Raw genomic sequence first — 72,089 nt, 5'->3', positions numbered from 1 at the left:
AATAAGGACTAGAGCAAATAATGCTCAAAGTAACTTACTTTGCCACCATGATGAAGTCGCTTTATTTTGCTGTTTTGCATTCAGACATGTACAAGTTCATCCAATTTTGCATCCAATGAAAGTGTTTGTTGAGGATATCCATACCAATCAAGAACTTTTAATTTGCAAGGTAAGTCTTTCAGACCAAAAGGAAGGGAAACATTACATGATATGATGAGTATTCGAAGGCGACTCATGTTTGAAAAGGCATTAGGGTTAGGTTTCCATTCAGTTATGCCATTGTCATAACTACAAGGGAAAACTATACCTTCTATTGCATCGGTCCCCTGATGAGAAAACATTAACCCCAAGAGATATATCAAAAGAACATATATATAAGTTGAATATATAAGGCATATAAAAACTCACTGAGAACATTATATTATTATCATGCAATGTTTGGTAAGTAGAAAAGTGTTTTCTGGAAAGAAATAGGAAACAGGTACATTTCTTATTTCCTTTATAGCCTATTTATTCCTTTCTGGAAAACAAATTTCGTGTGCCAAACATATAATTATTGTTTCTAGAAAATTAATTACTCACTAAATCTCGTTCTAGTACTTGAACAATGTCCTTGGCATACCACAATCTGCTGCGCCTTTCAACTTGTCCAGGAGATTCTTCCCGAACAATACTCCTAACCATATCTTGAATCAAATTGTGCATCTTTATATACTTGTAATCGCCTACCTCAACTTCATCGAGCAAAGATTTTTTGATAAGACTCGGGATACCAATTGTTGCATAAAGACCACAACTTTCCAAAATTTGCATTACTTCATATTTTCCCCAAATATTAAAAAAACAAGCAATGTCAAGAAACATTGCCTTTTCTGCAGGGTTTAATGTAGCATAACTTATTTTCAGTATATTAAAAACATGATTATTTGGATCTTCCTTCAACATATCCAGAGCCTTTTCCCATTCACCTACATGTCTTCCACAAAAAAAGGAACCCAAAATACGGAGAGCCAAAGGAAGGCCTTCTGCATAATTAATGACTAATTTAGACTTCTCCAAAAGGCCCTGTTCATCTGCAGCCTGATCTCTTGTAAATGCTTTTAGGCGAAAAAGTTGAAGAGATTCATTCTCATCCATTGGCTTAACCTCATATATTGAATCCACATGATGTAACCTAAGTAAGTGGACATCTCTTGTTGTTATAATTATCCTACTCCCGGCACCAAACCACTCGATGCTTCCAGCAAGGCTCTCCGATTGGTTTATAGAACTAACATCATCAAGGATTTTTATTGCGAAAGTGATTTTTTATTGTTTTTCTTATTATGAAGGTGTCTTCAATTTCTTTGTTTTCTTTTCTAAGATGTGAAAGTAGTTTTCTTTGTAAAGAAGATAGTCCACGTCTTTCAGAATCCTCCCTAACATTGGCGAGAAAACAATGAAAATCAAATTCATGACTCAACTTCTCATAAATGGCTCCTGCAAGAGTTGTCTTGCCAACTCCGCCCTTACCCCATATTCCTACAAACTTGACTTCATCAAGCTTCTTTAATAGATAGAATTCTATTTCACGAATTCTCCAGTCAATACCAATTAGCTTATCATCCATAACTGTTCAACAACACTTTCAATAAGTTGTGATTCATACCTGCAATTACAAATATGATAAGAGGAAATGACCGTCAACTCACAGTAATGATGGAGGATTGCGTTCTAAACATTTAATCTGGGAAAGGAAGCTTTTACTTTGTCTTTCTAATAATTTTAAAATTTTGTCACTCAAAATAAAAAAATTGTAATGAATAGTTTAAAGTCACATTCCCTTAGTAATGAAGGACAGATTATTAGATTTATGTTGTTTGGAAAAAAAAATTCCCTAGTTTACCCTTATTAAAGGATTCAAGTGTAAAAATACTTATAAACTTTATCATCAAGAACTATGAACTTTCTTTAGTTAGGGCATTCTTCCCCATCCCATTAAATTTGATTGATGTCCGTTACGATGGAGTGGTGTTGACTATTAAAACAAAATAAAGAAAAAATAAGGTGTAGTAATACCCATAAATAATTTTTTTCTCTAGGAACTTCTATTATCCTTAAATCAACAATGGTATAATCATGGCCTTGCATTCCAAAAAAAAAATAATGTTACATGGATACTTATTAACTTTATAAAAAAAAGGTCAACCTTTGCTAGAACTGGTAATTCAAGTGAGTCAGGCTTACTCAAACCAGGTTTAAAATAACCAAATATATATTTATGAAAGCTCTTATATTTTGAACACCTAAATTGTTAAATACTAATTTTTTTATTTTTTTATTAATAATAAAAAAGAATTTGGGTATTTGAGCTAAGCTAATTTAGGTTCGGATTTAGTTTGGATTTCTTTGAGCTCCTGAAGTAAAAAACATTTTCTAAACTCCTAAGACCAGCCCTAAATTAACACACTTTTTAGAGATTCAATAAATATATTTTCTTATAGGGTACTTATTTGTAATTGTTGGGGCTTTTTTTAAAAAAAATTGAGATCATTTTCTATAACTTTTTAGATCAACTAACAATCAAAATTGACCTTTTTAATGATATAGTATCTAGTGCACTATTTTCACTTCAAATATTGAAGTGAAAAATTGCGCGATATATAAGTTTAGGATATTAGATGCTTTTGAGCGAATAGTTGATAAATAAAAATGCCCTTTAACCCTTTTTTTGAACAAAAAATGTTTAGTTGTGATGAATCATTTCTTGAATAACAGTAAACATGAATTAATGGGAAGAAAAAATAGACAAACAGTAAAAAAAATTCAATTACGAATTTATGAATGTGAAGTGTAATACTTCTTCACAATTAAATTTTCTACCTCACAATAAATAAAAAAATTATCTTGTCACAATTGAATGCCCACCTGTGGTGTAACTGCATGAGTTGATACAAATATAAACAGTTACTGTAGTTAATTTCAACATTAAAAAACAAAAAAACTTACCATTGTTCGGAATCCCAGCCAGATAAATTAGCAAGTTGGGTAAGAAAACCTCTCCATTCTCTGACCTTCTTGGGATCATCTTGGAACTTTTTTTGAATCTTATCAAAAGCTTCACCCAAGCTTCCTCTTTGATGTCTTACATCCGCTGGACTTACTTGATAAAAGATGGGAAAAACTCGTTGACTTGGTTTATTTCTTGTGGCAAGAATATGTTGAAGCTCGTCTAAACACCACCAAGAGGAAGCATAATTTCTGGACACGACAATTATTGCAAACTGAGATCGTTCAATTGTTTCTTTGAGTTTCTATGAGATAGTTTCTCCCCTTTTGAGTCCTTCCTCGTCTCTAAAAACTCCAAATCCACTCTTACGCAGTGCAGAATACAAGTGGTCAGTGAAACCTTTTCGAGTATCTTTGCCCCTGAAACTGAGAAACACATCATACTCCCAGTTTTGGGCTGAATTGGAGTCAGAAGACTTTGAGGAATATGCTTCTCGGACACTTGCCATTCAAGAACTGAGAATCAAAACTTATAACCTTTCCGATAATATGTTTCGATGAACTTAATTGACGCTTAATTTATACTAGTCCAAGGGTTGGCTTGCAATTTGGTAACCAGGGACAACCTTAATTTCCAAGATGTGATCGGATCTTTTCCTTATTAAATTTATTTTTTCCCTAACAATCGCCACCATTAATTTGAGAATACGTATTTTGATATATACATATATACATATATATCAAGGGAAAATTAAGTATAGGTCCCGTAGCGCAAATTTATTTACCTATAAGTCCACAAAATTTAAAAACTATAGTCAGATCTTTTAAACCTAAGTGCATTTTGAAAGTAGGGTACAAAGATAATACTACCCTTATTTGTAATGCATGATCAATTTAACTATTAATATTGCAAATGCAAGTAAAATTACAGTTGAAAAAAGTTGAAGTAATAATTGTAAAGCATTGATGAAGTAATTGTAAACAATTAGTGTTAAACTTTGTTAGTAACATATGATCAATTTAACTATTAGATATGCAAATTACTAATGAGGTAATTGTATACAATTAGTATTAAACTTATAATACTTAATCAGTTTAATTATTGAATATGTAAAATTATAGTTATAAAAAGTTGAAATGATATATGTAAATTACTGATAAAGTAGCTATAAATTACTTATAATATGATGTAGTTTACTAGGGTATTATTGTTTTTGTACTCCAATTTTAAATTACAGCCAAATCTCAAGGGGCCCAGCTGTGGTTTTTAAATTTTATTAGACTTATTTGTAAATAAATCTGCTTCACAGGATTTAGACATAATTTTTTCTTTTTTGAAATACTTGAAACTTGACTAATCTATCAATACAAGTACACAACTAATCTTTGACTACGGAGAAATTCATATTAACGCATTGGTCTAAAATAAAGAATTTTGAGTAACGCACGAAACAATGCTTTTCAAGGAAATGACTCATTCTACGACCGATCAATTATGTAACATGCAAAGAGCAAGTTAGCAATATTTTATCTGCCGTGAGAGCCATGAAGTGTATACTTTATCTGCCCAAGATCCGTGTTGGATTTCTTATGTCTAGTGATACCCGTTTCTTTTATAATTATATATTTTATTGTTTATTTTAAATAAAATAAATAAAACTACCTCACTTCCATATGTCTCTCCGTGTTTCCAACTTCCCCTTAATTTATATATAACTTCAAATTTATAATTAAAACATTAATAATCAAATAAAAAATACTAATCAATTAAATTAAAATTTAAAACGCAATTTCCTAATAAATAATTTAATTTATAATACTGACACGTGTACATTTACATAATAATGCAATTTAAAAAAGCCATGTCAGATTGTATTTATTTTATGTAAAATAATCTAATTTATATATTTTCAATTTCATGATATTTCTCTTGATTTTTAAATTCCACATTCCATCTACTTTAATCATACTTCGTAAGTGTTATTTAAATTTAACACTATATATATATATATATATATATAACTCTCCACGGTCAAAAAACTCTACTACAAATTATAAAAATTTCCTGCACAAAAACTTCCATGCTTCTGAAAATCTCTCCACCATCATAACTTTCCAACTTCTTATTTTAAAATTAAATTTTAAAAATGAAGATAAAGTTTAAAATTCATAACTTCTTATCTTCAATAATCTCTCCACTGTGTCAATATCAACAACACCACTGCACATAGAGGGCCACATGGCATTTTTATTTTTTAGAGTTTTCGTTTTATTTTATATATTTATTTTGTGCTGAGTGTGGGGTTCGAGTATAATTTGTGACTTCATAACTAGTTTTTCCCCAAAGAGCTGAGTAGAGTGAATAGCTATCATTTATATCCCTCCGTAATAGCTTCTTCTACGCATAAACCCACGAATAGAGTGAAGGTGATGGGCATAATTGCACACATTTGTCTTCTTTTCATGGCTGTACATATTGATAAGGAAGTCCATGTATATTAAGAATTTGAAAGGGGAAAAGCAATGAATGAACCATAGAAGAACATGTAACATGCCAAGAGATAACTTTCGATTAGTAGGCACTTCCAAAAATAACTTGCTATGCGGAACCTAATTTATGACTCAAAATTCCTTTGTTCTTATGTATTATTTTATGTTGGTCTTGATTGCAATTAGGAACTTTTACATATGTTTATACCTCGATCTCAAAGATTATGGACTCAGTTTCTTCTCTCTTTTTGTGCTTCTCTAAAATAAAGCAAGCCCATAAGCATTCTATATTATGAATGTTATATGCTAGGTCGATCCAAGGCAACACCTATTGAGTTTTATTTGAACATTCAGGTTATTGAGTTTCCTATCTTCTTGTGTTCTCGTTGTTAATTTTTTTTAGTAGAAAATATAGTGAATGAGGTATATAAATTTATAACTACCGTCTTCAAATCAATCTGCTTCTCTCTTGTTTGCAATTTGAAGGCTGCGCGTTCCTTTCTGCCACCATGGATGGAGACCATATCAGCCATCTTCAACGTGCAGGAAGGCTAAATTTTCTATTCCATCAGTTCTTTGAAGAGTTGGTTACTTTGATTTCCTTTGTAAGTAAAGTTCGCTCTAAGATCTACCAACTAGGGAAGCCTTAATTGAAGAGGCCAAAATCGTAATCAACTCTGTCGAGTTTACTGTGAAATTTTTTCCATCATTTCCCCTTAAAATCTATACGAAAATTTTCTGATTATATCTATTATTGATGCAGCGAAGCTAGACATGAAGATGATCGATGGAGGTGTAAGCTCTGCTATGTCACATGAGCGTGAATCTTGCTTATTTAGGATTCACATCAAGTTGGACTTCTCATCCTGTTTTAAAATGTGTAGCACTTGGGAGTTTTTTTCTGATTGAATTTTAAGGTGCAAATTATTCTGGCTTATTATCAAATGACAAGAATGGCCTGGATCTGACATCTCATATATATTAGGGAAATGAGCATGCACTTGTCACTACTGATATTTCCATCAATGCTGAAAAGACAATTCACATAGGGCCAGTGGATTAGTAGTGACTTTCTATATTTTAATGTTTTGGTGTGTTAATATTTCTTTGTTTCTAGGAATTTTAGAATTGAAGTTTAGGATTATTATTATTATTATTATTATTATTATTGTTATTATGCCAACGTAGTCTAGGATTCAGTCTTGTCTTTTCTTTGCTTACCGTTCTAGCGTGTAGACATATTTTCCATTATAATATATTTACATTGATGTCCTTCGCCTTTTGTGCCAAACTTTTCCATACCAAGTCATAGCCATGGAAAATCTGATTTACCCACGTCTCTTTAATTGTAATCTATTTCATTGGAACATGGTGAGACACGCAGCATCTTCCATTTCAAAAATATAATCAATTAAAATTATAACTTTTTTTGTAACAATTATGTATATTATTGATGCGTTTCAATTGATTTATTAGTTTTTAAAACAAATAGTAAGAGTAAAGTAACAATAAAAAATAAAAAAAACACAATAATAGTAGCATGCTTGAATAATATATGTTTACTTTAAAAATTATTTTAAACATAGTAAGTTCGATTTAGAAGTTATTTTAATTTCACCAAATAACATTTATATTTTCAATTTTAAATTAATTAATTATTTTTATTTAATTTATTTTTTTTATTCTTTTCACCTCCCGCGCATCACATGTGCCACCTGCTAGTTTAATCATATAAGTTGGCGTTTTGAATGTGATTGTACATATATACAATGCTAGTCTAAATATATAAGTTGGTGTTTTGAATGTGATTGTACTAGATACAATAGTAGTTTAAATAAACGCACGAAACAATGCTTTACAAGGAAATGACTCATACTACAACCGATCCATTATGTAACATGCAAAGAGCAAGTTGACAATATTTTAGAACTTTCTTTCTCTGTCTTCGGACATCTGTGTTAATTAACAGAGTTTAATTTTCACAAGAAAACAAGCCAACTCGTTGCAAACTCGTCAGACTTAATCAAAACTCGATCAAAATCGGACATGGCTCAGGCTCCATCGGTCAAATTCAATGACTGTGCTGATGATGTATAAGAGATTAAGAGGAGCGAGTTTATCCTGTGAAGACATTGGGAACTAAAATAATAAATTAAATTCTCAAACTCACTTTCCCACGTCTCATGATTCAGGAGAGAGCCACCACATGCCCAAACCTAACACATTTGTGATTATATACAGACAAATTATATATATTAAACAATGGAAAAATGATTACAAACAAAAGCACAAGAATTAAAAATAGTTGGACTATTCTCTCATGCCTAGGAAACTAACAACAACATAAAAGGCCAGAAATTGTACATAAAAAATAACAATTTACCCAAAATGAATGGACAAAAAAAAATGATGATAACAACATTGACAACAACATAAGATTCATCCGGCAAGCTGATCCAAGAAAAATCATTTGCTTGAGAAAGAAACATATCAAAGATTTGAGGAAAGTCTTGGTATAAAGCCCAGTGGGTGTAAAAATGCCTCAAAACCTCCATGCATTCAAGTTCTCGAGGGAATTAAAGGAGTATATGAAGGAGTATGAAGCATTATGAAAGTTCATGTAGGAGTTTATATACAAACCAATGTTTCAAATGAAAACAATTGAATTTCGAAAGCATCTGCTTCTTGAAACCTCCAGGTAGAACATTACGTTCAAAAATTTTATCTCAGAAAACAAAGCTTTTTCATATAAAATTTATTAAAATATTATATATCTTTCGAATTATAATTATATAATTTATATATATATATATACACATTAAAATTTATATAAGTATGTTATGTCTTCTAAATAGTTTTTATGACTAAAAGGTAAATTGGCTCTAGAAGTTTTTCATCTAGTGCAACTGGTATCCTTGACTCTTGATTGATGAACCCAAAGTTTAAGAAATCATGCAATTCTTCCGTAAAGTAATATTTGTCCAATGTTGACTGTTAGTTGAAAATTCTAATTGAGATTAAAGAACGGTTTTTCCTTGGAATTTTTTTAAAGGAGGAATTAATACTCTAAATTTTTCATCAGAACAATGTTTTTGGTTATCAATATTCAAATTAGAAAAAAAATCTAACAATCCATTAACATTGTTAAAAATGGTTCATATTTCTAGATATTGACAAAAGATCTTACTCGAGATTGCTTTAACCTAAAATCAATTCTATCCCAAGCACTTCACATACTTTATCTTGAAGTTCAAACTTACCTTTTTTTTTTTTTTTTTACTCATGAGTAGTACCTGGCTTGCACAAGCTAGACTTGTTCACACTTGCTTATGGGCAATATAGACTAGCCTAGATTTTGACTTATTAGAGGCATCCAGTAATATAATTCAACATAAAATCTTCTTCTAATTTTGGGTTATAACAAGTGTTGGATCCTTCTTTTGATAGTTGATAGCTAAAAAATATTACATTAATCATAAGTTTAGAATACCAATTATCCCTTGAAACATATTTATAAGGCCCTTCAACTCTCAAAATAATGGTTAATATTAGTTAAATGTAACTTCAGAGCAACATTGCTCTATTTTTTAAACTTTCAAGGTAACATTTTACCAATCAAAAGTTGAGGTTCATTTTTGGTGCTCATCAGGATGATGAGATCTGAACTATCTAGATTTTAATATAGACAGTCTAGATTAAAAGTATTAATTTTATATTTATAAAAAATAAAAATGATAAAAAATTTTAATAATTTTTTATCATCAATCTGGTCTAGATTTAATTTGAAGGGTCAAATTTAATATTCAAATTTTTGTAATTTTTATATTTTGATTATCCAAAAGTATTTTACATAGTCCAAATGTAAAAATTTTAACTTGTAATTTGTTAATAAAATATTTTTTAAAAAATTACCATTTAGGATGTTATGTATTTTAATTTTTAATATTGTATTTATCAAAATAAAAATTTATAAAAATTATAAAATTGAATCTGAACAGTTCAAAATACATAACTAGATAGTTAAATATAAAAATCATAATAATTTTAATATTAAATTGGAACCTCCAAATTAAATCTTGACTAGAATGGTAATGAAAAGGTTTATTAATTTTTTGTAATTTTTATTTTAATAAATATAAAATAAAAATATAAAATTAATACTTTAAATTTGAATTTAAATCTGAATACTTCAGATCTCATTTCCCTGACAATGATGAGCACAAAAGAGACGAACCCATTTTGGATACGGCCATGGGCTGAAATGGTCGAATTGGCGTGTGTTTGGAGTCGGCCTAGATAGAAGCATTTTAGCCTGAACTCGCTGTGCAGATCCGTAATCCCTTCATGAGTGTTTCCTCATTTTTCTCCTTTATTTATTTGCATGTAATCTCGAATGAAAAGTCAATGGCTCAGGTTCGTTGGATTGAAGCTTCTAATTTTTCTCTTTTACGATGCTTACCTATTGGTGTGTCCTTTTTCCACGTGATGGAAGGTTGACTTCTTTGATAAGACAAAGTATTTAGCCATCAAATCTTCTATAATCACAGGTAAAACCATGTAATATGAAACGCCTTAAAGTTAATGAATTGAACTTTAAGATATTTTACTTTTTAACTTTGAAACACAGGCCATTAACCATTAATGCAGAGACGAGGATCAAGGGATAAGCCAAAGTGTGTGGTTTCTTTTATTTCTCCTAGCATCGAGTTCATTTTTATTTCATATATTTGGACTGTCCCAACAACTTTAGATAGTGCTATTCAATATATATAAAATGGATTTTTTTATTCGTTTCTCTTATTACATTTCTAAGTTGTTTAGATAAAATTTTAACTATCCAAATTTATTTATGCATGTTTTAGAGAATTCAATATCTTAATCACAAAATATTAAATTTAAATTGTCCAAATTTAATTGACAAGTTATATGCGAAGTTGCAGTGAAATGAAGGGTGGGAGAAAAGAAGAGAAATCATGCTGAAGTCATACTTGGACTTGCATATAAATTCATGTTTCCATGAGTTTAGCATTTGGAGAACGCAAATTTACAAAGTCTAAATACAAGAATTTAGTACTTAGAGAACGCAAATTTACTAGTATAATGGCAAGTAAAGACAATCCTGTCATCAAATTTTTTTCCTTTTGTAGAGAAGAGCTTTAATTTGATGTTTTAAATAATTTTATAAACTTTTGGACCCTCCACTACTACAAAATGTAAATATAAGATGCCATAAAAAATGATAGTTAAATAAAAACACGTCATATATATGAGAGGCGGGTGATGGTTAGAAAATAAATAAAGAGTGTTTAAAAACCTGTCATTTATTGTCATACTTTAAATAACGGGTGTTTAAAACATTCATCATTTACTTTAGCCCAATGTTTCATTTTCTAGAAGGAAAAAAAAATTGAACTTTAAATGATGGGTATTTTAAATATCCATCATTTAAAGTCTGAACAATATATGACGGGTATTTTAAACACCCGTCATATATTGTTGCTAAACGTTTCAATTTCTTAAAATAAAAAAAATAAAAAATTTTAAACTTTAAATGATGGGTGTTTGAAACACTCATCATTTAAAGTCTGAATAATATATGATAGGTATTTTAAACACCCGTCATATATTGTTGCCCAACGTTTCAATTTCTTAAAATAAAAAAATAAAAAAAATTTAAACTTTAAATGACGAGTGTTTGTGTTCCAGATATATGACAGGTGTTTAAAACACATATCATATATACATGAATAAATGATGGGTATTAAAATACTTGTCATTTATTCTCTTTTTTAATCACGTTTCAGTCTCATTTTTCATTCTCACCCATTCGTCTTCTCACGTATTCTCTCTTCTCCACTTGCACACGAAATCAATAAAAATCTCTCAATCTTCCTCTATTGTTGTCGTTGACCACCTTTGTCCTCTCCGACGTGAAAGTGCCACCACCTACACTATCCGTTGCCCCTCTCATTTGCTTCCTCTTTGTGTTTCATCCTTTTTTCTCTAAGGTATATGGGTGTGTGATTTCTATGATTTTTCTTTATTTTCTCCTAATATCCTTAGATTTTTAGATTATGGGATTGATTTATTTAATGTTATGGATTGTTTTATTAGTTGATTTTTGTTGTTTAAATTTCTCCTCATTTGATGCCCATTTTAATATTGTGAGGTGTCGAAAATTGTTAATGTTTGATATTTTATTGACTTGAGAATGGTAGAAGATAATATACTTAGCCTTAGGATGATTATTAAGATGAAAATTAGTGATCAAAATGGGACACTTATGATGATTGTATTTTTCTATGAATTTTGACTGATTTATTTTAATAATTTTTAATTTAAATTTTGTGCCTTGTTTGATTGGAGTAGTTTTATCATTCAAAACTACATATTAAAATGTACTAGTGTGCCAATTTTTATTACAATTGGAGTTCATTTTAGTGACCGAAACTGACGCGTGGTTTCTCTAAAAATCATTGCTATTTTATTGATATTTTTATATTTGGTAAAGAATGATTTGTTCTTGACTTGGGATTGCTAATATAGGATATGTGTAACCTTAGAATGATCAATGAGACAGAAAACATTGATTCAAAATGATGTTTATAGTGTTTTTTCCCTATGATTTTTGAACGAATTTTAGATATAATTTTATAATAATTAGAGTTAATTTGAAAATGCTATTTTGTGAGAATTTTGTTGGTGTTATGATTGTATATGGTTGAAATTAGTTTGTTGAGTGAGATGTCAGGACTGAAAAAAAGGGTTTTAGCCCAGGAAATATTTTTTTATACTGCTATGCTACCAAATTTTTTTTTGGTGGTTGAAGGAATATGTGAATGCTCATGCATTATGACTCATGATTCATTAATTACTCTATATTATATGTAGAGTAGTCAATTTTTTTATTGATAATCTTTTTATCATTCCTTTCCTCTCCATATTCATGAGTCACTGATCACATTTCCTTGACTGAATTGTCTTTTATATTAAAAAGTTATGGATAAAAAATGGATGTCTGCCAATCAATTAAGTAAAGAGTATTTCAATGGTGTGAAAGAGTTTATGAGGTTTTCTCTTGAGCATGTAAAAGACCTTAGAAGAATAGTGCACCCTTGTGTAAGATGTGGTCTTTTGAAGCAAATTAGTGCATCTGAGTTGGAAGACCATTTAGTGTGCTATGGAATTAATGAAAATTACAAGTGTTGGCATAAGCATAGAGAGACTAGAGAAGATGAGTGTACTAGTAATTGGGAGTATAAAGGAAGCTTTGAATCAGATGATTATGATACAGATACTTATAAGGGTGATTGTCCTGAAGAGATGGCCAATGCAATTGAAAGGGAACTTGAGAATTGTCCTGAAGTGTTAGAGATATTGAAAAGTGACACAGAAAAGCCCTTATATGTTGGTTGCAATGAATTCATAAAGTTGTCAGCAGTGTTGAAACTGTACAACTTGAAATTGAGCAATGGATGGAGTGATAAGAACTTTACAAAAAATCTTACACTTATAAAAACAACTTATACATACAAACAACGAGCTTCCAAGGATTATGTATGAGGTAAAATAAATGCTACACTCAATTAGCATGAGTTATGAGAAAATACACACCTGTCCTAATGATTGCATATTATTTAGAGATGAATATGTATCATTAATGGAGTATCCAGAATGTAATGCCTTGCGCTACAAAGAGAACAAGAAGAGTCCAGAGAAGGCATTATGTACCTAGATTTAGATGGCTGTACAGTAGTGCAGAGGATGTAAAAATTTGACAGGCATGCGGATGAATGGATCAAAGATGGAAAGCTTTAACATCCAGCTGACTCTTCTCAATGGAAAAAAATTGATCTCGATTACTCTAACTTTAGAGCAGAAGATAGAAACCTTTACCTCATATTATCTACTGATGAAATGAATCCAAGCAGGCTTTAAAGTAGCAGTCATGATACATGGCCAGTTATTTTGGTAATTTACAACTTACCTCCATGGTTATGTATGAAGCGAAAATATATGATGTTGTCTATTCTAATGTTAGGTCAAAAATAGTCGGGAAATGACATAGACATATATTTGGTTCCTTTAATTGAAGATTTAAAATTGTTGTGAGAGTACAATGTTGAGATATATGATGCATATAGAGAGGAAAGGTTCAATTTAAGAGCATTATTGTTTGGCATAATCAATGATTTTTCAGCATATAGTAATTTGTTAGGATATAGTATCAAAGGAAATCTCGGATGTCTTATTTAAGAAGAGGGCGCACATTCAGTGAGATTAGAACATGGGCTGAAGAATGTCTATCTCAGACATCATAGATAGTTGCATCCTGATCATTATTATTGATGCCTAAAAAAAGCTTTCAATGGGAATTCAGAAGAAAGTAAGGCACCTTCGCTAATGATAGGTGAACAACATTTTGATAAGGTAAAGAATTTGCATATCAAGTTTGGCAAACCTTTTGCAAAGCATCTTGGGACATGTGGGTGGAAGAAAAGGTCTATTTTTTTGACCTACTATATTGGCAATCCTTATATGTGAGACATTTTCTTGATGTCATGCACATTAAGAAAAATGTGTGTAACAGTTTGATTGGTACATTACTTTATATTCCAAAAAGAGACTAAAGACGGCATCAAGGCAAGACTTGATATGATTTCTATGGGGATAAGGGTAGAGTTGGCTCTGCAAGAGAAGGGAAGTTGCACATTTCTTTGCACAGCAGCTCATGCACTGTCTAGAAAAGAAAATAAGACTTTTTGTGAGTCACTTGTTACTGTTAAAGTTCTAGAGGGGTACTCTTCAAATATTAAGGGCCTTGTGTCATTGACAGATTTGAAGTTAAAGGATTTAAAATGGCTTGATTACCATATGTTGATAGAAAAATTTATTCTAGTGGCTATATGTTCTATTTTACTCGATATGGTTCAAGCCACGATCATGAAATTGTGTTTCTTCTTTAAGTCTATATGTAGTAATGTGATTGACCTAACAAAATTGCCAAGATTGTAAAGCCTAATTGTGTTAATCTTGTGAGAACTTGAAATGTATTTTTCATCTACATTCTTCAATATAATGGTGCACCTCATTATTCATCTAGTTAGAGAAATACAAATGTTTGGCCTAGTTTTTTTGAGATGGATGTATCCATTTGAGCGTTACATGGAGATACTAAAATGGTATGTGAAAAATCAGAGTTGACTTGAAGGTTGTATAGTTGAATGATATATTTGTGAGGAGGCAGTTGAATTTTATACTAAGTACTTATCAAATGTCAACCACATTGGTCTTTTGACTTCTCAACATGATGGTAGAACTGATGGATAAGGAATTATGGGCAATAAAATAGTTACAATCTCCAACTTATAATGGGAACAAGCACATTTATATGTACTACACAACTCTGTAGATGTTGAAGATTATGTAGAGATGCACATGGCCAAGCTTAAGTGGGATAACCCTAATAGATCAGAGATTTGGTATGCAAACAAGCATAATAAGAGTTTTACAATTTGGTTGAAATAGCACATTCTTGAGAAGTTGATTGCCATTCGTGATTCAGTTTCTAAAAATTGAAATGGTTGGTAAGAGGTCCAAATAAATAAGTTTTTTCCTTCACTGGCTATCTCATTAATGGGTACACATTTTATACCAAGGAGTAAGATGATCGAAACATAATGCAAAATAGTGGTATAACTCTTATAGACCAAGCAATGCACATATCTATTATTAAAGACAAAAATTCCTTGTATACAAAGATGTCATACTTTGGGATAATTTAGCACATTTGGGAGTTAGATTACATCAAATTTCAAGTTTTAATTTTTGGTTGTAAGTGGGTTGATTGTAAAAATGGTCTTAAAATTGATGACTTGGGGTTCTTAATGGTGAATCTTAATAGAGAAGGTTATAAAGATGAATCTTTTATTTTGGCTTTATAGGCTCAATAATTGTTCTTTGTTCCTAATTTAGCTAAAGTAAATTAGTTTATCATTTTATGGAGCAATAAAATAAACAAAGATATGAATGATTCTACAGTTGAAGATGATCCATTTATGGGGATATCATTTGAAAGTTACTTCATTGAGGAAACCCTTTTATATGAGAAATGATCATAATGAAGGTATTTGGATTTCAAATAAAAGAGATAGAAGTATTAGAGCAAAGAAGGAAAGCAAAGATAAGGAATGTACAAGAAAAAGAAACAAACAATTTAAACCTGTACGTTACTTGTTTTATGTGATTTAAATTATTATTATTATTTATTATGTGCTATATTTGTTTTCTAATGTGTGATTTATATTAAACCTGTAAATTACTTATTATGTACTTTATTTTTTTATATTTTTATTTATTATTTATTTTGTTTTTCTACTTTTGTAGGTAAATGGCTTCTCAAAGGAGTCTGGTCTCAGTGGACCTAGCAGTGCTGATTCTAGCATTAAGATGAATGACTAGCAAATTCAATAAGAAGCAAATCAAATAACAAGAGAATTGACATTGATGACTAAGGTGAATAGAAGAAGGGCTGCTAGACAGAAGTATGAAATTGAATAGAATTTTAAAGGTCAACCTATCAAGACCAATAGAAATAAATTCATTAGCTACATAAGAGTTGTGGCAAAAGCAAATATGCTAATTACAATTAAACATTGGAACGATGTTAGTCCAGCTATAAAAAATTATATTTGGGAGCAAGTAGAGGTAAAATATTTTAGTCACATCATTGTAGTTAATTGAAATTACTTAACCGAAAATCTAATTAATTGTCTTGGTTTATAGTCAGTGTTTGCAATTGATACTAGTTGGATGAAATTTGTCATCCAACCAGCTGGAAAGGCAATGCGGACATTTTAGTATTTTGTGGGAGCGAAATACATTAAGAAATCAAGAGGAAACATTAGTACTGAGCTCCTTGATTTGATAAGACAATTAGTTTTACTAGAATAATGGGATGAATTTGTTACTCAACATCTTGAGGGACAATTTCAAGTAAGAATAATGAGATGAATTAATTTTTTATTGTTGTCAGTATATTTAGTTTTATTGATATGATTCTATGTGTTTTGCATAGGAGTTGAGCCATGAAAACAAATAGTTGTATGAGAAAGATCTATACTCTTACAAGAAGGGGCACATAGGATATGCAAGAATTGAGTAACAAATGGTAAGTTAATATTTATACTATATAATTTTAGCTTATTTCATGAATATATGTACTATACTCACATTCAAATTTATTTAAATTCATAAATTAAGCAAGAGGGTTCAGGGGCAAGCTTAGTTTCATATCACAGACTCTTCATAAAAGGCCGAACCAATAAAGAAGGAAACATTGATGATGAACGTGTTCAGGAGCTTGCCAACAAGTGTGTAAGTACATTAACTTAACATTTTTTATACTCAATCAACTAATTTAACTTTCTTACTATATATTGCACAGGCTAAGATCAAAAAAAGTGGCACGTTTGATGATGATGTCTAGGGCAAGGCATTGGATAATCCCAAACGCCCTAGTCGGGTTATGGGATATGGTTTTGGTGTTTTGAAAAAATAAATATTCGGGTCATAGAAGAAGGCAAGGTCAACAGAGGATGTGGGTGTAAGGGCTGAGATTGCCACCCTGAAAGAGGAGCTCTCTAGACAACAAGACATGATTGAAGCTTTGCTAAAGAACAAGGAGAGTCGAGAGGCAGAGTTTCATATTAGTCCTAGTGGGAAAGGTAGTTACAGTGTCATGCAGCCTGTTAAAAATCTCCTTGAGGTAAAATATTATTAATTTATTTCACTTATGTTTCACTATCACTACTACAAAAAAGGGAATAAATGATAGTTATTGTAGTCCATAAATGACGGTTAATAAGCGTCATTTATTCGACTGACATTTAAAGACCACTAATAAATGACGGTTATAAAACCGTCATTTAGAATAAAATTTTTAAAGAAGGAGAAGCAAAATGAGAATATAAATGACGGGTAAATAAGTTACTCGTCATTAAAAGTAAGTATAAATGATGGGTAAATTACTTACACGTCTTGCCTTTAAAGGACAGATATCTTATTTACCCCTTATTTAAAGTATGGTAATAATTCAGACCATACTTTAAATGATGAGTAAATAAGATACCCATCATATAAAGTCAGTATAAATGATGGGTATCTTTGTTGGCCGTCATTTATTTTAGTATAAATCACGGTTATTTATATAACCATCATTTTTTATGTGGTTTTTTTTATACATGAGCTGTTTTTATACCAGCCCCCTTGCAAAAAGAAATTAAAATAGCAGTAGCCAACCATTCCAGATTTGAATATCAACGAAATTTATTGTATTCAATTTCAAAATTAATCAATAAACAAATATAATTATATAAAGTAAACTATTTTCAAAAATAAACTACCTATTAAAAAAAATTCCTAGCTACTTCTTCAAGATAATTCTATTGATCTTTTTTGTATGAGATCCACACTTGAAAAATGTATTGACACCATTCTTTAATTACCTCATTTATTTCTACATCCTCGAATTTTTCAACATAAAAATCATCATAGTACTGCAATATATAAATGATTCACCATATATTAATATAATTTTAATACATTGAATATTTTTGTAATTTAAAAGTTAATATTTTTGACATACCATCTCAGAAATTATGCTCTCATTATGGATAATGATGTCCTTCATGAACCTCATGATGCAATAGCTACAATCCAAGCTATTTTTTTTTTGTCTTGGACACTAAAAATTAAAGAATCAATGAATATGTATTAATGTATTAAATTTTAATTTAATAAATGATTCCAATTACCTTAATTATATTCCAAGTGTAGGCCACATCAAAATTTATAAAGGACCTTAGAATTGATTGTTTTGTATTAGTGCAGTATAACATAATTGCCCTAATGAAATAGTAAAAAATATATTAGTATGAAATTTAAATAATTAAATAAATATGTAAAATACTTTATGCACTTACGTATTAATCAACTCCAATAAAATTTGTCTCCTTCGTGGTTCCCCTCTAAGAGAATTGAGATAATATATCTTTAGAGTGTTAATGAATGGTTTGGTAGTGGTCAACATCTAATGGTCCCTAATACTATTAACAAGTGTTGCAAAATTATAATTAATCCGTTAAATTAAAAATAAAAAAATTATTAAGATAAGTGAGAATTTTGTTACCCTTGATAGTATGGTTTTATGAATAATGTTCCCTTTCGAGCCCTTGCTTTAAAATTTTCACTTAATGCCTTTGCTTGTTATAAAATTTTGTCGCTTTTAATTAAGGTATATGCACCCACTTCATGAGGACTAACAAAGATGAACTTCATTTGTAGATTGAAAGGGACAATAAATTTGTCATACAAGCACCTATTATAAATACAAGAAATAGATTAGTTTATATTTAAAATATTAACTATTCATATATGGAAAAAAAATTACCGTATGTAGAAGCTGAGAACAATAAGACTAGTCATATCATGCTAAAGTACTTCATCAACAACATCAAGCGAAAGCATATCATATCAGTCTTTACCATATATATCAACCTCGAATGGGATTCGCAAGACCGGAGGATTGGACCTATAAACTATTGCATATGCCTGGAGCAAATATCTATGTTGGCTTGACAATTAAGGCTCTTATTCAGGCACAGCTTTATGGGAGACTTCCTTTTTAGAGGAGAGCCTATATCAGGGTATCATCTTTTTTTTACTGTACATCTTTGCTAGTTTTTTTAGACTTGGCATTCTAACTTGACTAGCTTGCCATCCAACAAAACTACCCATTACCTCTCCAACAATCCCTGCGTCCTCGGTGGGAATAGGTAGCAGATAATTCAAATCCTTCGGCACATTAATAGCAACACATACATAGGACATAGGGAGTGGCATATTATGTAACATGTCCCCCAAAAAATTAAACACCCGACCGATAGCAATCACATGACGATTCAAGCTATTTGCCAAGAACTCACATAGATTCTCACCCTATATTAATAAGTAATATACTATATTAAAGTTATGGGAAATAAAAATAGTGAAACATAAGTGAAATAAATTAATAATGTTTTACCTCAGGGAGATTTTTAATAGGCTACATGACACTGTAACTACCTTTCCTGCTAAGACTAATATGAAACTATGCCTCCTGTCTCTCCTTGTCCTTTAGTAAAGCTTCAATCATATGCCATTGCTTAGATAGCTCCTCTTTTAGAGTGGCAATCTTAACCCTTGCACCCACATCCTCTGTTGACCTTGTTTTCTTCTATGACCCCCGAATATTTATTTTTTTGAGACACCAAAGCCATATCCCCTAACTCAACCAAGGTGGTCGAGATTATCCAATGCCTTGCCCAAGACATCATCATCAGGCATGCTACTTTTTTCAGTCTCGGCCTGTGCAATATATAGTAAGAAAGTTAAATTAGTTGATTGAGTATAAAAAAAGTGTTAAGTTAATGTACTTACACACTTGTCAGCAAGCTCCTAAACACATTCATCAACAATGTTTCCTTCTTTATTAGTTTGACTTCTATGAAGAGTCTATGACGTGAAACTGAGCTTGCCCCTAAACCCTCTCGCTCGATATATGAATTTAAGTAAATTTAAATGTGAGTATAGTACATATATCCATGAAATAAGCTAAAATTATATAGTATAAATATTAACTTACCATTTGTTGCTCAATTCCTGCATATCTTATGCACTCTTTCTTGTAAGGGTATAGATCTTTCTCATGCAACTCTTTCCTTTTGTGGCTCAACTCCTATGTAAAACACATAGAATCATATCAATAAAATTAAATATATAGACAATAATAAAAATTAATTCATCTCATTATTCTTACTTGAAATTGTCCCTCGAGACGTTGAGCAAGAAATTCATCCCACTGTTCTTGTGAAACTAATGGCCTTATCAAGTTAGGGACCTCAGCACTAATGTTTCTTCCTAATTTTTTAATGTATTTCGCTCCTACAAAATACCAAAATGTCTGCATTGCCTTTCCAGCTTGTTGGATGACAAATTTCATCCGACTAGCATCAATTACAAATGCTGACTATAAACAAAGACAATTAATTAGATTTTCGGTCAAGTAATTTCAATTAACTACAATGATGTGAGTAGAGTATTTTACCTCTACTTATTCCCAAATATAATTATTTGTAGCTAGACTAACATCATTCCAGTGCCTAATTATAATCGGCACATTTGCTTTTGCCACAACCCCTATGTAGCTGATAAATTTATTTTTGTTGGTCTTGATAGATTGACCTTTGAAATTTCATTCAACTTCATATTTCTGTCTAGCAACCCTTCTTTTGTTCACCTCGGTCATCAATATCAATCCTCTTGTTATTTGATTTGCTTCTTACTGAATTTGCTGGTCATTCATCTCAATGCTAAGATCAGCACTACTAGGTCCACTAAGACTAGCACTCCTTTGAGAAGCCATTTACCTACAAAAGTAGAAAAACAAAATAAATAATAAATAACAATATAAAAAAATAAAGCACATAATAAGTAATTTACAGGTTTAATGTAAATCACACATTAAAAACAAATATAGCACATAATAAATAACAATAAATTTTTAAATCACACAAAACAAGTAACCTACAGGTTTAAATTGTTCTTTTTCTTTTTCTTGTATGTTCCTTATCTTTACTCTCCTTCTTTGTTTAAATGCTTCTACCTATTTTCTTTGAAATCCAAATACCTTCATTATGATCATTTCTCATATAAAAGGCTTCATCCTTAATGAAGTAACTTTCAAATGATATCCCTATAAAGGGATCATCTTCAACTGCAGAATCATGCATATCTTCATTTATTTTACTGCTCAATAAAATGATAGACCAATTTACTTTAGTCGGATCAAGAACAAAGAACACTTGGTGAGCTTGTGAAGCCAAAATAAAAGGCTCATCTTTATAACCTTCTCTATTAAGATTCACCATTAAGAACCCCAAGTCATCAACTTTAAGACCATTTTTTCAAGCAACCCACTTACAACCAAAAATTAAAACTTGAAATTTGATGTAATCTAACTCTTAGATGTGCTCAATTACCCCAGAGTATGACATTTTTGCGTACAAGAAATTTTCATCTTTAGTACTAGATATATGTATTGCTTGGGTTATAAGAATTACACCACTATTTTACATTGTGCTCTAATCATCTTGCTCTTTAGTATAAAAAATGTATCCATTAATGAGATAGCCAGTGAAGGAAAGAACTTGTTTATGTAGACCTCTTGCCAGTCATTTTAATTTTTTAAAAACTGAATCAGGACCGACAGTCAACTTCTCAAGAATGTGCTGTTTCAACCAAACTGTAAAACTCTTATTATGCTTGTTTGCATACCAAATCACCAATCTATTAGGGTTATCCTACTTAAGCTCGGCCATGTGCATCTCTACATACTCCTCAACCTTTATAGAGTTGTGTAGTACATATAAATGTGCTTATTCCCATTGTAAGTTGGAGATTTGTAACTACTTTTTTGTCCATAATTCCTTCTCCATCAGCTCTACTATCATGCCGAGAAGTCAGAAGACCCATATGGTTGACATTTGATAAGTACTTAGTATAAAATTCAACTGCCTCCTCAAAAACGTATCATTCAACTATACAACCTTCAGGTCGACTCTGATTTTTCACATACCATTTTAGTATCTTCATGTAATGCTCAAATGGATACATCCATCTTAAGAAAATTGGCCCACACATTTGTATCTCTCTAACTAGATGAATAGTAAGGTACACCATTATATCAAAGAATGCAGGTAAAAAATACATTTCAAGTTCACACAAGATTAACACAATTTGGCTTTACAGTCTTAGCAATTTTGTTGGGTCAATCACTTTACTACATATAGAGTTGAAGAAGCAACACAATTTTATGATCATGGCTCGAAACATATCGAGTAAAATAGAACGTATAGCCACTGGAATAAAATTTTCTATTAACATATGGTAATCAAGTAATTTTAAATCCTTTAACTTCAAATCCTTCAATGACACAAAGCCCTTAATATTTGAAGAGTACCCCTCTAGAACTTTAATAGTAGCAAGCGACTTATAAAAAGTCTTCTTTTCTCTTCTAGACATGTATGAGCCGTTGTATGAAGAAATATGCAACTTCCCTTCTCTTATGGAGCCAACTCTTCCCTTATCCCCATAGAAATCATATCAAGTTTTGCCTTGATGCCATCTTTGGTCTTTCTCGAAATATGAAATAATGTACCAATCAAACTGTCACACATTTTTCTCAATGTGCATAACATCAAGAAAATATCTCACATATAAAGATTGCCAATATGGTAGGTTAAAAAAAATAGACCTTTTCTTCTACCCACATGTCCCAAGATGCTTTGCAAAAGGTTTTCCAAACTCGATATTCAAATTCTTCACCTTGTCAAAATGTTGCTCACCTATCAATGGCAAAGGTGCCTTACTTTCTTCTGAATTCCTATTGAAATCTTTTTTTAGGAATCAATAATAATGATCAGGATGCAACCATCTACGATATCCAAGATAGACATTCTTCATCCTATGTTCTAATCTCACTGAATGTGTGCCCTCTTCACAAATAGGATATTTGAGTTTTCCTTTGATACTATACCCTAACAAATTACAATATGCTGGAAAATTATTGATTGTACCAAACAACAATGCTCTTAAATTGAACCTTTCCTCTCTATGTCCATCATGTACCTCAACACCGTGCTCTCACAACAATTTTAAATCTTCAATTAAAGGAGCTAAATATATATCTATGTCATTTCTCGACTGTTTTAGCCTCAAAATTATAATAGATAACATCATATTTTCGCTTCATACATAACCATGGAGGTAAGTTGTAAATTACTAAAATAACTGGCAAGGTACTGTGACTGCTACTTTGAAGCCCGTGTGGATTCATTCCAACAGTAGATAATACGAGGCAAAGGTTTCTATCTTCTGCTCCAAAGTTAGGGTAATCAAGATCAATTTTTTTTCATTAAGAAGAGTTAGCTGGATGTTGAAGCTTCCCACCTTTGATCCGTTCATCTGCATGCCATGTCAAATTTTTTGCATCCTCTGCACTACTGTACAGCCATCTAAATCTAGGTACAATGGAAAAGTACCATATTGCCTTCTTTGGACTCTTCCCATTCTCTTTGTAGTGTAAGGCATTACATTTTGGACACTCCATTAATTCATTTCTAAATAATATGCAATCATTAGGACAAGCGTGTATTTTCTCATAACTCATGCCAATTAAGCGTAGCATTTGTTTTACCTCATACATAGTCCTTGGAATCTCGTTGTTCGCAGGTAGAAGTTGTTTTATAAGTGTAAGATTTTTTGTAAAGCTCTTATCACTCCATCCATTGCTCACTTTTAAGTTGTACAATTTCAATACTGCTGACAACTTTGTGAATTTAGTGCAACCAGCATATAAGGGCTTCTCTACATCACTTTTCAACATCTCTAACATTTCAGGACAATCCTCAAGTTCCCTTTCAATTGCATTGGCCATCTCTTTAAGACAGTCACCCTTATAAGTATCTGTGTCATGATCATCTAATTCAAAGCTTCCTTTATACTCCTAATTACTAGTAGACTCATCTCTCTAGTCTCTCCATGCTTATGCTAACACCTGTAATTTTCATCAATTCCATAGCACAGCATACTAAATGGTCTTCCATCTCAGATGTACTAATTTACTTCAAAAGACCACATCTTACACAAGGGCATACTATTCTTCTAAGGTCTTTTACATGATCAAGAGCAAACCTCATAAACTCTTTCACACCCTTCAAATACTCTTTACTTAATTGATTGGAAGACATCCATTATTTATCTATAACTTTTTAATCTAAAAGACAATTCATTCAAGGAAATGTGATCAGTGACTCATAAATATGGAGAGGAAAGGAATGATAGAAAGATTATCAATAAAGAAATTGACTACTCTACATATAATATATAGTAATTAATGAATCATGAGTCACAATGCATGAGCATTCACATACTCCTTCAAACGCCAATAAAAATTCGACAGCATAACGGCATAAAGAAAGTATTTTTCAAGCTAAAACCCTCTTTTCAATCTTGGCATCTCACTCAACAAACTAATTCCAACCATATACAATCACAAAACCAATGAAATTCTCACAAAATAGCATTGTTTAAATTAACTCTAATTATTATAAAATTATGTATAAAATTCGTTCAAAAATCATAGAAAAAAGAAAAATACTATAAACATCATTTTCAATCAATATTTTCTATCTCATTGATCATTCTAAGGTTACACATATCCTATATTAGCAATCTCAATCCAAAAACAAATCATTCTTTACCAAATGTAAAAATATCAATAAAATAGCAATGATTTTTACAGAAAATGTGCATCAATTTCATCATTAAAATAAACTCTAATTGTAATAAAAATTGGTACACTAGTACATTTCAATATGTAGTTTTGAACGATAAACTACTCTAATCAAACAATGCATGAAATTTAAATTAAAAATTACTAAAATAAATTAGTTAAAATTCATAGAAAAATACAGTCATCATAAATATCCCATTTTGATCACTAACTTTCATCTTAATAATCATCCTAAAGCTAAGCATATCATCTATAATCGTTTTCAAGTCAATAAAACATCAAGCATTAGTAATTTTTGACACCCCACAGTATTAAAATGGGCAACAAATGTGGAGAAATTTAAACAACAAAAATCAACTAATAAAACAATCCATAATATTAAATAAATCAATCCCATAATCTAGAAACCTAAGCATATTGGAAGAAAATGAAGAAAAACCATGAAAATCACAAACCCATGTACCTTGGAGAAGAGAAGATGAAACACAAAGAGGAAGCAAATGAGAGAGGCAACGGACGGCGTAGGAGGAGCACTTTTACATTAGAGAGGGACTAAGGGGGTCGACGGCAATAATAAAGGTAGATTGAGAGATTTCTATCAATTTCATGTAAAAGTGGAGAAGAGAGAAAACAGAGACGACGACCGGGCGGGAATGAAAAAGTGAGTCTGGAAACTGAATGAAAATGAGAATAAATGACGGGTATTCTAATACCCGTCATTTATTCAAGAATATATGATGGGTGTTTTAAACACTTGTCATATATAACCAATGCTTTAAATGATGGTTGTTTGAAACAACCGTCATTTAAAGCTTAAAATTTTTTATTTTTTAAATTCAAGAAAATGAAACGTTGGCCCCTAATATTTGATAAGTGTTTAAAACACCTGTCATTTAAAGTTTTAAAATTTTTTATTTTTTTTAATTGAAGAATCTGAAATGGTGGGAACTAATATATGACGATTGTTTGTATAACCGTCATATATTTTTAAACTTTATATGACGGGTATTTGAAATACCCATCATTTAAAGTTGAAATTTATTTTTTCTTTTTTTTCTTCCAGTAAATGAAACATTGGGCTGAAATAAATGACGAGTTTTTTTAATACTCGTCATTTAAAGTCTGACAATATATGACGGTTGTTTTAACATTCGTCATTTATTTTCTTACCGTCACCCACTTATTTCATATATGATGTGTTTTTATTTGATCATCATTTTTCATAGCATCTTATATTTACATTTTTGTAGTAGTGTATTTCCTTTTTCTTATAAATAAGGAGAACCAGAAGGTTATATTCTGGTGAACATAGAAGGCCTATGGCCTTTATCCCTATCGATAATCATAGCAAAATCAATAGGTAAATGACAAACAGCATGAAAACTAGATAAGGCAGAAAGGCCCTTCTTTGCAAGCCAGTCAGCTCCTTGGTTACATTTATGTGCTACGTGGCCGACTTGGACTAGCCACTCTCTAGACAGCAATCATTTTATCTCTATAATAGCAACATATTCCTGATGCTTTATATTAATATTTCCTCGAATAAGAGCCAACACATCAATAGAATCTGTCTCTATAATAACCTTTCTATTCCCATTATCCCACATCATTTTCAAGCCATGTAAGCACGCCCATACCTCTGCCAAGAGACTATCTCCTTCCTCCATTCTGTACATGAAGCCCAGGATAAATTCTCCTAGATGGTTTCGAATTGGACCACCATACGCTATACTCTACCCAACTAGAGTATACGCCCCATCTACATTCAACTTAACCCAGCCATCCTTAGGTGGCTTCCAACAACTGCTATCATTAACATGGCCGATATTTCTACAGTTAAACAGTATCCTAGTTTTCTGGAAGGACTCCATAAGGCTCTCAGACATAGCTCTTACTCGAATACTAACTTGATCAAGCCTAACATTGACATTCTCAAAGATGATGAGGTTCCTACATTTCCACAGCCACCAACAAAGACTAGTAAAAAGCTCACGCCAATTTAGGGACCCTGAACCAACTTGTGATGAGATATTAGACTTCATCCACTTTTGTAATGTTAAAGTCAAAAACCTTCTCCACATTGTAGGTTTAATAAATTTCTTCCACATAGCTTTGGTTTTCTCACAATCATGAAGAACATGAAGAATATCTTTAGCCTCATTCTTACATAAGGCACATGTATCCTCTAAACATAAACCACACTGCTTTCTAGAGGAGTTAGTAAGAAGACTCTTCTTATAGGCTAGCCACATGAATGATCTACACTGCTATGGAACCTTCAATTTCTAAATCTTGTCCCAAATACCCTCATTCACACAACCACCTCTTACTACTCTATCATAGGTAGACTTGACAAAAAATAGGCCATTCTTCTCCCACTTCCACCTCACGTTTGTATTGTTGTAAACTTCCAGACCTTCCTATACCTTCGGCCAAGGTGCCTTAATACCAGCCCAAGTATTAGAGCTTGGACATTTCATGTCAATGTTAGGGATTAGATCATTCCTATAGTGATACTTCCCTCTAACAACTTTAACCCAAAAATCATCTCTCTTTTGAGTGAGCCCCCATCTTACCTTTATAAGGAGAGCTAAATTCTGTGCACGAGCATGCCGAAGCCCAACCTACCTCATTTCTTAATTTTACATACCTCATCCCAAGCAATAAGATGCATCTTGCATTGTTCCCTTGAACTCCCCTATATAAAATCCCGATTACTTTTGTCCAGAGAATCGTAAGTACTCACTGGTAGTAGCGAGGTTTGAATCACATGACCAGGAATAGCAGATGTAACAGCAGAGATAAGTATTGTTCTGCCCGCAAAAGAGAACAAGTTGACTTTCCACTTAGATAATTTATTCTTTACTTTATTAACTATCTTGTTTGCTCTTTTATGGTGGAGTCGGAATCCTAAGTATTTACCCAGATCTGCTGTTTGTTGGAAGTTTAGAACAGAGCAAATCTCATTGCACCTGGTATGGTTAACATTATTTGAAAAGAAAACTCCTGTTTTTTAGGAATTCACCTTCAACCTTGAAGCTTTACAGAATCTTTCAAGACATGTCTTGAGGAGCAAAGCCTACTACACACTAGCCTCAGCAAAAAGAATTATATCATCTGCAAAAAAAAAAGATGAGAAATAGGTGGTCCACCTTTATTAAGATGAATAGGCCTCCACTCTCCTGAGTTCAATCATATTTGTATAAGATAGGCTAATTTCTCTATGAAATCACAAATAAATAGGGTGACATAGGGTCACCTTGCCTGACTCCCCTAGAAGGATGGAAAGAACTTGCTTTACTACCATTCCAAAGAATTTGCATATTGGGGGTAGACAAACATGCATAGATCACCTGAGTCATCTAAGTAGGTAGTTGTAATTCCTAGAGACAATTGATAGCAAACTTCCAATTGACTCTATCATAAGCTTCCTCGAGATCAATTTTAATAGCCATAAATCCTTTCTTACCCCTAATATTCCTCATAGAATGAATCACCTCTTGGGCCACGATGATATTATCTAATAGTAGTGTATTTCTATTTTCCATAACTTTAATATAGTATATTACTTATTAATATAAGGTGAGAGCCTATGCGAGTTGTTAGCAAATAGCCTGAATCACCATGTGGCTGCTATTAGTTGGGTGTTTAATTTGTTGGGAGACATGCCACATGATATGCCACTCCTTGAGTCCTATGTACGTGTTGCTATTAATGTGCCAAAGGATTTGAACTATCTACTACCTATTCTCACCGAGGATGCAGGGATTGTTGGAGAGGTGATGGGTAGTTTTATTGGATGACAAGCTAGTCAAGTTATGATATCAAGTCCCAAAAAAAACTGGTAAAGATGCACAGTCAAAAAAAAGATGATACCCAAATCTAGGCTTTCCTCTAAAAAGGTAGTCTCCCATAAAGCTATGCCTGAACAAGAGCCTCAATTACCAAGCCAACACAGAAATTTACTCCAAGCATATGCAACAATTCATAGGTCTAATCCTTCGATCCTACAAATCTCATTCAAGGCTAGTATATATGGCGAAGTCTGATATGATATGCTTTCACTTGATGTTGTTGATGAAGTGCTTCAACATAATATAACTAGTTTCACTATTCTCAGCTTCTACATATGGTAATTTTTTTTCATATATAAATAGTTAATATTTTAAATATAAACTAATCCATTTCTTATATTTATAATAGGTGCTTGTATAACAAATTTGTTGTCCCTTTCGATCTACAAATGGGTTCGTCTTCATTATTCTTGATGAAGTGGGTGCATATACCTTAATTAAAAATGACAAATTTTAGAACAAGAAAAGGCATTAAGTAAAAATTTCAAAGCAAGAGCTCGAAAGGAAATATTATTCATAATACCATACTGTCAAAGGTAACATAATTCTCACTTATCTTAATTTTTTTTATTTTTAATTTAATAGATTAATTATAATTTTACAACACTTGTTAATATGATTAAGGACCTTTGGATGTTGATCGTCGCTGAATCATTCGGCAACACTCCAAAGATATATTATCTCGATTCTCTTGGAGAGAAACCAGGGAGAAGACAAATTTTATTTGAGTTAATTAATACGTAAGTGCATAAAGTATTTCACATATTTATTTAATTATTTAAATTCCATACTACCATATTTTTAACTATTTCATTAGGACAATTGTGTTATACCACACTAACACAAAACAATGAATTCCAAGTTCCTTTACAAATTTTGATATGGCCTACACTTGGAATATAATTAAGGTAATTGAAATCATTTATTAAATTGAAATTTAATGCATTAATACATGTTCATCGATTCTTTAATTTTTAGTGTCCAAGACAAAAGAAAAATAGCTTGGATTGTGGCTATTGCATCATGAGGTTCACGAAGGACATCATTATCCATAACGAGAGCATAATTTTTGAGATGGTATGTCAACAATATTAACTTTTAAATTACAAAAATATTTGATGTATTAAAATTAATATATGGTGGATCATTTATATATTACAGTACCATGATGATTCTTATGTTGAAGAATTCAGGGATGCAGAAATAAATGAGGTAATTGAAAAATGGTGTCAATACATTTTTCAAGTATAGACCTCACAAAAAGAAGATCAATAGAACTACCTTGAAGAAGTAGCTAGGAAGTTTATATTTTTAATAGGTAGTTTATTTTTGAAGATAGTTTATTTTATGTAATTACATTTATTTATTGATTAATTTTGAAATTGAATATAATAAATTACATTGATATTCAAATCTAGAATGGCTAACTACTACTATTTTGATTTCTTTTTGTAGGGGGTTGGTATAAAAATAGCTCCCATATTAAAAAAACTATATAATCAATGACGGTTATATAAATAACTGTAATTTATACCACAACAAATGGTGGATAAATAAGTTACCTGTCATTTATCTGAACTTTAAATGACAGGTAAGTTATTTACCATCCTTTAAATGATGGGTAAATAGCTTACCTGTCATTTAAAGCCACAATAAATGAAGGGTAACTTATTTATCCATCATTTAAAATATTCTTTAAATGACGTGCAATTATTTTACCCATCATTTATTCTGGATTTAAATGACGGGTAACTTATTTACCCGTCATTTATATTCTCGTTTGACTTGAGTTTTTATAAAAAAAATTTATTTTAAATGACGGTTTTATAATTGTCATTTATTAGTAGACTTTAAATATCAATCACATAAATGATGCAAGTTAACTGTCATTTATGGAGTAAAAGAAACCGTCATTTATTCATTTTTTTTTGTAGTAGTGTTCAACATTATAATCTCTAATATTTCAGTCCTTCTACATAATTTTCCCTTTGAATATGGAATTTTTAAAAAATTTAATAAAAATTAGGAAAAGTGAGAGGGTAATTTTATTTATTTAATTATGTGGCGAGCGAAGATTTAATATTTAATATTTCCGGTGAAATCCCGCAGAGCTCCCTAATTAGTTAGATTGACACAGTAGTGAGAATTAAGAAAACGAGTACCAAGAAGAAACCATTTTCTTTTGGGGTTGTTTTTTCCTTCTTTTTCTCCCTTTTACAATGAGAACTTCATCTTGCATGCATGTTCCATATATTTACTCTTGTTCCCTATTTTAAAGAAGAAGTTATAATTAGTGATTATCACTCAATTGACCTGCAGATCATGCACAGAAAAAACGTGGAATGACGGGGGCAAGTACAAGGAACTTGTGTTTGAATTTTAATTAGGCCGGGTGGTCAAATTTAACTAGAGATTAATAATGGAGTGCAATAAAAGAACCATATTGTTTAAAGCCCATATGGACTACCTTTAAAAATTAAAAGGCAAATTGAACAAACTTTCTTTGAATTTATAAAATTACACAAGTCTCCCTCTTGTATATAGTTTAATAACTTCCACAAACTTTCCTTCAAAATAAAAAAATAAAGTACATATACATTCCTCGACTTAAGCTATAATTACACAAATCTTTCATTTTATTTTCAAGATAAGTTGTGTATAGTGTGAAAATAGAGTAATGTCTATATAATTTTAGTTAAACCCAAGGGTTTTTTTTTTTTGTAATTTATGCTTAGTTTTAGGGGATGCATGTCTAGATGTTTTTATAATTATAACTGATTTCTGAAAGCCATATTAGATCACGACTAATCTGAATATTGAACAAAATCCAACCTATGGTTGATGAGTCTAAATTTTGAAATGGAATTATGGTTTTGTACAAATTTTAATAAAATTTAAAGGAAGTTTGCATTATAATTAACTTTAATTTGAGGATAAAGAAGACATTCCAACCAAATCCAAGAAAGATTGAGAGATTAACGGGACGGAAATTAAATCAAGCTAAACACGTTTCCAGAAAATGCAGAGAAAGATGGCGTCCCAATTTCACGCAACACAAAGAAATGCTTGCTATATATCTAAGGGACAGGTGGAATGATTCATCAATCATCACTCTCTATTCCTTTGACCTAAAACCCACACTTGACTTGTTATTAAATAAACCTCGTCATTTCCAAAAAAGCAGACAAAGGGATAAACTTGGTTTTCGTTATTCTCAAAAGCGAAAGAGAGGAAGAGAAGAGGAGAAGAGAGAGATATAGATGGGTATGGTGATGATTGTGGTTGGTACTTTGTTAATAATGGTGATGATGACTCAAGAGAGCATGGCTTCAGAGAAATATGGAGAAGCATAAACAAAGAGCATTTTGTTCTTTGAAGGGCAGAGATCAGGGAAGCTACCATCAAAGCAAAGGATGACTTGGAGGAAAGATTCTGCTCTCAGTGATGGCTTTCAGATTCCTCACACTCTCTTCCCAGATCATTTCCTTAATACAAAAAGTAAATGTAGTTTGCTTCTCTTCATCATCTCTCGTAGTTTAAATTATTTTGTTTTATCCTGTAGATTTTTTGTTTGTTTTGGACTTTGGAATCTTAAGATAGCAATTTTTTAATCAAAAATCCATCTAGATTTAGGGTGTCCGTGCTCCAATAATGTCCAAAATCTCAACCTTTCATTTCAGCTAATGATCAGAGCAATTTCATCTAATTTCTCTTAAATGAAGAGCTGAGATTTTGGGCATTAGGGGTAGCAGGGAGGACAACAAATGCCTGAAATCCCAAGATCTACATATCGCTTACCATGGCTATAAACAATGCTTCACATTCAAATGCCTCTTAACATTCAATTCAATCTAATTCAAGTCTATCTTATCAATCTAAATAGTTGGACCAAGTAGGAGGATACTATGATGCAGGAGACAACGTTAAATTCAACTTCCCAATGGCATTTTCAACAACAATATTAGCATGGAGTGTGATAGAGTTTGGGAAATTCATGGGAAGATCAGATCTGAAATACGAGCTCGACGCTGTTCGTTGGGACGTGGATTATCTGATGAAAGCCACGAGCGTTCCTGGGTATGTGTTCGCGGTGGTTGGTGACCCTAATGCTGACCATAGTTGCTGGGAGAGACCAGAAGATATGGACACTTCAAGAAGAGCATTTGCTGTGGGTAAGAAGTTCCCAGGAAGTGAAGTTTCTGGCGAGATTTCTGCTGCCCTTGCTGCTTCTTCCATTGTGTTTAAAAAGCATAATCTTGACTATTCTTCACGGCTTCTCAATAGGGCTAGATTATTTCCCCACAGGTCATTACACTAAAAAAGGCAGTGATTTTTTCACAGATCAAATCAATGAGAAGAGAGAAATTTTTATGAGAACAGGTTTTCCTAATCAAAGGTCTTGTATATTTTATTTTGAAAAAATTAATATCCAAGTCTTTTTAGTTTTTGCCGATTTCAAATTATAGTTCGTTGTAGTTTATTTTATTTTAATCAAGCCCTTACAATTTAATCGATTAAATATATCAATCCCTTAAAGTTAAAATTAGTAATGGATGGTTAACTTCTAAAAAATAAAAACACTTTTAAAATTTATAGAAAAATTGATTTAATACAAAGTTTACATTTTTATTAGTTTTTTTTATAAAAATTCAATATATATATATATATATATAGTTATTTATAAAACATAACCTAATCATATAAATCTTGAGTTATAAAAATTATGTAATTAATTCTAAATTTATATAATCTTTTAACAAAAATATAAAAGTTCTTAATTTCATTTTTTAAAAGATTTAATTAAACCCTTACAGATTAAATGATTAACATATTTAATTGATCAAATAATAAGAGCTTGATTAAAATAAAATAAATTATAGGGACTTAATTTAAAATTGGGAAAAATTAAAAGGACCTGCATATTAATATTCTCTTTTATTGTTCTAAAAAGTTCTCACGGACATCAATTCCGTTGGAAATTCTTAAAGATGAAATTCTTGTGAAGTGTTCTCACAGTTAATATAAATCCATGGAAAGTGAGAAATGTGTTCACTTTTGCATGCCCTCACATACTAATTATAATATTCTGGTAAGGAGAAAAAAAAAATGCGGCTCAAAGTCACTCTGATCTGTACTTTGGTTCATTATTGGACCAAAGGTTCTTTAGTTATATCTTTTATTCTATAAAAAAATGATGGCCAATGACATTCTTTTTCTATGCTTAATTGTGAATGATCAGGTTTTTGAGTTTGCTGATAAGTACAGAGGATCCTATAATGACAGCCTTGGACCTTGGGTTTGCCCTTTTTATTGTAATTTTGGTGGCTACCAGGTAGGCCTCTCGTCTAGATTCATCCATTATATGTATTTATTATTAGGAACAGATTAATAACAATATATTCTTTACATTTTTGCATTTGAAGATTTTGTGCTTATTGTCACAAATTCAAAAATGAACAAGTGTAGAATGTAAAATTGAGCTCTTTGGTTAATTTAGGGGGTGTAAGAAAAAGCATACTGACTATTTATAACCGTGATTATAGGTTTGATTAATATGGATAATTTTTTATTGAATAAATTAGTCAGATCTTCCATAACTTTACTGAAATTGAGCTGTTTGTGTTTTTAATTTCAAAACCACAAATTATTTAAAATATATAAATGTGTAATTTATTCTTCCTTTGAAGAAATATCTATGTATAATTGGAAAATAAAAGGGAGGTATGTGCAATAATAACTTTAATGAAATTGAAAGTATTTTTACTAATTTTGAAAATATGGAAAGAAGTATGTATAAGTAATTTATTTCAGTATATGATTATTTTTAATGCAATTTCTCAATAATAATAATAGGATGAATTGGTGTGGGGAGCAGCATGGCTGTTCAAGGCTACTAAACTCCCTAAATATTGGAATTATGGTAACAAAAACATTCACAGCCTGAACAACTTTGATGAATTTGGATGGGACACAAAGGATGCTGGCATTAATGTTCTTATTTCTAAGTTTTGTTTTTTTTTTTTTTTGGCTGGTTCAAGGTAATGTTCATCTAGATTTTCTAATTTGAACTCCCTAATAAAGTCACATTAACTAAAAATGTCTCATTTGATTTCGAGAGTGGAATGAAATAGAAAATAAAGTGAAATGGAAAAAATAAAAATTTATGTCCCTGTACAGCATAAAAGTAATTAATAAAAAACTTCATCCATTGTTTTTTATGAGACATTTTAAAATCAAAGACAGATTAGAGAAGATGATTAGATTAATTAAGAGTTTTTAAAAAGTTATTGTTAATAACAGAAATATGATAGAGATTTCATACCTCGAATTCCATGCAATAGAATATGATGTGTCCATATTTGATCCATATTCAAACTTCTCCAATTCACATACTCTTTAATTTCCTTATGTATTTCAAAACCCTAATTTTCACTCAACAAATTTAGATTTAATATTTCTATCTAACCTTTAGATTTTCCTTAAATTAACAGTTTGTGATAAATAGTCCATCTGCTAACAAGTCTTTCATTCCCAATGCAAACAAGTTTGTATGTGCTGTGCTTCCTGAATCACCTGCAGCCTCTGCCTCATACTCTCCAGGTAATTGGTTTGACAAAACTTAAGGATGATAATTTTGTTAATTAAACAAGTTATAATAATTAGTGTAAATTGATATTTTTGGCAAAAGCAGGTGGGCTTTTATTCAAGGGAAGAGGGAGTAACATGCAGCATGCAACTTCATACTCTTTTCTTTTTCTGGTTTATGCCTTCATACTTGAATGAATCAAATTCACAAATCAACTGTGGCGGTGATGTCGTTGCTTCTCCAAAAAGACTTGTCCGATTTGCAAGAGGCCAGGTAATTAATTAGATTATTCTTTTAATTTCATGAATAGTAATATATTTTTTTCTTTTATATTTGATAATATCACATTAACAAACAATAAATCAATTAATGGGTTATTTAATTTAAATTTCCAATTATACATGTAAGTTAAGGAGACTGTCTAATCAAATTTTAAATCAAATTAAAGATTAAAACAACATTTGTTAGTTAGTTCAAGCGGTTGTTCTCGTGAACTAAGGTCTCAAAAGTTCAAAAAAAAAAAATATCGTCTAGAATGTTTTAAGCTTATGTTTGATTTAATTTAAATTCCCAATTACGAATGTAAGTTAATTAGCCTGTCTAATCAAATTTTAAATCAAATCAAACATTAAAACACCATATAATAGTTGGGTCAAGTCGTCGTAAGAGCTTTTATTATCAGTTCTATTTCCAATGACAATTAAAGTTGTTGCCAAATGTATACAATCAGTGATGACAAATATTGTTACAAAAACCAAAAATTGTCACCACCAAAAATTAGTTCCTGCTGAATGTCAAGAATTAGCAATCACTTTTGTAGTTGTAGAACCTACTAATCAATGGCAACAAAAGTCGCTGTCAAAGAGTAATGCTATTGAATCATGCCATGTGTTACCATGCACCTGCCATGAGGCTTCACGTCAACCCACTCATGGTTATTCTCTTTAAGTAAGATCTCAAGTTCAAAACAAAAATATCGTCTGGAAAGTTTTATACTCATGTTTGATTTGACTCAATCTATAAATGAGTTGGAATCCATGGATCAATCTACCTGTTAGAAATCAATTGGTTTAGAAAATTTTACACTTATGTTTGATTTTAGGTTTGGCTCAAAATTTAAAATTAATGATTGTTAGATCCTTGACAAAATTTCATAAAAAATAAGTTGCAAATATCAATACAAAAAAATACAAATTCAAAATTTTCAATTATAGATAACACATTTAAGTTTCAAAATTAAATACAATTATATTAGAAATTTCTATCTGCATCTGTTTAAATTTATATTTGAAATTCATTTTTTAAAAAATTATATCAAGAACTTAATTGTTATTAATTTAATATTTTGGGATCTAATTGTCATTCTATCATTCTCTACATTTTATGAGAATATTCAAATCTTTGAAAATATAAATGCATAGATACTTGGGAAAATGACAATAAAACCCCCTTCAAATTATATAAATGACAATCTGGTCCGTCGAAATACTATAATACCAATGAAATCCCTAGGGACTTTTCTGTCATTAAGAAATTAATATAAATGATCAAATTGCCCTTAGTTCAAATATCAATTGCCATTCACAAGTTTTATTCCAAGATTCATAACTTTTCTTTTTAAAATCACAAGAATTCAACAGCAATTCATAAGTTCACATTTGAAATCTTGATATTCCTCAAGTATTACAAATATCAATTACCATTCATAAGTTTTGTTTCAAGATCAACAACTTTTTCTTCTTAAAATTGCAAGAATTCAATAGCAATTCGTAAATTTGCATTTGAAATCATAATATTTCTTAAGTGTTGCAAATATCAATTACCATTCATAAATTTTATTCTAAGATTCACAACTTTTCTTTTTAAACTAGCAAGAATGCAATAGCAATTCGCAAATTCTAACCTAAGGGTAATTTGATCATTTATATTAATTGTTTAATATTAGGAAAGTCCCAAGGAACATCAAGGGATTATAGCATTTCGATAGACTAAAATATTATTGACATAATTCAAAAGGATTTTATTATCATTTTTCCTAGATACTTTAGTGAATAGTAACAAGTAGTCTAATTTTATATATTGATGTCACATTAGTGCATCCATGGTAAAATTTTATATATATATATATATATATGTGTGTGGGTTTAGTTTATTATAACATATATTGATCAATTTGTTTTTTAGTGCCAAAGTTCTTATATATATTTGTAATGTTTTGATTATGGGCCAAATAGGTGGACTACATATTTGGAAACAACCCTTTGAAGATGTCATATATGGTGGGATATGGACCAAAATTCCCTAAAAGAATACATCATCAAGCTTCATCGTTGCCTTCTTTAGATGATCATCCAGTCCACATAACTTGCAAACCCTAACCCTAATTTGCTTGCAGGTGCTATGGTTGGAGGACCTGATATCAAAGATTCTTACTTTGATTCTCGAGTTGACTTTACTCGCTCTGAGCCTACCACTTACATTAATGCTCCTCTTGTATGTGCTTTGGCTTACTTCAACTCACATTCATCATCCTAGCTATAATATTTTCTAAGATTCATTATTCATTTTAGTCTTATATGGAAGAATATATGTGTGTACATACATAGAGAGGGGGGGTTGATGAAGTTATTGAAGCATCACCCATACGTATGATCTCATTCATTTGTATTGACCCTTGTATATAATGTTATGTAAAGGAACTGTGTGTATGTATGTGTGTACGATACAATTGGAAATGGATCCTCTAAAGTCGTAAAAATATTCAATATAATCTGAAAGGATGAAATAAATCCATAAATTACAAAATGTTTAATTCATATGATCTACAATTTGTTGTCTAATTATACCACAAACACGATACGTATCTTCATAATTCAAGTAGATTTGATGAGGATACATCACCAATATTTGTACCCTACTCATGCTCATTTACACTTTCATTTTTAGCTCATATAAATTGCACATCAATATAATTGAATTTCTCTTGATAAATTATGTATTGCCATTGTTGGTTAAACTATTTCAACTTGTATTTTATACAATGAAAGACAAAACAGAACAAAACTAGTCATCAAGAAAAGGTAAAATGAAAATGCCAGTCCGTGCATAATTTTGTTAGCTCACGTATTACTTCTCAAGAATGATTGTTCAAGTTGATTTAATCAACTAAAGCATGGATTTAATTAAGAATCAGTGTCTTTCAAAGTGCACAGTATATAAGATCAATTAATGGTTGTGATGACAGGTAATTCTGCTCAACAACAGAGTTCAAAGATTGCAGATTAATGAACACGGTCATCCATGTCAAGATTCATAACTGTAAACTTTAAATTACTTGCCCAGGAAGAAAAGCTTGGGAGTTTCGCTGTTATTTAATAATTAACCTTTAAAACTACGATAAAATTTATGACAAGAAATCTACATTACATACTCTTTACAAATGCCATGTTCTCATATTTAGATACTCAAATTTCACAAAAGTATGTCACCACTTTGATACCAGGGACGAATCTGGAAATCATTATATGAAGGCCATAACTGAAATTTTATCTAAATATGAGGTCTAACATTGATTTCTACATTTTTCATAAACCTATTTTTTTGTAAAAATTTGAAGCATGCCCCCCTAAATTTGTGACTGTCTCATACTAAGAACATTGAATTCTCAAAACAACCCGCGAACTTAGAAAAGATAAATACACGCTATAATTATAAAACACTAGACTCAAATAAGTATACTATGCATGTTCTCAACGAAAAAAATACTTATTCATGTGAAAAAAAAAAAATCTTTGAGAAATAGCAAGATGCGCCCCAACATAAATCGAAGATCACAAACACATATAACAAAACCAATAAATTGCCGTAAGATCAATTATTAACAAATAGATAAATTACAGCACAGACCCACAATATATGATGATGGGAATAACGACGAAGGCAATAGGAAGCAGATGTGGCAAACTTGAATGCGGTAGCTAGGCAGCGAAAGACGACCACTGAAGGAAGGAAATGCAAATTCAGGAGCGAGAAGTAGGTGATCAACTATCATACGCAAGAAGAAGAAGGGATGCACGAAGCAGATGGTGAGCAATAGACCACGATAGGCGAGCAACACAGTCGACGGAAGATTTTCTTGAATGGCAATGCCAGCAAGCACAATGGGCAGTCAGATCTACGACGAGAAGGAGGTGAAGAGAGGCAAAGGCTTTATTTAGCTTCCCTCAAAATGCTCTTATTCTCCCATTGCGAGTTCAGGCTTTATTTTTTCCAAACAAGACTTCTTACTAGGAGATGAGCTTTTAACATCCCACTATGAGTTTGGCGAACCCAACCTAGGTTGAGATGTTAACCAAATACACCTTGAGCTAGTTTATATATAACGTGGATCTTAGACTTGAACTTAATATTTTCTTTCATTTAAAATTTAAGTGAGATAGATCTCATAAGCTCACCAGGACTATAATATATCTCTAAATTCAAACAGTACTACTTACAAATCACTCACCAACTTAGTCTAATGTTTTGTTAGCTTTAGAGGATGATTCTCCTCCAACCTTAAGCTGAAATTGTTATCATATTTATGACATGATAACAAAACATACGGGCCTATGTGTTGCCCGTAGTCCAAGGTGAATCATAAGCTTATGAGTTACACCACTTCTCATAAATTATATGCGTGCGCGCGCGCGCACATATATATATTGATATGATTATTTATATATACTGAATATTGATTATTGGTAATTATCAATAATCAAGTTGTTAAATCATAAAAAGTATACAATTTAAATGTTATAATAATAAATTTTAATATTTAATAATGATTTGATTAAAATTTATTTGACATTAAATTTGGTAATCTTTTCAAATTAATCCACCATAAAATAGTGTTCAAATTCCATGCTCAGGAAATGAGATTTAGGTTACTCAAATTTTAAATTTGTAGTTATGTTTTTTTTAAGCAAGTAACTATTTTTTAAAGGATTGTTTTTTTTAACTTTTATATTTATTAAAATAAAATATAAAAAAATTAAAATTATACTAAATTAAATTTGCACCATCCAATTTCAATTTTTAACATTTCATATTTCATCACTACAAGAAACTAAAAAAATATTTAATGATTTATATCTTCTTTCATTGAATCCAACGTTATCTCCTAGATAATCAATCTATTATAGTTAGAAAATTCCTAAAGCCAATCAAATTTAACAAAGCCAGAAGAAGCTTGAGGTGATTTGAAGTAAGCAACTAGACCCACAAAAGGAGCATTAAGGTACGTAGTCGGCTCAGACTGACCAACGTTATATCTTGAGTCTTCAAAAGCGTCATCTTCTGCGGGACCTCCGATGACGGCGCCGACAAGGACGTTAGGGTTCGGTGCATTGGTTTGGAAGTATTGATCTCCGTCACGACACTTAATCTGCTGTGGATGTTGGTCTAATGAAGGCAAGGTTGAACCACGGTGGTGGATCTTTTGTGGAAACTTGTTGCCATATCCCACCATGTATGACATCCCTAATGGGTTGCTTCCTAGAATATAATCAACCTGAAATGAAATCACAGTTCGGTTGTATATTCATAAAAATTATATCAAGTCAAATTCAAAAATCATAAATAGATATTCAAAGATGACCTAATTAATTTAGTTCAGTATAAAAATATCTAATATATATATATATATATAATCTATGTAAAATCAAAATTCATTAGCATATACTTCCCTTGATCTTTATTATAAGGCACTTTTAACTACCTCACCAGAATGAATGAGAGGTAGTTAAATCGGTAATTTTGTCTAAAAATATACTAAACTTTCAATCTTACCCCTATTGAAATGAAAAAAAATTAAATTTGCTTTACATTATCTCTTATAATTAATGAGTTTAAATAGGGATAATATTAAAAAAATGTAATTATTACCCCATTAAGTATGTTATTTTAAGGATTAAAAAATATTTCTAAAAGGCGCCCTGTAATAAGGATTGAAGTAATATCTATTAAAGTTATATCAAGTCATATTCAAAAGATGAAGTATGTCATCCATCTCAAGCTCTCTGCAATGCATTAGAGCCGAGGCCAACTCTAGTATGTAATCGCACTAGCACAAAATATTAATATAATGTCACTATTTTTACTTCAACTATATATGGTGAATTGAATTGAAATGGCAATAAATCTAGTGTTAATATTGTAAATAAATTCAATAATGTACATCCCAAACTTCGTGTAATATTAATGGAGTGAAAATTAATAATTTTTACCTTGTATAGCGATACAAAAATGTACATTTAATGGATAGATGTGAAAACTAGTATTTTCCACTAGCGTTTGTTAGCCTACAATCATAAATCATTGCATTGAAATTGTAAAATTGCTCCCGAAAAATTAAAGGGAAAGGTGCGTACGATAATTTTTTAAAAATTTACATCAAATTAATAAGATATTGATTTAAAGTTCATTATTTTGATCTTCTTAAATTATAGTCAATTAGCTGATTGATTTTTATATGTTGATGAATTTTAAGTCGGTTCAATTTTCAACTAAGTTGGACTATATTAGGGCCTCTTCATTAGTTTACCTGTCAAGCGGACCACCCAGTCCAATTCTAAATACCCGTTTTATTGTTCGTCCAAACAGGGGGGTTACACTTTGTTCCCCAAAAATTCATTCTATGTTCAGCTTATCCTTTTAAAAATTCACAATTTTATCCTTACAATCACAACAATTTTAATTAAGTTTCCATTGATAGAACTTTTGTATTATATGTGTGTGACAAAATATGCTTAATTATGATAACAAAGATGTTAAAATTATTAATAATAAACTAAATTATTTTATAGTATGTCCTCTTTTTCATTAATGACTTTGCTATGTAATTTTCTTTTATTTTAACTAATATAATTTGACTTTTTCAAAAAAAAAGTAAATTATTTTATATGTATGGGAAAATATGCTTAATCCAAACATGGGATATATTTGGGCCAGGCTTTATGCATTGGCTGAACCGACCATGCTTACCTGGGATTTGGCTAGATTGATGAGTGTATTTGGGTCAGCAGTAACACCTCCACAGTTGACTACTTTTTTAGCAGCTTGCATGTGCCGTGCATACACAATTAGAAGGAAAGATATTGATGTCACATGTTGAAGATTGCTTGATCCAGGTTTGAACATAAGCCCACCTTGTTATTTCACATTTAGCAATTTGTTAGTTCAATTCAAAAGATGATCAATGCAATAAAATGTTACTCCCTCTACTTAATATTATAAGGCATTTTTCTGGAATAGCATATTTAAAAATTTAAGGCATTTTGGCCTTTTAAGATGTAATTAATAAAATTTTTTTTCAAAAATATCCTTAATTATTGGTGCAATTAACAATTTTTTATTAAGATATTCTATTAAATAAGGATAAATATAAAAGACTATACTCTCTCTAGTTCTACTTATATGATAGAGAGAAAAGATTTTTTTTTGTTCCTATTTATAATTCATATCATTAAATTTTTATAAAAGATTTCTCCTTTTACCTTCCATTAAATGTTAGAAGGAGAAAATATATGGTTAAAATATGTATATTTAATAGGGACAAAATTAAAAAGTTATTAAATTTTTAGATAGAATTAATTAGTTTTGAGGTTTTCTTTTCAATGAAACATGTTAAAAATAACTTATAAATGGAATTAGAGGAGTATAATTTTAAATGTTAAAAGTGTTTTATGATACTAAATGAATGGAATATTTTATTTCCGTTTAATTTTCAACTATTGGATAGTTCAGAATAAAAATATTAAATTTAGACCAAGTCAGATTATTTATGAATCGTGTATAGAACATGATTAGTATATAACTCATCTCAAATTGATTTGCGCGATGCACAGGAAAAACATATTTACCGTTGACAAAAAATATTTAATTATCATGAAAAGTTGTTCAATGTTTTAAAAGTTATATGGAAATAGTAAAATGAGGAAATAAAATAAGCAATCAATTAAGACAAAAAGATTATGAGATTATATCTTTGGCAAAAAGCCAGAAACGATCAAGCAAATATTATTGCACTAGTGAGAAAAGAATAAGGAAAATTTTCTGCACATTTATAAGGTTATATGCATTTGAATACATGAAATATATAAAAATTAGAGGAATTCCGATACTCATATTATTTATAAGTAATAAACTAGTTTGAAATATATTACCTTTAGAGTAAAAGACTGACTTGGTTGGAGAATTGGGCAATACAGAGCACACAAAATTGTCTGCATTCGGAATAAAGGGACTGGCATGGGAAGGATCGGTCATTACCCACTGCCAAATTAAAAACAAAATCGATTTAGAAATTTAATAAACAATTAACTAATTAAAAATAAACAGTCACATCACTAAATAATAAAAGAATAGTGCTTTTATTCTGTTATCATCTAATATATTGATTGATTTTCTCTATGCAGAAATAAATAGATGGATACAGTCTCAATCAATAAATATTAGAAAATAATAACTCATACAGAATATTAGTTACAAATTTCAACTATGGAATTTTTAGATTTGGATTCCATGCAATACTCTTTGATTAATTTCAATCCAATCCTGTTAAAAATATTTGGACTATCTATTTTGATTTGTCGTATATCATTGTATTACGTTATCTTAATCTTCAAAATAGCATAATTTCACAAATGTATTACATATATGCCACATTGCAGAAATTGGATCTAGAGTAATTCAAGTCAAATCTGACTTTTTTTTTCTATAATTTAAGCATTTGAGTCATCGAATAAGCTTGAAATTAAAACCCAAGTTATTAGATCATATATATATATATATATATTTAAGTTTATTTATACTAATCCAAATAAGCTCGGCTCATTTAAACTATCAGTTCTAGGAGAAACTTGATGCTATAAAGAAATACCTCTGAAACAAGAACATTAATTCCAGCATTCTTGCAGTCCCATCCAAATTCAGTAAAGCCTCCACCACTCATTAGAACTGAAACTCCTTTGATATTCCTAATCACATTGGCGCTTTCTATGCTTCCTATGTTTTCTTTCACAAAGTTCCAATATTTCCTCTTTTTGGTTGCCTTGTACAACCATGCTGCTCCCCAAAGCAACTCATCCTGAATGCAAAGTGTATAACAATATATCAATATATTTTTTAAAACTAGATTGAACCAATTCCAATTGATGAATTGGCAAATCAAATCCTAGTATGATTTGAAATGTTGTCATCAATTCGGTTGAAAACTGGTCAAAAACGGGTGAAACTTTATTTTTTTATTTTTAATAATGCATTTATGTAAAATTAATTATATATATTTGGTTCAATCAATGTTCAATCACAATGAAACCAATGACTTTATTCCAATACAATTCTAACTTTAATATTTAAAAGTAGTGCTGTTAAAAAAAGTTAAAGGCTAATTGCACCTTTAAACTATAGGTTTAGGAATGTCTGGAATTCTAAACCCATTTTTAATATAATAATATTTCTCTTTAACTTTTAAAATCAGTGTAATGTTGCCTCTATCATTAACAAAAATAAACTTTAATTGTTAGTTAATCAGAAAGTTATAAAAAATATTTAAAATTATAAAAAAATAAAGAAAATTAGAAATCAGAATCCAAAAATTACAAACAAGGACCTTTATTAAAAACTTAATTTTAATTAATTTCATAAATTATTTATTTTGGAAAAATATTGTATATATATCATCTTATAAACCTTTAAGCAACAAATTAAAGATAAGATAAAAAATGAAGATTGATAATGAAGTTAAGGCCAGAGTTTTTCAATAATGACATACCATGTAGCCACTGAAATCACAGTAAAAAGGGCATGCTGCACTACCTACACTGTCGTTGTAAGATCCACGATTGTTATTTGCAAAGTCAAATGCCTACAACATTGTTGTTAAAGCCAACATTAAATACTGGTTAGGATGAAATCAAGTTGGAGAATTCAATTGATCACAAGACTGAAAGTCAGAAACACAAACATATGACTAATTTGGATCTCTCAAAATGTGGAGATATAGAGAGGGATGGATTGGGACCCATATTTTCAGAATTTAGATCTATTCTTCTCCATCTCTCCCTCTCTCTCAACATTTTATGTAAAGTGTGCTTGTGAGGATTTGGTACCTTGACATGTATACATACAAAGTTACATACATATATACATGCATGCATGCGCACGCACAAGTGCAAAATATATCCTTTGCAGCTATTAAGTGAGAAGAGAGACTGAGAGTGATGCGCCCCAGTTGCCCATCATAAGTAATTTGGATTTCTTAATTTTCTATCTATCTATTAGCTAAATTTAGTTATATTTAGATACCTTAACAATCTCCTTCTCAATTCAAGTTGAGTCTACAAGCTCTTTATATTGAAGAAGCCATCAATATCAAAGTTCCTTGCTCCTGTATTAAGGGCTAACCCAATTTTGAGGCTTCAAAATGATACTGCATCTATCCAGGTAACAATATCCACCACTTGCTAGTTAGATATTATCTACTATTTTCTCTATCTCTCTTATGCCTCTAAGAGTATGTTGCAAACCATCCCAATACATATATGCATACTTGTTGGGGATCAAGATAATGTCTCAGTCAGTCCAAAATTTACTTCAAGAAACTTCACAAATTCAGAATATCTAAATAATATCCAACATACATACATTCATACCCGTATGGCATGGCTAAGAAGCAGTTTAGAATATTGAGGATCAGAAGCCCCAAACGCCATGGAAGAAGCAGCAAGAGCAGCAGCAATTTCTGCAGAAAGCTCTGAACCAGGCTTGTTTGGAGTGAGAACATAAGTGTTTCTGGGAGTGTCCATGTCTTCGGGTCTCTCCCAACAATCATGATCACCATAGGGTTCTCCAATTTGAGCCACAACGAGATTACGAATTCGTGTGGCTTTCACGAAGTAGTCACTTCCCCATCTGATTGCTTCCAAAGCATTTTGAAGATCTGATTCCATGGAGTTTCCGAATTCTAAGACTCCCCAAGCTAGCATCGTCGTTGAGAATGCCATCGGAAAATGAAACTTAACGTTGTCTCCGGCATCATAGTACCCTCCAACCATGTCAAGCTGATCATTGACAGAGGAGCATGTTATTCAGAAGCTGATTATAATTGAACATGTTAGAGAGAGAGAGTATAATTACATGAGCATCGGAGCCATCATTAAGAGCAGAGTCTTTTCGCCAGGTCATACGCTGAGAAGGTGGCAACTTGCCTGACCTTTGGCCTTCAAAGAACAAAATACTCTTCGTTAATGCATCTCCATAGTTGTGCGATGAATCTGCTCTTACCATCATAAACGACGTCGTCGTGATCATCATCACTATCACTATCACAAATATTGATAATAGCTTCGAGGACAAACCCATAATTCAAAACCCTTTGAACCTGCAGAAAGTACTGTAGTACTGGTTTGATTATTCTAGGTCGATCGATTTCAACGAGAGAAGCAATATATAGTTTATCTCTCTGATGAATCAAATGCTGATTCATGAATGTCTTAAATAGCTCTTCTTTGTCACCATCGTTTTTGTAAATTAAATGCTCATAAGGAAATTTGTCTGATTATACTTCAAAGAAATTTATTTACGCACAATTCCATTGGTGTTTGAGCCATAACTACTCTGGATTTCCGGGGCACAATGATTTTCCTCTGATAAAGAAAGTTAGTTAATGCTTTTGCAAAAATCTTGGACATTAATTAATATTTTTTTAAATTTAATTTTAAATTTTAATAACTTACATTCAAACATTCATCCTTCATATCATTTTTGACAACTATTATTGAGGAGCCGGCACCCTTTTCTTTTTTTTTTTTTAGGATAAAAATATTTCAGTAAGTTAGATTTTGAGAACTCATGGATATGGCTTGCAAGCTCAAAGAGCACTTATAAATTGCTCACCAATAAAGTCCTCATATAAATGAGATTTAAAATCATAACTTTATAGTTTATTGGCCAAATCCTTATCAATTATACTAACCTTTTGTTAGTGTACCCCTTTCATTTTGTTGCTCAAGTTATGCACCTTTTTTTTTTGGTGATTTGTTCCAATGTGTTTTTAGAAATAATTAAAATTAATTGATCATGTATTTCAATGTAAAAAAGTTATGAGTGCGTGAGAATTGGTAGGTAGATCAAGGTGTCCTATGTCTTTTGTATATTTATATACTACTCTGTTTTTAAATATAAGGGAAAAATAATCAACTCACATAATTTAATAAAATTGGCTAAGTATAATAATTATGACTGTAATTAAAAATTTTGCACTAAATTATCCTTGTAATTAATTAAATAAATTTTTATTATGAACATAAACGTTGACTTTATAAAGGACAATTTAAAAAATAAATGATAAATATTTCTTTCATAATAAAAAATGGTAGGAAGGAGTACATTACTACTACTCTCTTCGTTTCTAATTACATGACTTTTTTTTATAGGGTGGTGTATAAAAAAATTCACTATTTAAAAGGTTATTCTCTCTCGCTCATTATCCATATGTTCTTGATCTCAAATTAATTCTCAATTCAACCATGTAGATTATACTTATTGTTGTAAATAAAAGAAATTCGGGTTGAGAAATAAACAATTGTGCCCTTTGGTCATATATGTTTACTTTTCTGAACTCATCATAAGAGTACTAGAAAAGATTACCCACCAAAAACATCTTTGTATTTGTAGCATATGCTTAATTTCACATTGAAAACTATATTTACATTTGATGAACTTTCTTCAACCATAATCGTAGTTTTTTTTTCCCTAACGATTTCTAGCGTCAAACAAAATGCTCGATCACAATCAAATTTGTATGATTCCTTATATAAGGTCTAGGAATTAATTTGAATTATAAAATGAAATGCTACTCCGTTTTTAAATATAAAAGCCTTATGTTTTTGTTTTGGAAAAATGACAAGAAAATCTTCCTTAAATTATATAAATGACAATTTGATTCCTCAAAATGTCATAATTTCACTGAAGTCCTTGGGAACTTCTATGTCAATAAATTTTAGATTAAAAAGATCATTTTACCCTTATTAACAATTGTAAGTTGTGATTTCTTATTCAATTCTTGCAATTCTTTGAATAGAAATTGTTATTCTTTAAATGTAAATTGTGATTGAAATTTGTTATTTTAAGATCTTGTTTTTCAATAACAGAAATTACATTTGACAAATCATAATTTATTGTTCAATTCTGGCAATTCACAGAATATAAGTTGTTATTTTTTAAATAAAAATTATTATTGGGCATGTTATTTTGAGACAAAAATTATGCTTGACAAGTTGTGATTTTTGTTTGATTCTTATGATTCACAAAACAAAAATTGTTATTCCTTAAATAAAAGTTATGATTAGGGCTTCTTATTTTCAATAAGAGTAAAATGTTCTTTTCACTTTAAAATTTATTAATATAAAAGTCCTTCGGGACTTTAGTGAAATTATAATATTTTGGGAGACTAGATGGTTATTTATATAATTCAGGAAATTTTATTGTCATTTTTCCTCTCTTTTTTTATTATAAGAAAAACTACAAATTTCAAAAAATATTAATTATATTTTTTTTCTAAATGGTCACTCATAAATGGATAGTATCATTAAATTAGAGGAACAAGTGATCATTAATTAATTACAATGACATTTTAGTCCAGGTACAAACATTTCAATTCCAGGCATAATAATTATGATCAATTAATTTTCTTAAATTGTATAAATTTGTTGAAATTCTCTTATATTCAAAAACTGATGGAATACAACTTGAAAAAAGTTGAAAAAAACAATAAAGACAACATACGGCGGGCACTTCATGATGGAAAGCACCATAGCTGGCGGAGCCACATTGGAATAATTAACTTTGGAAAAAATTATAAGTGGGGTGTATAAATTTTAAAACTTTACATCTCTTATTTTAATATTTTGCATGCTCTAAATTAAATAAAAAATATTTAGACCCAAAAAATTATTAAATAAATAATATTGCAATAATCTAGATAAGATATAAAGAGTATATTTATAATAAAAAACTATATCAATTTGTTCAATATAATTTTTTTAAAATAAAAAATAATGATAAAACTATTTATATTATTATAATTTTAGTCCTATTACAATTATTATTTTAAAAAAAATATTAATTTTTTATTAAATTATTCGCACCCTCTAACTCAAGATTTTGGCTCCACCATTTTATAGTTCCAATAGGTTAAGGTTTATCAAAGCGCTTCCTGGAACAAATGCTCTATTAGGTCCTAAGTGTGCAATTTTTTCTGAAGACATATCAAAACGCTTCTTACGAGAAGTGTTTGCGTAGGTCTCGTAAAAAAATTAAGAAGAAGGAAAGACTTGCTGATCGCTTTTGAGGAAGTGTTCCCTTTGGGAATTCCTTGTCACATGTCATATCATCGTTCGTATATATAAGCATTCTCACAATCATCTATTTCATACTTCATGAAAACATTTTTTAAGTAAACATATATAACAAAACTTGATCAATATATACTTAATATTTTAGCACGTTTGGATTATCTTGAGCTCCTGAGATAACAAATTGGAGTTTCTTTTTGGCCACTTGTGAATGTAGAACTCTTGTCGGATGCACAAAGTTTGTGGAGTTTAATTTGTTGAACATGCCGGACCCATACTCCATCAAAATTGATTATAGTTGAGCTAAATATGAGAAAGTTGTTGAGAGAATTTAAACTAAACAAATAAGGATGAGCTGGGAAAAGCTTATTTTGATAAGCTGTTTAGAATCTTCGGTTTAAAAAAAAAAAAGATAAGCTATTTAGAATAAGTTACAAAATTAAATTACCTCAATTAAACAAGAATAGTTAGAATCTTGGAAAAATGATAGATAAGGCCCAAGGGAATTAATTAATTCAAGTTAAGTTCAAAAATGACAAACTTTAAGAATTTGCAAGTTTTGCTTTCAATTTTACAAATTCATTGTGATAAATTTATAATTCGTGTTTCAAATTTTAATAGAAAAAATAAATTTGCTTATTACTCAATCATGTTGAGATTGGAAAAACAAATTGCAAATCACAAAGAATTTGTAAAACTGAAACATGAACTTACAAATTCTTAAAGTTTTGCATTTTGAAATTTAATTTGAATTAATTGATCTTCTTGAACCTATCTATCATTCTTCCTAGAATCTTTGGTAAAAAAAAAAAAGATGAGCTATTTAGAATAGCTTATAAAATTAAATTACATCAATTAAAAAATAGCTTATGAAAAGGTTAAAAATATTTTTTCTGATAAAAATTTCTTAATTAGCTTAGTTTTTTTCTTAATATAAGTATTAAACTTAATTAAAATCACTTTTAAAATTTTTAAACAAAATGGCTTCCCAATAATTTTATGAATAATAAATTTTTTTTGAAAAGTGAGGAATAATAATTTTAATTTTGAAAAGTGAGGATTTTTTTGATAAAAAGGGACTAATGAAAAGGATTATTTTTTGATAATTTTATGAATAATAATTTTTTTGAACAGGATTTTTTTTATAATTTTTGTAATTTTTTTAAGAAATGTTTTAAAAGTTAAATGTGATATTTAACCAAAAAGGTTAATGAGTCTCAAATTTTATAGTCTAATTGATTAGGTTAATAGGTGAATTGGTGATGTAATAATTAAATAAAATTAATATTAAATGTATATATAAAAAACTAAGTTAAGCTAACCTGACTTAATCATGAAAAAGGTTTTTTTTAATCTAAATTCAACTATTAACGGTTTCAGTGGTTAAAGCTCCTCTAAGTACTAGTAATCCTTTTTTTTCTCATTAAAAATACTAGTAATCCTAGAACATAGTATTAGACAAAGGTATACCTTCAATATTAGCTATCGTCCAATAATTGATGTTGTGGGTCCTACAAAATGTGACAGCTGGCATCTTAGTTGGAAAAATATTCTAGTCTTTTTGTGCTAATTCTTCGCCTTGATTAGGTTTTCCCCAAATATTCCTCCACTGCACAAAGAATCAAGCTGCAAGGAAGCATAAGGAGCAGTGATGTGTAGAAGTTCTCCAATCTTATTTAATCTTGTTTAATTTAAGAAGGTGATCTAATCCTATTCAATCCTATTAAAAACTAATTCTTTAAAGTTGAAAAGATTAAAAACACTAGTGTTTTTAATTTCAATAAAGGAAGAATTATAATAAAATTCTATATAAAAAATTAATTACTATAAAATTTATTAACATCTAAATTTAGACCATTGATAATTGATTATGTTATTAATGACCTTAATTTAATTATCAATAAATCTTATAATAATTAATTTTTTTATACAGGATTTGAATGTAATTCTCCCTTCAATAAAAGCATTAAAACTAGAAGCGAGTTTAAAGAGATGGTCTACAGTCTATCTTGAGAGACCCTCACCCTCTTAGGGTTTGTTTGAATATATAACTTTTAGTTTTTGTAATGTACTTTTGCACTTTTGAAATGTAGAATGTTATTATATTAGGGAATTTTATTATTGGATAAACTAATTTTTTGAATGTAATTGAAAAAGTTATTGAAAGTGAATTTGATAACTTAACTTTTTGAAACTTTTTAAATTGATTTTCTAATGTTGAGTTTTTGAATTTATTATACTGGCTTTATTTCCTTACATTACTTATTATGTGCTTTGTTTTATTAAAATTTAAATTTAGTGCAATATTCATAAGGTCAATTAGATTATATGAGGAGGAAATTTTGTAAACCTTCTATACATGAAAAAGAAAAAAAATTAATCTTTTTTATAGGATATGCCATTCAATATTAATAACTATTGAATTATTTATTACATTTTTTTCAATATTAAACTTTACATTTTTTATTCTTATTATTTAACATATTAAATTTTATGTTGTTTTTAATTTTTTTCACATTTTTAATATATTATATTTACATAACAAAAATTATAAATTATTATAAATTAATATCCTGATTAATATATATTCAAAAGTGTATTTTAAAAATATAAATTATTATTAATCTAAATAATTTTTAATTTATTAAATTATCTTTTAATTAAAAATATGTTTAAATATAAATTTTATTATAATAGTTAATTTTTATTAAATTAATTTTTATAAAATAAATTTTTAATAAATTAAAAATCAAACAAACTTGTAAATTTTACCTTCCTTGTGAGGCTAGCCACGTGGGACTCATGACGCACCACTGTTGCCTTCTTTATCACACTCAGAAGTTTGCTCGGTCTCCTCTCAGATTCTCAAAATCTCTGCCTATTGTCTTCACTACCGCGGTGGCCGCCACGAACAACCGCCGGCTGCAGATCTCCGGTCACTGGCGCTTGGTGCATCCCTCAGTTTGGCACATTGATTTGGATTTCAGTGAAGAAGAACAGGTTTGTCTGTTAATCTTTTTTCCCTTTTCCGTTATTCTTTTCGTGTCCGTTTGAAGAGATCGTCCTTTTCGTCTTTATTCGCATGTAGTTTTTTTTTTTTTTATTAGTCTAAGCTCTTCACATCTTGGCTTCTGCGTAGGCTTTTTTGCCCTCAAAGTGAAGGATTTTTGTGCTTGTCACTCCTTTCGTATTGATTGGTTGTTTTTAATGTCACTAATTTGTTCAAGAAAATTTCTCCTAGTGTTTTGCTTTTAAAATCAGCGTTTGACACTCTTATGTATTGGCGCTATGTATTGTAAAATTTCTCTCTGTTCCATCTTTTCACCTTAATCGAATGCAATTTCCTGAAATTCTAGGCTCTTGACTGAGCTTTGGGGGAAATAATAAAAAAGCGGCAGAGTAGGAGAGGGAGAGGGGAAGATGCAGCAGAGAAATTCGACAATTGGAAGGCCTTCTGGGACGGATGGCTCAGATTACTCATACCGTATGGTCGTTGATTCACGTAAGCTTCAATTTTGAGTTGTTCCTGGATCATCAAGTTTTTTCTTTTTGTTTCGGCTACTATATTTTCTTGATTTTCATGGAGCGTAGATTGTTGAGCTAAATATTTTTGGGTCTTATTGGTCTTTTGGTGGCGGTCATGTTACATTTAGGGTATCAGCTGGTAGCGAAGGGAAAGAAACGCCTTTCTGGACTTCTACCTCTTCAGGTACCTTAGGTTTCTCTTAATTTCTGCTCCTCATGTTTCTTAATATTATTCTAGGATTTCTCTGCCAATAGGCAATTAGTGTTCTTTGTTTTTGTGTATCTGTTGAGGGTTTCTTGACAGGATTTTCTAAGTTTTAGTGAAAAATGATGTGCCGCTACTGTATAATCCTGTTGCAGGGAAATGGTCCTACTGTTATGAATTTTTTGGAAATCGTAAAAAGGATCCACTTTGTTTGTTAATCAAATTTCTGTATGATATTGGCATTGATCTGTTCTAATTATACTGTGATAAAAAGTACCGATTTAAAGGACGGTTTGGTCAGACGGTCCTATAGTTAGCTCTACCTCTCCTTGATTTTACACCCTACCCACAATGTTTGGATATTCTAACTCATTATGCCTAGGGATATTTTTCACAGCACGAGAATTCTTAATTAGCATATCTGCTTCCGAACTGTAACGGGAAGATGATAAATGTCACCTTAGAAGATATGAAGGTTGGTTCTCCCCCCCCCCTTTAGTAGTTGATGCATCTGGTAGCAGTTACTATGGAAGCAATGGTTTTTTTAGGTCAGTACTAAACTGTATTCATACAAAGGAATTGAGTCTTTGCATTGATCATGGACCTGTGAATATCATGACAAACCACTTTTATTGTGAATTGGTCATGCTTTAGTGTCATATTATTCAAATCTCCAGTAAGGTTACCTTGATTTTCTTCACTATCATCAGCACATAGACTTTACTGAATTCCCCCCACAGACTCATCATCATCAGCATATGGTTTTTCATTCTTGTTCCCCTCGCTTCTGGTATTGACAGTTTTCAATTTGGCTGGTGCAATTATTTGACTATAATAAGTGTATATTTTTGTCAACACTGAAGTAGTCCTCTTTGATTATTGCCAAACTTTCACGGGTCCCCATACTGATTTGATGAAACATGTGAAATGACAGCCCATATGGTTCAATTATTTTGGGACTTTGGAATAGAAATAGGGTCTTTGTTTCTTTGTCAAGGATGTTTGATTGGCTCCACTTATATAGAATCAGCTTTCTCATGAAACCAAGATTAGCTGTGTATGAGATGAATCATGATTCCTGAGCACCAAGGTCTAAAATAGCCTTGTCATCTCATCCTTCATCCACTGTCCCCCTTTTCTAGTGGTTGTCTGCTCCATCCAAACTTTCCAGTCACCGCCATCCCTCTGCTGACCATTGTCTTCCTTGACTTCCTCATCTTCTTCTTCCTGTGACTTCAGGAACCCATTGTTCATGCTGGGTCTTTGATTTTACATTTTTTTTAAATTCAGATCTGTTACAATGGAGGGGATGATTGCTGTCATCGCTTTTGGTTTGTCTTGATCAGCTGTTGTCATTGCCATCTCTGAACCAACACTTGCAGTTTTTGATGCCTAGGTGTTTTCAGTCCTGGTTTTGCTTGAGCATCCATTTTCAAATCTGTTACTGCCTCTTTACTTTTCCTCCCTTCAATTTTGGATTTTTAATTTGATTTTGGAAATCTAGCATTTGATTTTGATTATGGAAATGTGGATTGGATTTTGATTTTAACTTTGATTTTGCCATCTGATAAGGGAGGAGAAGGACGAAGGAGGAGGGTGTGGGAAAAAATTGATTAAGGGTATTTTGGTCTTTTTATTTTTATTTACTTAAATGTAAAAAATAAACTAATATCATTCTCAACATTCATACGAAACAGATATTCAGTGATCACTGGCCATCATAACATTCCATGCTATTCCCTATAATTTTATTACTATTATTTCTGAGGACCAATCTGGATGGGCTGTGAAGGATTCGCTTCTTCCTTAATCCTGTTCTCTCTCTCTAGTTGCTGCAGTCTTCATCTCCATGCTGAAAAATATGATGGATCTGCGGCTTTTGGGGCCAAGATATTGAAGAGCCATGTTTTCTCTGTTCTTGAAGCTTCTCTACCGTTGTATCCCTTTATTTTGTGGTTCTTGAGTTCTGTGTCTTGTATTTCTATATCCTAATCCATTCAACCTGTGAATGTGATAGGATCTTTTCATTATATTTCTATCAGTTTAATAGAAGAGCATTTCTTTGTGTCATTTTGGCCTGGTTCCATCAAAATATATTCAAGTTGTGGGGATGCTATAAGCTTCAAAGTATATAATCATGTTCAACCTTATATTTCATTCTCTTGTCCAACCTTTTGAAGCAGATTGGTACAAACCTTTTAACTGACATTTCTTGACTGTTGTTTTGGTGTTTGGAGAGCAAGGTCTTATTCTTTCAGTTCTTGTGATTAAAAAGAACATTTCTAAGTTTAACCTGTTTTATTTTTAACATCGAAAGGCAAAATATGGCAGGTGATAGTTGTATGTTTGCGTGCATGTAACCAAAACGCACATTAAGAATATAACTCATGAAGACACAGTAATCTTCCATAAATTACATCACAAATCATAAAAAATAAAATGGTTTTGATTCTTAGCTTTACCCTAAGATATCTAAATTTTGCTTCATTAAATTCTGCACCATCATAGTGATCATCATTAGGCAATCCCTCAGTTTACTCTTCATCTTTTGGAAGGTGGTAGTGGTACCACCAGAGGCTTTAATCATGGTAGTAAGGTAGTCGATTGGGAGCATGAGCTGGTGCTCTAGAAACACATATCAGTCGGTGGCTGTGGAAATGGTGGTGGTGGGGGAGGACCAGAGGAGAAAGGTGACAGAAAATGTTACCCTACTTTCACTTTGTTTGCTGCTGGCTCTGGTAGTGACCACAATTTTTTTGAGAATTCTTTAATTCAGGTTTCCTCTCTATTTAGCTGTATGCATAATGCACAGTACAGCTAAAGAAATATAGCGCTTGTAGTGTGGTTATAACCATAATACACAAAATTTGCAATGCCATACATGTAGGTAGCATCATAGTACATTGCGCTCAACCACCAGCCAAAACATACTATTACTAGTGAGGTTAGAGTTTTAAATATAAAAATCAAGAATCATAGCCCATGAGCTTACTGATGAGTTTTGCATCTTTGATCATTTCCCACTTTCACTTTTGGAGATGGTGGCAGCGAATGATGAAAGTTAGTTGTTTGACTTGTACTGTTACTTTGTATTTTCTTTGTTCATAGTTTGAATGGAAGTTGTCAGTTTTCCATTCAAAATAGTAGTAGTAGTAATAATAATAATAATAATAATAAAGAATCATCAATCTTGTTTACAGTGGAATTTTATTTATGTGGGCGGGGAATTTTTAACCAAAATAATTTGTTGATGTTGGCATTTAAATATCAATACCTTTTTATTTTCATTGTTCATGGCCAAGTAAACTCATAATTATTAGTAAGCCTAGAGCCTTCATTAAGGTTAATAGTAACCAATATTTTCTTTATTTTTGATGGCTGTCTTCATTTCTTCTTTATATGATTTGATTCTTTGAATGTTGCCCTGTAGGCTTTATTTCTATTGATAGGAGTGATATTTGCAGTCTTACCGGGAACAGAAGAGGATACTCTGGATACAGTTGCTCTTGGTTCAGTTGCTTGTGGTCTCATTACCCTGATCATTGCAGAATTTGGTTGCTAAACCCACTTTTTACAACATTACATTTTGTTTTACTGATCTTTTAATTTTCACCAGCTAAATAAACTTTCTTTGTCTTTTTGTTGTAAAGGTAGAAGGCGAAGCAGGGCCAGTTTCTTGGGAATTTATACGTTTACATCATCTATAGCAATGCTTCTGGCTGTGATTCTGGCTAGGCGTCATTCTGTGATGAAGGTAAATATATCAATGTGTTATGCACACTAAATTTCCACAAAGAATCAATGAAAGAAGACTAACAGCAAAAGTATGGAACTTCATATGGTGGGCAAAAAAATGATAGATATGATCTGGAAATAAGCTCTAAATGAATAGCCTGACAAATTAATGAGATTAATATACTCTGTGTTATGAGAATGTATGTGCATGGCCTAGCCCAATGGGCAATTTAAAAATCAAAATCTATGGTTTGATTCCTTCTTGAGGTTTTTCCCTTTTTTTCATCATAGAATTTTATCAGTATGGGAAGAATGTACAGCTAGTCAGAGGAAAGGAAATCCTCAGTCCAGAAAGAGAAGAAAAGCTGATAACTGAACATAGTAACAGGAACCTAATATTTTGCAAGAGCTTTCCAGTCTCCTTGCACATCAGATAAGGAATTCTCCTCAATAGGATGGCCTTTTTCTAAGCACTAAAGGGAAGCCATATGCACAATTGTGTCCCACAAAAACAACAACAACAACAACAACAAGCCTTTATCCCACAAAAACAATTAGGGATAATGATGTGTCATTGAAATTGCATGCATTTCTGTCCAACCAACCAAACTGCAAAATCTGATAAACCAAATGGATGTGGCTGCTTTATACTTTGACCTAGTTAATTCTATATCTTCGATTATTTTAGTGTTGTTAAAAATGTTGCTTACCCTGTTGTTTAATCCAAGGTTTATACTATTGTTTTCTGATTTTAGCATGCAAATTCATATTTAGAACTTGATTGCAATGTTCATAGTTGTTCTTTGGAACACCTCTCTTAGGTTCTTAAGGACTCCAGGCTCTGGCAAACAAGGAAGTTTGACCTTAATGGTTTTCCTGTTCTTCAAGCTGGCAAGTGTTTCCTCCTAATCTAAACGTTTTATGCATTGTGTTGTAATTGGAGTTGTGATTGAATATTTATTAGATCCGTCATGTTTTAACTATTGCAGGCTTAGTTGTATATGCAAGTGCAATGCTGGTGGTTCAGTTCCTTATCACCAAAACGACCATTTCCCTCATTTCCAACATGTCGCCTCCCAGAAAAGCCAAACCCTCTTAGCCTCTCATCGTTTTTGCAGAGTCTAGCTTATACACCCCTCCCCCGGGGTACCACGGATTGGTCTGTATTTTTTTTTTTTCTCAAGAGATTGAGATAAGCCTTTTTTTTTTTAAAAAAAAATACTGAGCAGGGAAAAAGTAAATTAAAGACTTGATATTTGTAATTTTACGATTTAATCATGTGACCTATTAAGAGATGGTCAAAGGGATGTAAAGTGGCTTTGTTAAATATGCATTTCAACTTAATGGGTAGAAAATGAATCTCAAGATTTCAATGCCTAAGAAGATGCAAAAAAGTGAAGTATGATGCACTGTTAATATAAAATATGAATAATATGATTATACTGGGAGATTAGGAGAATTACGTTGAGATTCTCAAAACACAATCATTTATTATAAGATTCATTGACAATTGAATAAAAAAATGACAATTATATTTAATTGTCAATATATCTTGCATTCAATCATGTTGTGAGAGACTTGAATGTAATCCTCCCATTTATATTTAGACTGATAGATAATGCAAGGGGATTATCTTTGTTTGTCGGAAGTATTGTTTTGGCAATTAATTTTTCAATATAATAAAGCCTTAGGAGCTAATTGTGAAAGAGAGGAAATTATGGATTCAATTACAATACATTAGGGCTCCCTCTGCACAAAAATATAAATGTCATTTCAGCCAAGGCTTTTGGATTTGTGTAAATTTTGTTCTGTGCATAACTTCAAAGAATGAATCCAGTTGATCATGAATTATAAATATAATAGTGCAGTTTATTTTAAATTTTATGTTTTATACTGATGTATTGTTTATTCACAACATCTTAAACTTTAACTGTCAAATCAATAGGACTAGTGATGTTACATGCGTGCTTCCTCCAGTACATTTTAAAAAGTTTATTTAATTACATTTATAAATTATGGTATAATTTTTTAGGTAATATTTAAAAAATATTTTTAAAATTACTTTTTATGAAAGAAAAAATAACATTACTTTTTAAATTTGTTATATAAAGAGACATATTTGAAATTCTATACATTTATATTCCTTTTTTTTTGGGTTAATATTGATAAGATTAGTAAAAATGATTTATAAAATAGGCCATAAGAGTATGTGCCAAGTTCTAATTATTGACATGTATAACAAAGCAACAGAGAGCTTTATTAGCTCTAAATTGTAATGTGAAAGAGTAATTTTGCATGACAATAAAGCTCGGGATAGATTTTAATGCCGGGAAGCATGAATTAGGGGTTTAGAATTACTCGTTGCTATCATTATTTGATAATATTTATTTTATAATAGATAAAGGAGAATCATTTTTCATTTCAATCTTAATTTTTATACTTAATTTATCATTTTATGTAGACAGGATGGTAATTAAGAGCTTGTTTGGTTTTTGTTCTCATTTTTTATTTTAAAAATTCTGTTTTGCAATATATTTTATAAAATTGCTTTTTCAAAATAAAATGAGAAAATTTATTTGGTTGTATTAATTAAAAAAAATTAAAGTTTTAAAAATTAGTCGAGGTAGTTAATAGTAATGACTTATGATAATTATTAATTAAGGTAACTGTAACTTTTAATAATCAAATATAATTATTTTGAAAATAAAAAAATAAAAAAAACATTATATTTGATTATTAAAAATTAGATGTTTTTATTTTTAATTTTTAAAAAAATGAGAACAATTTTGAAATAATTAGATTGAAAACACTAAAACAAATTTTTAAATTTTTTGTTTTTTAAAACAAACAAAAATCAAACAGGCCTAACTTATCTTAGGAGCAACATGATTGAACTTGGGCCATTGTATCTTCCTCAACTTGATGTTTATATTGGAAAATAGTTAGAATGGTTTCTTGAGGCTCGTCAGGGCCATGTTTGGCTGTGCATGGCATACTATACCAAAACCAAAGGGTTCTTCACGCGGTTGAACTATCCTGCAATAATGGTTTTATCAAAGATTTAAAGCAAACCACTTTGTTAGTTACACCAAGAAAAGGAATTAAAGTTGAATATCATCATCTTTGAGTCTAGTGGTACAAAATCCCCTTTCTTTATAAGGAAGGTCATAAGTGCATGCCTTTGAATAGCTCTTTATTATAAAGTATATTTAACTATCTAATCAGAATTAATGAAAAATGATTAAATCATTAACTTTATTTAAAAATAGAATAAAGTTTAGATAATATTTTTTAAAAAAATTTACATCACATTCTCTCTCAACTCTCATAGTTAATGAGTTTACATAGAATAATATTAAAAAAAAAAATCTTTGTTGAAACCAAGGGTTGTGTTTGAATGTGTATAAATTGAGTTTTTTTAAAAAAGAGAAGATGGTTTTATATGAGTAACAGATCCTCTAAAGTTGAGAATTCATGAATATGATCAAGTTTGTCTTTCTTTAAAGAAGAGAATGAGTGAGGTGAGAGAGAGCGCAATGGTGAAAGACTTAAGAGTTCGTGCCTTCCTTGAAAGTTGGTTTATGAAAGCCAAGGCGTTGCTGGCTAACTGAGCAACTTTCACAATTTGACTCATTACAGAACTCTTAACCTCACCATCCATAACCCATCACTGTAAGTGACTTTAGCAGCACTCACCCAAATCCCAACATCATTGATAGTTGTCCCAAATTTGAATTGCCCAACCCAACCTGATTTTGAAATCAACTGCGGTGTTAGAGATCGTCCACGGCGTCACTCATTTGAAATTCTAGAGTACTTTTCTTATTATTTTCTTCAAAACTAGAGTGCTACCAAACCTTAGTTCCCTAATATATTTTATATCTTTAATTTTAATTTGAACCATTCATCACTATATTTTACTTGCTCTAAATTTGAATGAAAATTAGGGACATAATGCCCATTTATTGTTTAACTTGATTTTGTATGAAAATAACCTTGATTTGTTATTAGCTATAGTTTGTACCTGTGCACTTGCGATGTCTTTCAAAATGCGATACTCTCATAGAAAGATTTTAATTTGGTGTGCATCACATGTCTTTCACCACTTCAACACACAATTATTCCACTTTTCCAGTTATCTTGATCTTTGTAGAAGCCACTATTTCTGAAATAAATAATTAATTTTTGAGAATCAAAATTTGCATGGGCTTTATAACATCCCATGGGTTTAGTTCCAAGGCTATTTGGATTGAGCCCACCACTATAAACATGGATCAAAAGTAAAATTATTTGAAAGAATGACAGTTAGGTTCCTAAAAGTTAAATTAATATCAGTTAAATTCATGACAAATTTTTTGTTTTTGAAAAATAAGTTAAAATATCAATTTAAATTATTATAAATCAAGGAATTTCAATTGCAAATAAATATTTAAAAATCAAATTTAAATTTTATATTTTAGTAGAAATTTTTGCTTGTAACTTTTTAAATTGATATTTATAATTTATTTTATAAAATTTTTTGTTAAAGACCTAGTTGTTATTAATTCATTCTTCTAGGACTTAACTGTCATTCTCCCAAATTATTTTATTTGTCCACATTTTAAAAGATAATTTCATCAACGTTAGTATACATTCTAATGATTATTTACTAAGTTAACCAGTATACCGTAAATATATATATATATATATATATATAAAATCAGTATATCTCCAAATGTAATTCCATCAACAATTCATATTTAAAACAAGCATAACAAAATGGTAAACTAGCACAATTAATGATTTTGTCGCAAAGGTTTATATAGATTACAAATTTACTGTTTTAAATTCATCATGTATCTCTAGAGCACTTGTTTGTTCAGAGTCCATCGGGCAAGCCTTGAAAACGGTATTATGATCACCAGCAGAATAATTTCTCTACCATGAAAGATGAACTTGTCTTCCTTCAATTGGATCATCAGTGGAAATTGTTGCTTCCTGTTACAGAATGAATTGAACCTGATCGAGGACCATGCTTAGAAGACTCAATCCCAGTTACTTGTATAAATAAATTAAAGTAGGCAGTTTGTGAGACCTAATTTCAGAATTATGATATCAGAAGAATTTAGGCAAATACACTTCAAAGTATGTAGCTCTAAATGAGAAGAGGACATAGCGAAGTGCTTCGCAGATCATATAAACGTCATACTTCAGCATTGCATTCACTGTTTTTGATAGAGGTGACTCGATGGTGTTGGGTGGAGCAATGTAACGATCGCTACTGCCAAAGCATAAAAGTTGATGTTATAAAAACCATAAGTGTAAATTTAGAAGGTTATGGAACTGTTTGCTTTCTATTCCCTTTTTTTATTTTTGAAAACTATTTTATAATGCTGTTTTTAGAATTGTTTTTCAAAAAATAAAAATGCATTTGGTTATGTTAATTAAAAAAATTTTTAAAATTAAAGAAATAAGCTGATATTGATGGTTGCATGTGGTTAATAGTGACTATATTTTTCAATAATTAAATATAGTTTGTTTTGAAAATAAAAAAGATTAAATGAAACCAATTCTAAAATGCTTTCATTTTTTAAAAAAGGAGAACAAATTTAAAACTAATTAAATCTAAAACACTTATCCAAATGAGTTTTTTTTTTTTTGTCTTTAAAAATAGAAAATAATTTTTGAAAATAAAAACCAAACAGCCCTAAATATTAATGATCAAAACTTCCAAAATTTATTATTAAGGGATTAAAGGATGACTAGATGAAATTTCATATGTGTGTGTATACTCCATGCGATCTTATTTGCATGACATCTTTTTGAAAAAAAAAATTGATTTAAAATATATGATATTTTGTAATATTTAAACTATTTTTTTAATATTACTCCTTCTTAATTAACGTAAGATATTTAATATAGTTATATTATTATATTTAAAACTAAATGTTAAAATGGAAGTATATCTCATCTTTTATGATATAAAAAAATTATGTACAATCATTAAAAACGTTCTACAATGATAATACACAATCATCTCGTACCTCGCTTTGTCCGTAATACGTGGAGTCCATGAATCATCTGATTTGCCTTCCTCTTCTGAAATAGGAGAAGATGGCTCTGGAGACTCGGTTTCACCTATTTCGTCCATGGCATGATAGCTTTGATCACCTTATGAGAAAGTTGAGTTGTCCTTGCTTTTATTGTGCTTCATTGAACCATGCATCTTCCTCTAAAAAACGGCACAATTTTTAAGTATATCTTGCAAAATAATTAAACAGTTAATATTAACAGCTTAATTATGATGGGCAGTTCCTATCACTAGTCAAATTGTATGAATATTAAAAACGAATGCAGCCAAGTGTATAAAAGGAAGAAAAGAAAGTCACTTTTCTTGGTGAATGAAAATAAGTTTTAAATTTTTGTCCAAACATGAAAATCAGCAAGAGACTCTTTTTGTTTTCCGCCGGCGGACCCAAATTGCTTTTTAAGACAATACTTGAAACCTGGAGAGATATTATATTTTTTGGGGGTGAATTATATATGCTATTACATTGACCTTGAATCTATCGTAGCTCATTATTAATGTGTTGAAGATATGGATAGTAATTTAAAACAATATAATTGGACTAAAAAAAAAAGATAGATTAGATACTAATAAAGAAAGTGATTTACTTGATCGCCGTGCACTTCCGTTGGTAAAAGGAGCCTTTCAAAATCCATCTTGCTCATGACCCGCCACCCACACCTAACGTCCAGTTTATATTTCCTTTCAAATTCAGCATCAAATTTCAAGTGAAGTCGGCTGTAATCCTTTGATAAACTCGAGCATGTTTGCTTCCCAATCTGCCCAAACAAGATCCAAAGGTGGGGATGATATCTTAGCTTCTCCAATTTTGGATCCCTTCCTTGCAAGAAGACGAACTGATCATCACAAGCTTTAGCAAAATAATAGCGCCACCTGCAAAATGCATGTCCGTTGTAATAAAACAGGATTTTCAAGGACAGTGCATAATGCAAATCCAAGCCAACCCGAAGAAGGGACATCCTCAATGATTGAACTTTCATCTTCCTCATCCAGGCGAAGGGTTTTTTGGCTCTGAAACCAAGATGGTATTTTAGTCCCCAGAATAGTGACCGAAAAGGTTTTAATGGATATTGAAGCCCATGAGTCAGCGTTCAATCTATGTGATTTCCATTCGGCGTATGACCCACTCTAAAAACAGAAATTTGTCAAGTCACATTAAAAGTATTTTTAATAGTTAAATAGTTTTGTATAGTTGATAGATACTTGATAAACAATTGTAAATTAATTGGGTTGTTTGATTTGGCAATTTCTATGCACAGGAATGGGTAAAATTAATAAAATAAATATAGTATAAAAAAAAAATACTTTTTACATCGGTTATTACCACAACTGTTGTAGAATATAATATTTTTTATACCGGTTATTACCATAACCGGTGTAAAAAATATTATATTCTACAACGGTTGTATAATAACCAGTGTAAAAAGTACACTTTTTACACCGGTTGGGATCTGAACCGGTGTAAAAAGTTAAGTAAATTTTTTTTAATTTTCTTGTATATAATTTTCAACATTGGCTCTATAACCGATGTAAAAAATTTAATTTTTACATCGGGTTTATAACCGATGTAAAAAGAAGGACTTTCTGCATCTCTTGAAACAACATCGTCTCTTTAACCGTTGTAAAAAGTCATTTTTAACCGCTGTAAAAAGTCATTTTTGTACTAGTGAATTTTGTCAGAAGGATTTTAAGATTTGTGCAATTCTTAAAGTTTAATTCAACAAGGCTTTCGTGCTTGCCAAGCGATGGATCAATTTGAACAAGTGCCTCGCATCCTTCGAGAACTAATCTTTCTAGTTTTTGAAACACCAAAAAATTTGGAATTTCAATGAGGCCTTTCGAATAGCTCAAGTCCAAAAACTTTAGATTATCCATCTGAGAAAAAAAGATCAGAGAATTATAAGCTATAAAAAAACACTTTGCTTAATAAAATGAGTTAATGTGAGAATGATCAAAGTAACTTACTCTGCTTTCAAAACTGAGCAGCTCGGTTTTGCTGCATCGCATTTTGAGACATACGGGTTCATCCAGATTCGTACTTGACGGAAGAGTTTTTAGAGGATATCCATCCCAATGGAGAACTTTTAATTTGCCAGGCACTTCCAAACTTGGGGAAAGGTCCTCAATGTTACATGATATGATGAGCATTCGGAGGCTCTTCATTGTTGAAAAGGCTGTAGAATTCCATATTTTCTGAATTCTCTGAAAGCTATTAGGCAAAACTACACCTTCTGTTGCATCAGTTCCCTGATGAGAAACATTGATCGCCTGGTGGAATATCAGAAGAAAATGGTAAGAAGATAAGGCATATCAAAATTCAGCAATAGTAAATAAGTAATTAATTGCTCACCTTATTATTTTCTAGTATTTCATCAATTTCCACGGCCGACCACAATCTGCTGCACCTTTCAGCATGGTCAGGATATTCCTCTTGAACAATGCTCCTACCCATATCTTGAATCAAAGTATGCATCTTTATATACTTGCTATTCCCAATCTCAACTTCATCTACCAAAGATTTTCTTATGAGACTACAGATACCAATTGTCGCGTCAAAACCACAACTATCCAATATTTGAGTTACCTCATCGATCCTCCACATATTAAAAAAACATGCAATATCTAAAAATATTGCCTTTTCTTCAGGAGTTAATGCACCATAACCTATTTTAAGTATCTCATGCATGTGATTGTCTGATTCTTTCTTCAACATATCAAGAGCTTTTTCCCATTCATCTGCATTTCTTCCACAAAAGAAGGAACCCAAAACACACAGGGCCAGAGGAAGGCCTTCTGCGTAATTTATGGCTAATTTAGACTTCTCCAAAAAGGCTTCTTCACGGTGATCTCTTCCAGTTGCTTTTTGACAAAAGAGTTGAAAAGATTCATCCTCATTCATTGGTTTAACCTCATATATTGAGTCCACGTGACATGATCTAAGTAAGTGGACATCTCTTGTAGTTATAATAACCCTACTCCCAACACCAAACCACTCTGGCCAAGCTGAGCTCATTAATTGTTTTTAGAAGTTACATCATCAAAGATAAGCATAACTTTTTTATTGTGCAAATGGATTTGTAGTGTCTTCTTTGCTTTGAACGTGTCCTCACTTTCAATGTTTTCTTTGAGATGTGAAAGCAGTTTTTCTTGCAAGCTAAACAATAGATCTCCCCCAACAAAGCGGAGAAGACAATGAAAATCAAATTGGTTGCAGAACCTCTCATAGATAGCTTCTGCAAGAGTTGTCTTGCCAACTCCATCCATGCTCCATATTCCTATGAACTTAATATCATTAAGCTTCTTCGTCATGTGTAATTCAATTTCATGAATTCTCTGGTCAATACCAATCAGTTTACCACTGATGGTTGGCGGCCACTTACCATAAATTTGGTTCCACAACTTTTTAACTACATCATCAATAAGTTTTGATTCGTACCTACAAGCACAGCAACATTAAAAAAATTTATCAAAATCATAAAAAAATTGATATTAAATATGGACGGTTCAAAATATATCTAGATAGTTAATTTATAAAAAAAAAAGATAATTTTTTTAATATTAAATTGGACTGTCTAGATTATATATGTATTATTTAGAATCAATTATGGTAGTCAATTTATAAAAATTATAAAAAATTTTTAATATTAAATTAGATTGTCTAGAATAAATTTGTATTGATCAAATTGATGATGAACAAATTTATTAAAAGAATTTATAAATTTTTTTAAATCTTGTTTTAAAAATATACAATAAAAATAAAAAATTAAATTTATACAGTTCATATCTCATTAGGAGTGATGAGTACTGCTCATCCCCTGATGAAGACTAAAATTAGTTCATATTTAATATTAAATTTATTTATTATCTTTATAAATTTTTACTTTGGTAAATACAATATTAAAAATATATTAAAGATCAATTTAAAATGAAAAGCAGAAAATCATCCCAAATTAAATGAAATGAAAGGCTAAGATCAGCTATCTGAATTAAAACACTGGATTCGAATCAAAATTTTTTTTTTGGGCCTTTTGAATTTTCGATGTTTATAAACAATTATAAGAAGAACATAAATTTCAGGTACAAATTAATAATTTATTTAGGAGAGAGACAAAATTTTAGTAATAAAAGAATTACCTACATTCTAAAATTTTTAACGGAGAACAATATTTTTTCGTCTTTATCATAATTTTAAAAATTTATAATGAATACTTTCAACTTGCGTATGGGCACGAAAGACCCAAATAAAAAAAGTTTGACTGTAATCAATCATTTTTGTTTTTGAATACTAGTGGACATGAAAGGGAAGAAAAATAGAGAAACAATTAATAAAAAAAAAGGTTGATTGCCAATTTGAGAATACGAAGTGCAATACTTCTTAACAAATAAATGTTCCATCTCACAATGAAAGAGTTTTTTTTTTTCCCCTCTCTTTGAACTAGAATATGTGGAGCCATTATGCATTGCAAATATATGTCTTGAATATGCAGGAATGTCAGCATTGTTGCATGAATTGACATAGAAATATAAACGATGTTGTAAAATTTAATCATTGAAAAGAAAAAAAAAATACATACCACTCCCTGGAATCCCGACCAGATATCCGACCAAGTTCCATTAGAGTCTCTGTCCATTTTTCCACCTTGTCATTGGGAAACCTTTCCTTAAGCCTATCAAAAGCCTCACCGAAACTTCCTTCAAACTTTCTCACATGAGATAGATCTACGTCATAAAAGATGGGAATAACTCGTAGGTGCAGTTCATTTCTCGAGTTGAAAATAATATGTTGGAGCTCCTCTAAACACCATGAAGAAGAGGCGTAATTTTGGGACACAACAACAATTGCAAAGCGAGATTGCCCAATAGTTTTAAGGAGTTCCTCTGAGATAATTTCTGCCCTCTCAAGTTCTTCCTCATGTCTGAAAACTTCAAATCCTCGCCTACATAGCTCAGTATACAAGTGGTCGGTAAAATTTTTACGAGTATCTTCACCCTTGAAACTTAAAAAAACATCATACTTCCAATTCTGGGCTGAATTGAAGTTAGATGAAGACTCTGAGGAACATGCCACTAGGTCACTTGCCATTGGAAGATTTTAGCCCGACAATTATTTAACTGAGAATGTAATTTGAAGTAGTATAATTTGTGGCCTGCAAACAACAAAACCATATCATTAGCTAAAGGAAAACAAATCAAATATGAAATGAAAACGAAAGAAACAAGGTAAAAAACAAAGGCGCTAGATAGATGTCTAATACATTGACCCACTCAATGCTGCTTAGGTGATAACTCTAAACATCAATGCTTGATATATACTAGAGCAAGAGTTGACTTGCAGTTGGCAACATTAGATCTTTACCGGATCGCAATATTATATCTTTTCCGGTAAAGATCAATGTTGCAATCCCACTGCAACATTAGATCTAATGTTTAAAAGCCGAAGTTTCAACCCTCATCTTTAAAAGCCACGACGTCACAAAACAAGGGACCCAAGCCCCTCGGCTTCAATACTCACGGACGACCAGAAAAAGAGAAGAAGAATCAGATACTCACTTCCTAGACACGTAGGCCGCCGGAGGAAGATGGAAGGAGCAACGTTCAGGACGCCCCGAACCACTGGTGACCCACGCACACACACTACTCGTCGACACAGAACAGAGAAGAAGCGAGAACTAAGACGGAGGAAAGAATTCGACGGCTCCACCTCATTGTCGCAGACCGACGCCGGCGCGAGAAAGGGTAGAGGATGACTGACGACGGCGAAGAGAACAATCGATGGCGAGGTGCAGGGAAACAAGCCGACGGTGAAGAGGAATGGGAGGATCGCTCGCGCGCGCGCACTCACAGAGCTCTGTTGGTCGACCGAGAAGGGAAGGAAAATTTTTTCACATATAAGGCCAGATTCGTAAAATTACAAGAAAGCCCACCATATTATTTTTTTTTGAATGACAAAAATGCAAAAGGTACTTTAGTAATTTTACCTGCACACTTTCAATGGTAGATTAAAAACTGATAAAGGTGCATGGAGGTCCTACCAAGTATTAATAATTCCATCGGCTTGCAATGTCTTGTGACACTTTTGTGAATGCAGAGATAATGCTTCTTTTTTTTATTGCCATCCGGTATAACTGCATGCTCTAAGATTATGTTTGAATTTTAATGGAATGTAATTAAATAACTAATTATTATGATTGATTTTAATTATAATTAATTATATTACAATACAATTTGTTTGAATATTTTTATAAAATTGATTTTAATAGAATTGAAAATATTTGAATAATTTAGTTAGAATTAATTTTAATTGAACAAATTAAATTATTAATAAAGTTGTATCTAATATTATTAAATTTTTTAAAATTTATTTAGGAAGTAAAATATATTATTTAACTTATATATGTGATTAAGTATATAAATTTAAATTTTATTAATATTAACATATTAATTTATGTAAATAAATAACTCAATAAATCTAAGTTCAAATAAATTTAATAAAAGAAAATAATATAATTCTTAATTACTAAATATCCAATTTACAATAATTAATGAAGATGATAATATACAAGTTAATTTCTAATAACATTATGGATATAAGCCATATCTGATAAAGATATTATGGATGACGGTAAGTGAAATATCTCCCTTAACTAATCACATTTAACACCTAAGTTCAATGTAGTCTTTGGATTAATCCCAAATTGGATTACCAAGTTTGTAATTTACAAAAATGAAATTTCAAGTTTTCATAGTTTAAGATAGATCAAAATTACTTATTAAACTTTTAATCAGAGTAAAACAATATTTCGAAGCATAGGATACCTCATAGGAGTGAAATGATTCAAAAACAGTTAAAAAATATTAAAGACTGAAGAACAGAGTAGTGCACCATGGCATGTGCACATGCGCCACGGCTCAGGTGCCATGCATCGCTGCGTGTTGCAAGTTTTTTACAGCAACTTTGTTGTTATTTGATAACAAACTTGAGCAACTTCTAACGTTACCTCATTTCTCCATCTGATATTCGAATGAAGTGATCTAAGTGTCCATAGAAAACTCTTTTCATGAACTAACTAATGGTATGGGTTTTACTTTTAAATTAAGTCACATAAAAAAGTTAGACACTTAAACATATTTTCAACCATTTTCACTATTTTCACAAATCAAGGGCATACAAAACTCCATATTTGTGCCAAAAGCTATTTCTAATACTTAGACTATACTCAATAGACTTAAAACTACCTGTACAACACACCACATGCACATTTATATCACAGTATTAAATTTTTACTCCTCAACCCCTTTAATGCCAAAAGCAAAAGGGGGAGGCTTTAGCATTGCATTTAAAAATCAACTTTCACAGTTGAAATTAAATGAACAACTCTACACTTACACTAATATTTTATCCCTATGAAATACTTAAACAACTTATAACAATATCCCAGGACCCAAAATACATTCTTAAAAATCATAAACATCAATAAGTGCAAGTGTTTGTAAAATATAACCTAAGTGGGGAAGTGATAATAATGTTATTTAAATATTAGAAATTTTAGGACAGAGCATTGGCCTTAGAGGACTAGTTTGGAAATAAGTTATACACATGAAAACTTTGCAGGTAAGTGGATAGTATCCCAACTAATTTATGATTAATTTTTTAAAAAATATTTTTACTTGGATCATTTAATAACAATTATATTATATAGTACATATTTCATACTTTTTTAATTAAATTATTTTTATCTTGGAAAATTATAAAGGGATGTGGAAGGATATTTGAATTATGATGTGTATGTGTTTTTCTTTGCAAATGATACTTTCAAGATTGATGGAATTATTTTTATCAGCTTTGGTAATTTTGGTTTCTCAAGAAATGCAAGCATGGACATCATTTATGAAGTTTTATTCTGGCAAGTTTCTAATGTCCAAATTCTTCATACGAGTTTGATTTTGAGAATGGAAACTGTATTTTAATAATGATGACTTTCTCGCATATTTGAAAATGGATTTGGAGGAAATTTTATACAGAACGTTTGTTGCTAATGGCAGTTCTGTTAGCCCTTGGCACACTATTGTGAATTACTAGCTAGTTTTATTTTCATGAGCTTTGTTCTCACATTTGTTATTTGTGGGCTTGTACCTATGTTTGTTTTCATGGCTTCAAATTGCATTTGGTTAGCATTATTCTTATAGACTCTGTGTCCACATTTGTTTCGTGACTTCGGTTGTGTTTGGTTACTTACCCTTATAGACTGTGTGTCCACGTTTGTCCTCATGGTATAAGTCGCGTTTGGTTATTTACCCTCGTGGACTGCGTGTCCACGTTTGTGAATTGTCCAGATAAATCCCTAAAAATTTGAATTTTTAATTAATTGATGATTTCACATTCTAATGGTTTTTTTATTAGCAAATGTTGTTATTTTCATTTATGCATTTATTTAATTATTTTGAATTGTCAAGATGAAATGTTAAAGTTGTTTTATCATTATAGATTTTAAGTTTCTTGATATTAAAGTTATATAGAACTTTTATTTCGAGCATCAAATTTGATTACATTGAATTGCTTTTTCTTTAATTTATGTATATGTTATATTTTATTCATTTTGAATCTACAAAATGTTATGGTTGGAACGTTATTTAATGAAAAATATTTTTGGTTTTAAATAATGTAGCTGACCCTATACATTCATTAGATCCTTAAAGGCATTTTGTTTCTAGGTTGAAGTTGAGATGTTTGGTTAATTTCTACTTTGATGTAAATTTATAATTTATATGTTATATTTTTATAAATAATGTTTTAGTTGCTCCACGTAAACCATACTTAGAGTCCTGATCCTATATTGTGTTGTTTGATTG

General features: G+C 30.8%; 4 protein-coding genes and 1 long non-coding RNA gene across 5 annotated transcripts in view; 2 read left to right on the top strand and 3 right to left on the bottom strand.

Annotated features, from left to right (window-relative positions):
* LOC129316573 (disease resistance-like protein DSC1) overlaps positions 1 to 1,137 on the bottom strand; it is a 2,309-nt gene extending 1,172 nt beyond the window's left edge. The window contains exons 1-2 of the mRNA XM_054960990.1: positions 601 to 1,137; positions 93 to 326 (exon numbers count right to left, since the gene is read on the bottom strand). Of these exons, the coding sequence (XP_054816965.1) occupies positions 93 to 326; positions 601 to 1,137 (771 nt within the window). The remainder of the gene's footprint in view (positions 1 to 92; positions 327 to 600) is intronic.
* A 30,986-nt stretch (positions 1,138 to 32,123) lies between these two features.
* Positions 32,124 to 37,846, top strand: LOC129316572 (endoglucanase 8-like). Its single transcript, XM_054960989.1, is given in 9 exon segments — positions 32,124 to 32,184; positions 32,607 to 33,015; positions 33,961 to 34,057; positions 34,579 to 34,730; positions 35,231 to 35,325; positions 35,417 to 35,493; positions 35,495 to 35,584; positions 37,546 to 37,679; positions 37,681 to 37,846. Coding segments are annotated over 9 exon segments (1,266 nt in total). The 5' UTR covers positions 32,124 to 32,138.
* Positions 37,847 to 40,505: 2,659 nt separating this feature from the next.
* Positions 40,506 to 56,454, bottom strand: LOC129316571 (endoglucanase 8-like). The gene is made up of 8 exons (XM_054960988.1): positions 56,418 to 56,454; positions 46,490 to 46,668; positions 46,006 to 46,413; positions 45,126 to 45,218; positions 44,232 to 44,438; positions 43,516 to 43,624; positions 42,335 to 42,498; positions 40,506 to 40,862 (listed from the first exon to the last, which is right to left on the bottom strand). Exons 1-8 carry the CDS (start codon positions 56,452 to 56,454, stop codon positions 40,506 to 40,508), a joined length of 1,554 nt encoding a protein of 517 aa, XP_054816963.1.
* Positions 53,124 to 55,587, top strand: LOC129315523 (uncharacterized). Its single transcript, XR_008594522.1, has 3 exons — positions 53,124 to 53,209; positions 53,361 to 53,416; positions 55,267 to 55,587. It is a non-coding gene; the product is annotated as an uncharacterized LOC129315523 (long non-coding RNA).
* A 7,481-nt stretch (positions 56,455 to 63,935) lies between the features above and the next one.
* Positions 63,936 to 66,138, bottom strand: LOC129316570 (TMV resistance protein N-like). The gene is made up of 5 exons (XM_054960986.1): positions 65,590 to 66,138; positions 65,205 to 65,507; positions 65,049 to 65,114; positions 64,184 to 64,367; positions 63,936 to 64,075 (listed from the first exon to the last, which is right to left on the bottom strand). Exons 1-5 carry the CDS (start codon positions 66,136 to 66,138, stop codon positions 63,936 to 63,938), a joined length of 1,242 nt encoding a protein of 413 aa, XP_054816961.1.
* Between the last annotated feature and the right edge of the window lie 5,951 nt (positions 66,139 to 72,089).

Source organism: Prosopis cineraria, unplaced genomic scaffold, assembly GCF_029017545.1.
Source record: "Prosopis cineraria cultivar Desert tree isolate PC_DT_omini unplaced genomic scaffold, ASM2901754v1 PC7, whole genome shotgun sequence".
Lineage (NCBI taxonomy): Eukaryota > Viridiplantae > Streptophyta > Magnoliopsida > Fabales > Fabaceae > Prosopis > Prosopis cineraria.
This window is presented reverse-complemented; position numbering and strand designations above follow the sequence as displayed.

Bases quoted from the DNA above. Each gene is read 5' to 3' on its own strand.
- LOC129316571 (XM_054960988.1), bottom strand. From the start codon at position 56,454: ATGATCAAAGATGCAAAACTCATCAGTAAGCTCATGG. The intron at 42,499-43,515 runs GTAATATATTTC...TGAAATAACAAG, and splicing joins GTCAGTCTTTTACTCTAAAG to GTGGGCTTATGTTCAAACCT. The intron at 40,863-42,334 runs GTAAGCATGGTC...ATTTCATTTCAG, and splicing joins TCAATCTAGCCAAATCCCAG to GTTGATTATATTCTAGGAAG.
- LOC129316570 (XM_054960986.1), bottom strand. From the start codon at position 66,138: ATGAATGAGGATGAATCTTTTCAACTCTTTTGTCAAAAAGCAACTGGA. The intron at 65,508-65,589 runs GTGAGCAATTAA...ATATTCCACCAG, and splicing joins AAATACTAGAAAATAATAAG to GCGATCAATGTTTCTCATCA. The intron at 64,076-64,183 runs GTTGGCTTGGAT...TGTGATGATCAG, and splicing joins TGAGGATGTCCCTTCTTCGG to TTCGTCTTCTTGCAAGGAAG.